Consider the following 69,697-nt stretch of genomic DNA (forward strand, 5'->3'; position numbering starts at 1 on the left):
CCTTTAAAATTGCTGCTGTGGACTGCAAATTTCCCCATTGTGGGACAAATAAAGGTTTTCTGGTTCTGATTCTGATTAATAAGCCTTAAAACTACACAAAATATACCTTATTTTATGTATAATAAATATGCTATTGTATTGTAATTAAAGAAATAAACTGTACTGTATAAAAAAGTCATTTTATTGACCTTTGTGATGGTCGTTGATGTAGTAGCCTCTTGATGATATCCGAGTGAAGTTGCCATGCTTTCTCGGCAAAAATACCCTCACTCACACTGTCCCCTTCTAGCTGGTTTTCGTTCATCCAAATCAACAGAAGTTTTTCAACCTTGCTTACACAACACAGAAACACCCTGAGCCACACGTAGCAATGGTCGACTTAGCATAGTGGTACTGGGACGCTAAGTCACACAAACGCACACCTCATTCGTGTTTTTCGATGATCTCCTTCTTCTGCCCGACCTTAATTTGTTTTCTGTCCTCTTCGCCTGAGCACAAGCCTGTGGTGGGGTCTTTTTCACTCCCAAAAAAAGCAAAAGTACTCGCTCCATAACAAACCACGTCTGCACTGAGTGCACTCAAAGAAAGTGGCTGTGGAAAAGTACTCTGGCAGCCTCGCTAGCACTGTTCGTGTTGGGGTAATTCGCCATACAAACATCTCTAAACATCGCTCGCTAATCTTTGTTTACATTTTGGACTTCCTGATACGTCATATCATGCCTTCCTTTACATGATGTCGCATTTACATTACGTCACATCCTTTCACGTCACACACTGTGCGCCGTATAAAATGCTCTCCCTTCTGGTTCGTCGCTCTCTCTATCGCCATGCTTCCTCCTGAAGCCGACACCGCGATGCCTCCGCTCTCTCCAAGATTAAACCAACTTTCTGTTCTACACCTAGCTCCCTGATGATTTAACAATCCTTTTCCATCAACACCCGTAGACGCGATGAACCAGGGACGAACGATCAAAATACAGTAAAGTCTCGTTATATCGATATCGTTCATATTGATAATACTGCTTATTACGACACTATTTTCATTTCTCGTGCACATTTCCAGTCGTTTTATGTATTGTGTAGCAGAGCCATTTTCATTTTCAGACGCTAGCTCGTGTGAAGCAGACGAGATTGAAGTGTTTGTGTTAAAAGGTAAAAATGGGAAGCAGAAGAAGATTGATGACTTTTTTAAATTGCATCCATAATACAGTAAGATGTAAACGTTGCAGTTTCCCTGTTGTGTTATGTACATGCCCACTGTACTGTATATGAATGCAATCGTTTTTTGCAACAATGTTTCTTGTTTTGTCTGCTAAAGCGTGATGATTTTGAAAATTACCATACATTCCATACTGTGTATTAAAGGACAACCGATGTCTCTTTTTATTCAAATGCAAAACACCAATAAAAATGACTTCACGCCAAGACGTCTTGCATTGCTTGTGAATCCAAACAATGGCTTCAGATTCGGATAATATGCTTTCTCGTTACACATCCAGTTATGAATATGATTCAAATACACTGTAGTTCTGAAGAGGAAAGTATACATGTTTGCAATCGATTAAAGAATTATGTGTCATTTTGAGTCAACATTGGGGAAACATCTCTCACCTGAAAAAAAAGAGGCACAAAATGGCGAGCTCATGGCCAGCTCCGTTTCTTATATGGCGCTTGGATGCCCTCGTTTGGCGGCTTTTGTTAATGCAGTTCGGCGCAGGACGGATATATCGACAGTACGGTTATATCGACATTCTTTCTAACTCCGGAGAATATCGATATAACGAGTCTTTACTGTAATCCAACAGTTCAACTGTATGGTTTTGTGTTCTTCCAGCCAGTCTGAAAGTCTGAAAGCTCTGTGTATTTCACGAAAACTAGTTTGTATGCCAAGATTATATTCTCGCTAATTTAATATCCGTAAGGTGAAAAATTCGTTAGCTAAAGCGTTTGTAAACCGAGGTATCACTGTAATTGCAAAAGTGTTTCTTTTTTTCATTTAATGTAATTTTATTTTGGCATTTGACTCAGCATCATCCTGACTTGATCTCATTTTTTTTCCCTGGCGCTTTCTACTATCTTTGTGACTGCTTAATTTTTTTCCTGTACGTATATGCTACCTGTCCATGTTAATCGCTTTGTTCCAGCTTTAGCTGTTGTTAAAGCGCGATATCAATCCATGTGTTGTATTGTGTTGTGCACGTCAGCGTGATTGACACCACAAGCCCAAACCGTCAATCAAATGTCAAAATTGAGATGAATCAGAAAGCGAACTCGTCACTCGGTTGAGATGACGGCAAGCGAGCATGATGTGCCATCAATTCAGTTTGGATTTTTATGTTTTTATGGGGGGGCAGATGATGTGCATTTGTCCATATGGTCAAGCTCGAGCCCCCCCTTCCCTTTTGCCCCATGACTGATGTGCCTTCACAACTTTAAAAGCTTCCTCCTGCACTTCAAGTGCCATATTGATCTGGCAAAGTGCCTTTGGTTGTGTGATTTCCCCCCCCCCCCCCCCCCCCCCCCCCAGGCCTGACCCGCCCACCCCGCCTCTCCTCACGCGGCCTGCAGACTCACCCGGTGCAGACTTTGTGTTTTTGGGGTGAAAGGCAACCGTCTCAAATGTCCACAGCAGCCACAGCAGCTGCCGCCGGACCTCTTTGGCACAAAAGAGCAGAGAGGTACAAAGGAGGGTGTGGGGGGGGGGGGGGTCCCAATCCCCATGCAACCTTTGTTGGAGGCCCCTCCTCTGGTTTTCCTGCTCTCTGCACCTATTGAAGAGGTCGCACAAGGGTTGGCTGGAGCTTTTGTCCTACTTTTTGTTTTTGGGCGAGTGGAGCTGTAGAGGAGGTGCTGAACAAGCACATTTTAATAATAATAATAATAATAATATTGTTATTTGTTATTTAGTATTTTTGTTCGAGAGAGAGCGACGGTGCCGCGAGAGCGACGGTGCCTTTCCAGCAGCTCCTGTGTTTTGCTTTTCTCCTTTCATTTCTTTCATAACTTTGCTGCTGTGAAATGTAAATTTCTCCACTGCGAGACTAATAAAGGCAAATCCAATCCAATAATAATAATAATAATAATAATAATAATAATAATAATAATAATAATAATAATAATAATACATTTAATTTCTAAGCACCTTTCAAAACTCTCAAGGTCACTTTACAGTCACAGTAAAAGATTTTCAGTGGGTGAGCAGCGGCTAACACACGCGCCAGCGTTCACTCAACCGGAAGTAACTCAAGTAATTAGAAAGCTAGCTCACTAGCGAATAGATAGCTAATAGATAGCTAGATCGATAACTAGCCAGCTAGATAGCAAATAGAGAGCCAGCGAGCTTGATCGATAGCTAGCCAGATAGATAGCAAATAAAGCGCTAGCTTAAGACACACACATACATGTTTTGCCACATGGTGGGGACAAGGTGTGTGAGGGATCATCCCCATGGGAACTACGCACATACACACACACACACACGCACACACATGCACGCACACTTACACACACACACACACACGCACGCACACACACACACACACACACACATTCCAATGTCCCATTTTTTGCACTCCAATCCAAGTCCCAGACTCTCTGAGAATGGGTTGATATGGCCTCCCGACCTGATACCTCTCTCATCTTTATAACTCACACAAACTCATAAAGTCACATTGTGTACTTCAAAATAATGTGAGTGAGTAATTGTGAGTTTGGCGATATTTTGTTGCCAGTTGAACAACACACATTCCCGAACTGTTGTTCGTAAGTTGAATTTGTTTGTAAGTTGCTTCAGTGCTGTATTTTGTATTTTTAAAGGAAAACCGACGTCCTCGGACAAGTTGTGTCCATAATTTGTAAAATGGCTTGAAATGACTTCTACTGAGCGTATTTTACAAAGATTCCACCACATATAGACATTAAGACTCGCGCTGAATATTCAGGAAGTCTTGTTTTTCAGTTGGTGACGAGTCCGTACGTGACGTCACTAAATGACTGCCCTTTACCGTAAAAAAGACACGCATTGTAGCGGTCCTTCCATCACGTCAATGTCTTTTGCTGTACTTGTTTGGTCTGGGGATCTCGTGTTGCACCCAAAAGACGCCAGAAGGCCAGAAGAGGGCGTCCAAGCGCCATATAAGGAAACGGAGATGGCCACAGGAGGTCGCCGTTTTGTGCCTCTTTTTATGGGTGAGAGATTTTCCCCCAATGTTGCCTCAAAATGGCACAAATAAATTCTTTAATCGATTGCAAACGTGTGCTTTCCTCTTCAGAACTATTTGAATCATATTCATCACTGGATGTGGAACAAGAAAGCATGTTCTCTGAATCTGAAGCCATTGTTTTGATTCACTATCAATGCAAGACGTCTTGGCGTGACGTCACGAACTGGGGGCGGGACTTTCTGAAAATGCTCAATTCGCAGCTCCATTTTTTGCAGATTTTGGACCCTTGAAGTCATTTTTATTGGTATTTTGTATTTGAATAAAAATATCATACTGTATGTTTTGGGTATTTTAGATGCTATAAAATGTTTTTCTGATGTCAGTTAAGAAACAAAAACATGACGTCGGTTGTCCTTTAAGACTTATATAAGTATGTTTAAGAATTATATAAGTATGTGTAAGGCTTGTATAAGTGCCCCGTATTGGTTTGTACCGAAAAGTAAACATTTAATAAAATATATCCTCCTTAAAGATACAACTGGAGTAAATACTTCATATGTTACTCCAAAAATGTACCGTTGTTCGTAACTCAAATGTTCGTAAATCGGGGAGCGTCTGTATGTTTTTGTATTTTTTTGTTGTTTGTGTTTTTTTAAGATATAATATTCATTAGTGTTGTCATATTTATTATTTGTTATTTAGTTTTTATTGTTATTTTACTTTATGTTACTTCCGGGTTGAGTGAACGCTGGCGCGTGGCTGCCGATGCTCGCCCGCAGAAAAAAAATATCCTGTCATTGTAAAGTTTCCTTGAGAGTTTTGAAAGGCGCTAATTAATGAAAATGTTTTTCATTATATGTATTATATGTCATTATATGTATTATTGGCGGTAGGTTAGCAGTGCAGAGGTCGCCGGTTCGCGTCCCACCCCGGCCTCGCTGTGTACAGTTTGCATGTTCTCCCCGGGCCCGTGTGGGCTTTCATCGGGTCCTCCGGTTTCCTCCCACACCCCAAAAACATGCATGGCAGGCAGATTCATCTCATCTCAACTTCCGTACTGCTTATTCCTCATCAGGGTCGCGGGGGTTGCTGGAGCCTATGTCAGCTGTCTTCGGGCACGAGGCGGGGGACACCCGCCTCGTGTCCGGGGAGAACATGCAAACTCCACACAGGGAGGCCGGACCGGGATGCAAACCGGCGACCTCTGCACTGTGAAGCCGGTGTGCTAACCACTCGACTACCGGGCCGCCCTGGCAGGCAGATTGATAGGCTCCAGCACCCTCCGCGACCCTACTGAGGAATAAGCGGTACAGAAAATGGTTTCTTCTTCTTATTATTATTATTATTATTATTTCGTCTCTGTACGCTCTTAGTCGTACAGGAGTGGTCCATGGATGAAAAGGTTTCTTCAGCCGTCATCTGTACTTCTTTGAAGAACCTTCGTCAGCAAACTAAAGTCTTACTGGTAGTTTAGGCCCTATATATATATATATATATATATATATATATATATATATATATATATATATATATATATATATATATATATATATATATATATATATATATATATATATATATATATATATATATATATATATATATCATATATTATTAATCACAATGGTTGTTGTTTGATCCCATTTTTAAACCAAATGTGATGAAAGCTCTCCATTTGCTACCTTCTTCTGCTCCAGAAAGTGAAAAGCAGATGGGGTGGGTGAGTGGCGGAGGACTGATTGCAGTTCAGCTGGCCCCTTTCTTTGTGTGTGACGGGACTGGGGGGGGGCGAACGACAGCAGCTGTTGACTCGGCAATGGTGACACAATGCTCAAGGGTCACTTTGGCGATGTCAAAGTGGCAAAGGATGACGAGCAATGTCGGAATCGCAACAGAGGAAAGAAAGTACGCGTGCCATGTCAGACATTTTTATTTAGATCTGCCATCCTCATTTTCCAACAATATTAGAATTTTTTTCACAGTCAAATCTGTTTTTTAATCTTTTGAAAACAGTTGGAAATGGAAAACATGGACACATTGAGCATTATCTGATCCAGACATCAAAACAAAACATAGATCAGATAACCATCTCAATAAAATGTTTTACATTTCCTGCCATTCTGCTGATGCAACGTCCTGTTCACTGTGACATATAAGAAAAAAAAGTAAACAAATAAATAATGAAAAAATAAGAGAAAAATAATAATAATACAAATAAAAATAATAAATAGTAGTAATTATAATAGCAATAATTAGCTCGAGTGGATTGGGGTTCATAGATTATCTTAAATATCTTCATAAGCACTTGAGTTACTGTTTTCCCAGGTATCCCATAGTCACTCAAATTTAGCTCGCTCGCCTCGGACTATGAATGTACAAATCTGGGTTTTTGACCATAATCCGTTCCAGAAACCTGTTTGAAAACCAATTTGTTCAAAAACACACATCTTTTAGGGGTCGAAAACTGAATTGGACGAGAACCGAGACGTTAAAAACCAAGGTTTGACTACACTCTGAAGGACAATTCTTCAATCGTTCTTCGAATTCAGCTATATTCTAAAGTGAAACTTTGAACTCATTCACTGCCAGGGATGTGCAAAAATGTGTACACTCCAGTGCCAGGGTTTTTGTCATTATTGCCCGAATTCACCGACAGAATATTGAGTTTTAGGACTACATCAACATTCAATGCAGCGGAAGAAACCTTGGATCTTCTTCTTTCATCAAAAAAAAAAAAAAACGAGTTAATTCCAAAATGATTTGGGTGTGGAGTTATATGAACTTGAAATGAGGGCAGCTGTACAAAATACAATACAATGTAACACATACATATGACTTTCAAAGTGCTAACATGAAAAAAGGGAAATGCTGCCTCCTTGTGGAAGGGAAAAAAACATTGCCAGAAGCCATGGCCAGCACTTTATCGGCACCCAAAAAAAAAAAAAACGAACAAATTCGGGAATGGTGCTCTATGTCATATTTTTAATTCCCAAATACATTTGTGAGTAATAATAATAATAATAATAATAATAATAATAATAATAATAATAATAATAATAATAATACATTTCATTTCTAAGCGCCTTTCAAAACTCTCAAGGTCACTTTACAGTCACAGGAAAGTTTTTTTCTACAGGTGAGCAGTGGCAGCCACACGCGCCAGCATTCACTCAACCTGGAAGTAACTCAAATAGATAGAAAGCTAGCTAGCTAGCCAAGAGATAGCCGCCGAGACACCCAACCAGCAATCAAGCTAGCCATCTAGCTAGCTATCCATAAGCTATATAGCCATCCTTCTAGCTAGTTATCTATCTTGACAGCTATCCACCAGCCATCCACTTGCTATCTAGCCAGTTATCCATTAGCTATATAACCATCCTTCTAGTGGAAATTTGAGTTGAAGGTCGGAGATTTGAGTTAAAGGTCAGAATTCTGAGTTAAAGGTCGGAATTCTGAGTTAAAAGTCGGAATATTGAGTTAAAAGTCAGAATACTGAGTTAAAGATGTGAATTTCGAGTGAAAAGTTGGAATTCTGAATTAAATGTGTGTGCGTTACTTCCTGGTTGAGTGAACGCTGGCGCGTGTGGCTGCTGCTGCTCATCCGCAGAGAAACATTGTTAATCTTATCCTGTGACTGTAAAGTGTCATTGAAAGTTTTGAAAGGCGCTTATAAATTGAATGTATTATTATTATTTGCTGCTGTGAAATGTAAATTTCTCCACTGTGAGACTAATAAAGGCATATCCAATCCAATCCAATCCAATTATTATTATTATTATTATTATTATTATTATTATTATTATTATTATTATTATTATTATTATTATTATTATTATTATCATTAATAATAATTATTTATTATTAATAGTTATTCATACAATACAATACACCCTAATTTATATAGCGATTTCACAACAGCTGCAACAAAGCGCTTCACAAAATAGTCAACACAAAGCAAAATAATAAACACAACAGGAACATAAAAACATGAACAGTCTTCCAATCTTAACGACTTTCCCCATGTACTCTATAATGTTTGCGTACAAGACAAAGACTTTATTACATGAAGTAGTTCTTGATGAAAGAGGAGAGGATGAAAGCCTCCTTTTCACCAGTGGATCAGAGCCGTCATGGTGGAAAGTTTTCAAAGCAAACACCAAGCTGTATTGACCAAAAGAGATTGTCTTAAATTGTGCTGACATTAAATTTTTGCTTTGATCAAAAATGACACCTGAACATCATGACACGTGACATTCCAGGGTGGGTTGCATGATGGCGAACTCGACTACGAACGCACACCCGCATTTTGACCGCTCCAAGTTGAATCTCCCTTTGCATAAGTGAAATGCGGCGGCACGCGCTCTGCTAGTTAGCATACGTAAAGAACGACCTGTGGTGGAGGCGCGTGGCATCTGGAGATATTGTACCTCCCCTTATCTCCTCTGTCTGCATCCGTCTCCATGACGACCGAGCGGGGTGCCATCTGTCCCCCTGGGGATGGAGGGGAGGTGGACAAAGGAAGTCGGCCAGCACCTGCTGCGCTCGCGCGGGCCGCACACGAGCCACTTTTGACATCCATTCAACTGCAAAGTTGCGAAAAGTGCGGGTGCGTTCGGGTGTGGAGAGTTGAAGCGGATCATCAATTTGTGCTCTGCTGCGGATCAGGATTTTATTTTTTCCTCAATTGTCGATGATAATCATCATATTAAATGTGTAAAAAATAATGAGGCACAAATCTCCAATGAGTTGTAGCGGGTCACCACAGATTTCATTTTGAATGCCAAAGAGGCCACCATCAGTTTTCGGCATGTCCAGATTTTTGCAATGCAAAGTTTGCGTAACCAGCCACGGGGGGGTGGGTGAGGGGGGTGCAAAAACGGGGTGATAAAATCACTCGCATATGTCCATACTGTCAACATCAACGTAATGAATGTTGAGCACGTGTTTTTTGCCACAACAAGCACTTATCGCAGGTGTTAGGAACCTATGACTCGCGAGCCGTACATGGCTCTTTTGATGGTTGCATCTGGCTCGCCGATAAAACTAAATACAGGTAACATCGGACTTACGACCAAGTTCCGTTCCGACCAAACGGTTGTAATTTGAAACGGCGGTAAGTCGAAATCCACTCAAAATGTTGAATAGGGACTCAGAGGCTGAATTACTCACAAGCTTCCCCTCTGGTAAAATAGGGTCTGGCGGTCGTGGTCGTAATTACGGGTGGTCGTAAGTCGAGCCAGTCGTAAGTTGGATGTTACCTGTATTTGGAAAACTTGAATATACAGTAAAGTCTCGTTATATCGATATCGGATATATCGATAGTCCCGGTTATATCGATACTATTTCTATGCACGCACGGAGAAAATTACATGCAAACAGGGTCGGATATATCGATAGACCTGGTTATATCGATATTTTTTCCCACTCCCGAGAATATCGATATAACGAGACTTTACTGTATTTATGTTATATTTGAAAAAAGTATTTTCATTCATTGAAGGTGTTTCTTATAGTCCGGTGCGCCGTATGCACTGGAACATTTTTGAAAATACACCATTCATTGGGGGTGCACCTTATGCACATGAGAATACATTTTTTTTATGCGCGCTATTATGCGGCATAGGTGGTGTTCCGTTTAATACTAGGCGTCGTGTATGCCTGAACATAACGTGATTATTTGCGTCGCCCTAAAAGAACGAAAATGCTATTAATCGGTTGTTCAGTCGTTTTACAAAGTTAATTCTTAATACAAACGCTCCCCCACTTACGAACATTCGACTGACAAACAATGATGCGTACAAACATTTTTGTAGTAATATATGTAGTATTCTCTTCCAGTAGTATAAGTACATATCTTTATAGACCGTATTTTTCATTCAATGTTTATTTTTCAGTACAAACCAATACAGGTTACTTATACAAGCCTTAAAAAAACTTACATGAGCCTTAAACATAAATTCCGTACAAAATATAGCACTGAAGCTGGACAAAATTTTCAAACACGTTCATCATCATCTTCTTCTTCTTCTTTTCCTTTCGGCTTTTCCCTTCAAGGGGTCACCACAGCGAATCAGTGACCTCCATCTTCAGAGGTTTGATCCACATGTTTGTTTTGGCCAACATGAGGAACACAAAAATATTCATATTAATGGTGAGTATTATCACAAAGTTATTTTAAATAATATATACTGACATTTTGTTGAAATCACGCGCATGTGTGTTTGAGTGCGTGTGTGTGTGTGCATGCGTGCGTATGACTGTAAAGTGTTCTTGAGAGTTTTGAAAGGTGTTTAGAAATGAAATGTATTGTTATTATTATTAAGCTTGTAGTAGCCGTGCACATTCCACCATGACGTCCCTGATCCACTGCTGAAAAGGACGCTTTGATCCTTTCCTCTGTCATCTATAACTGCTTCATGTCACAGAGGCTACAGCAAGTGCTGAAGCATTAATGACTTTCTGTGTCTTTGTGTTGTCATATTATTTGTATGTAGTTTTGTTGTTGTTTTTTTTTTTTGGTGCCGTGAGAGTGGCTGCCTTTCCAGCAGCTCCTGTATTTTGTTTTTCTACTTCTTTCTTTCCTTTCCTCTTCCTTTCATAACTTTGCTGCTGTGAAATGTCAATGTCTTCACTGCCAGACGAATAAAGGTACATCCAATCCAAATAATTGTTTGAATGGCATGAAAAAAGATTGCAGATTCCAAAAAAATAGTTTGCAACTTGAAGTCGTTATAGAGGACTAATGAAATAAAAATCTGGCAAACGTTTTGTTTAGCTTTTTCTACACAGCTGATGATCACGTGGTCACCCGACCCCCGCAGCAGCACGCACAACATTCTGGCACGCGCTGCTCATTTGCATTTGTATGGACAAGCTGATAATAGAAGGCTTTTCTGCACATACAATGGGAGGGAGGGTTATATGGCCGGCCCCGAGTCCACAGATGGCACCGTCCACCTGCCCTTTCTGCGTTTGGGTTGCTGGGCGAGAGGAGGGCGCGGGGGGTGGGGGGGGTGCACACTTTCCCTACGCTTTAACAAAAACAATGAGGCTTCAGAGCAGACATACAGTATATTTGTATGTTTAGTTTGTAGACATGAATTTTCTAAACTCTAATCACGTGATCTTTTTTTGTAAATTGCACAAAACAAGCACGACGCCCCCCTCTCGGCGCCCCCTTTAGCGTGCGTAAATTGGGCTATTTTTAGATTGGAGCAGAGGCTGAGGGGAGCGTGCGTGTCTCGATGACCATCATCAATCTGCCACGAGCCAAAAGCGTGACAATGGCATTATCATAGCAATACACGAGTCTGCAGCCAATAATGGAGCAGCTCATTCAAAGCCCCCCCCCCCCACGAGCTGCTCTGTATAAAAGAGGTGAGGCTCCTCTGGAAGGACACTTGGTCTTGCTGCGGATCTCATCTAAAACGACATTTTCTCTCTCTCTGCGGATCTACATCGTCATTCATCATCATGACTCTTGAGGAAGTTCTGAGCCAGCAATCCAGCGAAGCCGAGCGGGCACACGCCACTGGCAAAACCCTGGAAGAGGTGCTGGTGACCGCCATGGACAACGACGCCCTCACCGTAGGCGTGTACGAGTGCGCCAAAGTGATGAATCTGTAAGTATTTCATTGACCGGCAACTTTGCCAAAACTTGTATCAGTCCGGGTCCATTCCGGGACGGCGGTTGACCGTTTACCCCCGTTTGCTTGAACAGAGACCCGGACAGCGTGTCGTTCTGCGTGCTGGCCGTGGACGAGGGTTTCGAGTGCGACATCGCTTTGCAGATCCACTTCACCCTCATCCAGTCCTTCTGCTTTGACAACGACATCAGCATTGTCCGAGTGAACCACTTGAAGCGTCTGGCTGAAATTGTCTCTGACAAGCCGGATAAGCTTGAAGATGCACACTGCGTCCTCATCACGGTTCGTTCAGTTCCTTGGTTTACTGAAAGACTTACTGTATGGGGCACAGGTCTAAATACAATCTCCTGTTCTTGTCTAAGCAGAACCCAGCTGACGGGGCTTGGGAGGACCCCTCCCTGGAGAAACTGCACCTGTTCTGCGAGGAGAGCCGGCGTCTGAACGACTGGGTTCCCGAGATCAGCCTCCCCGGACGCTGACATGGCTTCGGACTGGTCTCTGAGAAGCTTCCTGTAAATCGGAAACGCTCATCCCGATGGAACGGATGAGTTTGTCCTCGATCATCCCCGGATACTCCTGAGGTGGATTCCCAATCCGGGCGGTGCGGCGCCGGCCGGAGGGCCCTCGCGCAACCGTCGCCTCTTGTTCCGTCCATGCCAAGATGACTCTCATTCTTTGTGCGAATGAGGTCGGGTATGCCTCGAGAGCGACACATCGACCCTCATTCTTTGTGCGGATGAGGTTTGGAGAGGAAGGAGCACGCGCAGCAGGAGAAGAAGCGGTGCTGAAGGAAGAGGAACTTGTTCAAAAGGGACTTTTGAACCAAGGCCTCTTGGGCTGAGCAACACCACAGCAGTTGCAGGCAGCCAAAATGTTTCCCACTTTCCAGAATGGTCTTAATTCTCTAAAGGTTTCACTTTAGAAGCTTAATGATGACAAAAAAAAGATAAATACAGGTAACATCCGACTTAAGACCGGGTCGACCACCCGTACCCGTACGACAACGACCTCCAGACCCTATTTTTAAAATTTTAATTCTATGCCTGGCATCGCAACACACTAGCAATTTTGGCCAGCCTGTCAGCATCTCACTCTCACACAGCAATCGGCCGTGTGATGGCACCAGAGGGGGGAGTTCAACATTTGAATGGATTTCAATTTACGGCCATTTTGAGTTACGACCGTTTGGTCGGAACAGAACTCGGTCCTAAGTCGAATGTTACCTGTATTGGAAAAAAAAGAACCCATGCCTGTTCACTAAAGGTTTCACTTTAGAATACGGCAGAATTCAATGAATGCTAAATATTGAAGAATTGTACTGAAGAGTATGTCACTTAAAAAAAATGAAGAAAAAAAAACAATTTTTGAAATCTTGTTGAAAAATTAGTGCGGTAAATCTTAATAAAAAGAAACACCTTAAAATGCAATGTGCGTTTGTTTTCCTTTACCCTAGAGGAGATAGTAGATGGGGGTCAGGGGGGGGGGGCTAACATCTCAAAGAAGAATGAAACACTTTTCAGATAAAGTTTGAAACTCAGAAAATGTTGTCTGGAAGGGGGTTCTGGTCTGTCATCTGCTCGCTATTGTCCCCCTTAAAAAAACACACACCCCTCCCTCACCACTCATCTAATCTGCATGTGTAAAGACACAATAGAGCAGCTCCGTGCCTGTCAGATCCAGCAACCTGGACAGAGCCCCCCATTGTCTGCCTTGCAGATGTCTCCACAGCCACGCTACACCATCTGCTGTTCCTGCAGGAAGGAGGGGTGGGTCACCCAGGGCATCGCTGAGAGGGTAGGAGCAGAGGCTTTAAATGTGCTCTGCTTGGGAGGGGGGGCAGATTGGGTTTGGGTTGAGCTGGTTTGGGCCGGTTGTTAAAAAGAGAGGGGTCTCAGCATCTGATGTCCTGCCATCTGCGGTTGGGACAATGGTTGACTTGCAGGATCTTGATAAAACTTTGGGAACACGAAGACCCCGATTCAACACCACGGAGACCTTGTATTTTGAAAATATATATAATGAAAAATACCACAACAACAGTTAGGATGTGGAATCAAGGAAACAGAGAATTACAAAATGCTTTGGTATTGCAACACAGTAAAAAAAAAAAAAAAACATATGGGGACATTTTTAAATACAGTGTTAGGTGAGGAGGGGACGTATGAATGTCAACTATGCAGGGGCACATCCGAGAAACCAATACCAAAAGTTATTTACCTTCAGGTTAATTTAAACCAACCACACATTTGACGACAGAGAGGTTAAAATCTTAGCGAAAGAAAACAGATGGTTTGAAAGGGGAGTAAAAGAAGCTATTTTCATAAAAACAGCTAAACCCTTCACTAAATCGCCATGGTGGGGTGGGGTTTAATTTGGATCGTTCGTACAACAGCCCTCTTAGACCACATAGGCTTAGTTATGCTGATGAGGTGAGATCACTTTGCTGCTGTGAAATGTAAATTTCTCTAATGCGAGACTAATAAATGCAAATCCAATCCGATAATCAGTCAGGACAATAAAAGTAATTAGTGTAACCTCAGGGAATAGTCCTCTGCTCCCCCCAACCTGAGAGCAGGGACCTATCATAGCAGAGTCTGGCTACGCCACGTCTGGACAGTAGTAAATTTTAGTTCACTGACAAAGCCTCTTGGATAAGAAGCCAAACGTCCGAACCTTCAAAGAAGTACAGATGACGGCTGAAGAAACCTTCTCATCGATGGACCACTCCTGTACGACTTACACAGACGTTAGACCAGGGGTGTCAAACAATGGTCCTTGAGGGCCGCCGTCCTACATGTTTTCCAGGTTTCCATATTGCAACGCACCTGATTCAAGGGAACAGGCTTACGTCAGACTTCTGCAGAACTTGCTGATGATCTGATCATTAGAATCAGGTGTGTCCATTGAGCCTGCTCCCTTGAATCAGGAGGGTTGCAATAGGGAGACTTGGAAAACATGTAGGACGGCGGCCCTAGAGGACCGGATTTTGACACCCCTGATTTAGACAGTGTTTGTTCCAACACTTTTTGGTCATTAAAAAGCGGGCGGCGTCCGACAACAGGTGGTCTTTATTGAGTCGATTAGCACACCGAGGTGTGTCTCAAATTCATACTTGATGGTCGAAAATAAAACCAGACAAATTGACTGCACCATTGCCAAACCTGTGTAGGGGCCTGTTGGAAAAATGACCCCAGAACTGGAACTGAACACAGGCCTTAATATTAGGAAATCACACAGAATTTGGAGGTGTGCCTGAGTCCCCGGTACGCTCGTAGTCCCTCCCGCTTGGGGTCCCTCACCATGCCGCGAACCACAGGCGGACTGTCGCAGCCCCTTTTCCTTTGCGCCCGGTGCAGCAAGATTCGATAGACCCCCGTCACGGGGCTGCGGCAGTCATTCAAGTTATTGTTCAGCAAGTGTGCCGAGGTAAAGCCCAGCTTCTCCAGGGAGCACCTGATCTCTTCCATCTCTTCCTCCATCATAAGGTCTGTACTGTCCAGATCCGACAGGCCTCGCAGAGGGCTGGCTGGATCCGGAGATGCCAAGGACCAGGGGAATTCCACAGGCAAAAGCCAATCGCAACCCAGCATCTGGTCAACGGCGCAACGTTCGAGGGGATCTGCCTTTAAGATTCCCCTGATGAGCCTCTGACAAGGGCCGGGAACCCAGGGGGGGATACTGTAGGTGCCCTGGATGACGCATCGCCTCAGCTTGCCCATGGTTTCTGCGCGGAACGGCATGGTGCCGGTCACCATGAAGAAAAGGAGGACCCCCATTGCCCACACGTCTACGGGAGGGCCAAGGTAGCACTCGTCCCTGAAGAGCTCCGGGGCGGCATATGGAGGCGAGCCGCAGAAGGTGTCGAGCGTGTCACTGCGCTTGGAAACCTGCGTGCTGAATCCAAAGTCTGCCACCTTTACACAGCCGCTGGCGGTGAACAGGACATTTTCGGCTTTTAGGTCTCGGTGGACGATGTTATTACTGTGCTGCAAGGAAAATCATGATGTTTTCATTGTTAGGTTTCCACTACTATTTCACATCTTCCTTTTGCCGATTTGGCGGCCTTCCAACACATTTACGTCAAGGTCCTCACAAAATACAGCAAAAAGGACTTGATCACGAGATACCCTGGTAAGCAAACCTCCGTAATGAGGTACCTATTTCATGTTTGAACTTAAATTTGACGTGAAGGTCAAATATCTCGTATAATCGTGAGTAGAGTAACGCTCACTGCACCCACTCACCATGTACTTAATGGCAGATAAGATCTGGGAGAATGTGATCTTGCTGGTGTTGTCCGCAAGTTTTCCCTCAATGCAAATCTTGTTGTGCAGGTCTCCACCACCGGCGTACTCCAGAACCAGGAAGAGACGGCTCGGCATCTCCACGACTTCATAGAGACGGATCACGTTTGGGTGCTGCATAGAGTTCATGCTGCCGACTTCCCTGGAGAGAAGTCGCTGGGCTTGATTGTCAAATCTTGTTTTGTCCAGGATTTTAAGGGCTACTTTATCTGGAAAGACAAGTAACGAGACTTCAAAAACACCACATTGAAGCGTCCTGAAGATATGGAAGTGGCATCACAAATTCACAAGATTGAGATCACCGTTGATGGTACCTTTTGTCAGAGCATGAAATGCCATTTTGACTCTGGAGAAGGTCCCGTGGCCAATCTCTCCTCTAACTTTGTAGAAGCCGACCCTGCGGCCGATGACCAGTTCCTTAATGATCCGGTTGTCCTTGTGCATGTCCATCGTGAGCTTCTGCAGCGGGGTAAGGCATGGCGGGCCATCGACTTCTTCATCCTCTGGTTCGGGGTCTGAGCTATCGGTCAGGCTGTAAAGGCTGTGGTGGAGTTTGGGGCTTGCTACGTGGATGTGTCCTGCAGGCATCTTTGGTTATGCTTTCATCTGCAAAGCAACCCTAGTAATTGTAGTGTATAGAGCCATTAACTTCTAAGACAAGTGAGTCATTGAAAAAAATAAATAGTATACGGGACATAACCAAATGTACTTTGTCAGATGTCACAGAATGCCTTTATTTACGAGGTAAATTTGAAATATTGTTTCTATTTCAGTTGTAAATAGCTTCTGTATGTATCTAGGACTATCTGTCACATATATACATATATATATCACATATACCCATTTGTTATTACAGTGTCTGAAACTCATGACAAAAAGTTAACGGACACCAGGGCAAACCGATTTCCATGCCGTTCGGCGCGGAACGGCACCATGAAGAAAAGGAGGACCCCCATTGCCCACACGTCTACGGGATTTGTTATTAATTTGTTGTTACAGTGTCTGAAACTTGTTACAAAAATTTAACGGACACCAGGGCAGACAACTCTGAAAAGTTGCCTGCCCCATTTTTCACAACCTGAAACACAATAAGACGACTAATCGCAAAAACCAAAAAACATTGTTGCAAAGTATTAAGGATGATTTTTTTATTAAGGACCACAAATGCTCCCTTGCTTAATTTATCGTAAATATCCCCTGCTGACGATTTTGCTCCAGTTGTCGTTTGTCCATACACTATTCGGCATGTTGCACAATGCAATGTTTGCATTGCGTCATCTGCTACAAGCCACGTGAACTCCTCTTTCCACCATGCTTTTAATGTATGTTTACGTTTTGGAGCGTTATAAATTCTGTTACCTTCTTTTGAATCTTTCTTCTGAGGTTGAGGTTGTGTGCATCGACTTTGGCAAATGCACGACCTTGTAACGCTCGGGAAAGTCTGGAAGCACGAATCTGGCTTCTGATTGGCTGCTGTGCCAAGTATGCAAATTGTCAAACGAACCGAAATTCAGAAATTTCCAAACCGAACAAAGATTTCGAAATCGGAATAATTTATTCCGATTTCAAAATCTTCGTTCAAACGTTTGCTTTATTGAATAAAGCAAACGTTTGATTTGAAAAAAAGTCTTTCGTTTTTCTGTTTTTTTTTCTTGTCGGCCACCCGGGCTGAGACATTTTGTAAGTTGTACGCCCGACGTAAAAGTTGCATGTCCCGGGCGCCCGGGCAGACGTTATTTCAGACACTGGTTATTATCAAAGCTATGTTATTTATTTTTTGTATGTACTTAAAAATGGAATGCAGATTGTAAAGTGCCCCAGACTGTAGTTTCTACATGAGTATGTCCAAGGAATAACACACCGATTGATACAAAGCCTTCATTGGGAATATTTAAGAGATGGTCTTACCAAGTTTTCAAACTTCTGGTTGACATCAAAACACATCTGCTATGTCCATTTGGAGGGGTTAACAGGAACTCCGGACGTTGGAATCGTAAGAATCACAGTTCTCCGAATACTCTGATGAGGAAGAAGGCTTCTCGGGTCACACCCGTCAGCTCCACCCATCCGTTAGCTTTTTAGCCCGTCGCGGAGATGTTCTATGCAGGTGTCGTGAACTTAAATCCTCTTTAAGTATGTTCCCACTGTCTCAAAAGGCTGACATCAGCTCACAACAAAAATGAGGCGCACCTTCATTCACAGCAAATGTAACAGCCTGTGAATTGTGGATGATTTCTGTTAGCGTGCGTCGAATCCGCCGACAAGCAAACAAGTTGTTTTTCGGAAATGAGGCGTTACGCAACCTTATTACACAATCTTCCTTGGTGAGATTAGTGCCGGGCTCTCTCTCAAACGCTCGTCTTGAGTAGCACAGATAATGAGATTACAAAGCATCGTGTCAAAGCTTCACCAGGAAGAGTTTCTTCATTCAGGTGTCCAGACACGCCAAGCGCTAAAGCGGGCATACTGATGTCCATAGCAAAAGCTACTAGCCAGCTAGCTATATATTTGCTATCTATGAGCTAGCTATCTATTAGTTACCTATTAGCTAGCTGGATAACTTTCTATCTACAGTGAGACCTTGGTTTACGAACTTAATTGGTTCCCAGAGTGTGTAAGGCGAAGTGTGTATCCCAAAAAATAATTTCCCATAGGACACCATTAAAATGAGAATAATCCGTTCCCAGGTCCCCATAAAACATAATTTTTTACTTTCTAATTTTCTAAACCTTAAATGACAACCGACGTCCTGGACAAGTTGTGTCCATAATTGGTAAAATGGCTTCAAATGACTTCTACTGAGCATATTTTAATAAGATTCCACCGCATATAGCTATATTTTACGTTTTAAGACTCACGCTGAATATTCAGGAAGTCTTGTTCTTGAGTTGGTGACGAGTACGTACGTAACGTCACTAAAGGAATGGCCCTGACCAAAAAAAAGACACATTGTAGCAGTCCTTCCATCACGTCAATGTATTTTGCTGTGCTTGTTTGTTCTGAAAACCGTGTTGCACCCAAAAGCCGCCAGAAAAGGGCGTCCAAGCTCCATATAAGGAATTTATCAGCCTATGGAAACGGAGGTGGCCACAGGAGGTCGCCATTTTGTGCCTCTTTTTTGGGTGAGACATTTCCCCCCAATGTTGCCTCAAAATGGCACGAAATAAATTCTTTAATCGATTGCAAACATGTATGCTTTCCTCTTCAGAACTATGTGAATCATATTCCTAACTGGATGTGTAACAAGAAAGCATATTTTCTGAATCTGAAGCCATTGTTTTGATTCTCCAGCAAGACGTCTTGGCGTGACGTCACGAACTGGGGGCGGGAGTTTCTGAAAATGCCCAATTCACAGCTAAAGTTTTTGCAGATTTTGGACACTTTAAGTCATTTTTATTGGTGTTTTGCATTTGAATAAAAATATCATACTGTGTGTTTTGGGTATTGTAGATGCTATAAAACGTTTTTCTGATGTCAGTTACAGTGGTGGGCCGTCAGGGCCAACAAGGCCTTCTCTGCTGGCCTAACATAATCAGACATCATTATCATAATTATAATAAAAGTCAATTTCATTAAAAAAGTATTTTTTCTAAATATATATATAATTATTCTACATCCTGTTTTCTTGATGTTATATTATATGCATTTGGTTATGCTCCTTTCAGTGTTGTAATTTTAGGTCAGAGTTTTTAATCCAATCAGAATTCAGCTAGTTTGTGTCGCCAGGCTGTATGAAATCTGACCGACGCCTTCAGAATCAACAGTGAGGGTGTCTGTGCGCTGTACATGAACGGGCACATGTTGTTGATATACAGTTGCGATAGCCAATCAGATCACGAGTTGGCACAGTAAGGCCAGCTAGAGGGCCTCGCGTTGAACATGACGTACGCGTCCTGTGATTGGATCCTCACTTTACCTCAGCCCTTAGCCCAGAAACTTTAGCAGAAAAACCAAGTATATCTACTCGCTTTTTTAACCCACAATGGCTGAAGGAGAGGACAACTCGCTGTCGCATGTAGGTAAGCCTATTCTCAAGAACAAATGAAAAAGATTTGTTTACTTTTATTTTCAACAAATAGTTCGTTTTCTGAACGTCTTGTTGTTTTTCTTATATTAAACTGACATTTTGTAATTTACATCTTGTTAAAGATTGCATATTCTTGGTGGACTTCATAAAACTTTGTGGACAAATGATTTTAAATTTCCTTTTATTTTTAAGTGTTTGCAGTATCACGTATGGTGACAAGTTCTAACGATTTATGATTATGATTTATTGATGTGTAATTGCTCCGGAAAATAGCCTGTGTTGTAGACAATTAAGGTGATGCCACGCCGAGTACTGCGTGCGTATTCTTTTGTAAATGATATCTCCAGCCGTTGTGTCATAAATTATGGTATTACGAGGAATATTTGTAAAAGTCGGACTAAGCAGGACTTCACTGAAGGCCTAGGTGTGAAATGCACGGACCGCCACTGGACAGTTAAGAAACAAAACAGTGATGTCGGTTGTCATTTAAAACTACACAAAATATACCTTATTTTATGTATAATAAATGTGCTTTACTATTATAATTAAAGAAGTAAACTGTACTATACAATAAAGTCATTTTATTTACCTTTGTGATAATGTCGTTAATGGCTTGATGGAATGGAGTGTCCGGTTTCCATAGGCATCTTTCACCATCCTGAGGAATGATCCCTTGTAGGTGCTTTCTCTGTCATAATTGCATCTAGTTCTTCATCAATTGTGATCTGTTTAACTGGGTTGATAGCTTTTTGCAACAAGTGTATATATGACTTGTGCGGGTTACTTGTGGAGCCTGATTGATGGGATATTCTAACTGTTTTCTATCCATTTTCTCACTATTCTCACACTGGTTTTTTATGTTTCAAGCTCTGTCATCTCCCTTTCGTGTGTGTGTTTTATCACTCTCTGTCTGCCTGTCTCTTTAATGTTTAAACCCACGCCCCTGCTGGGTTCTTGACCAATCACGTGTCTTTAACCAAAGACGCCATTTTGTTTTTTTGGAGAACGGCCTCACTCTCTCTCTGTCTGTAACCCCATCCCCCACTGCTGCGTTCTTGACCAATCATGTGGCTTTAACCGAAGACTGGGGGCGGAGAATAGAGGACAAAAACAGTGGCCACCATTTTCTTATTAGGAGTCCCGGTCCAGCCTCCCTGTGTGGGAGTTTGCATGTTCTCCCCGGACCCACATGGGTTTTCTCCGGGTCCTCCGGTTTCCTCCCACACTGCAAAAACATCAATGGCAGGCAGATTGACCACTCCAAATTGCGCCTCGGTGTGAGTCTGAGAGTGACTGTTGTACGTCTTTGTGTGCCCTGCGATTGGCTGGCAACCAATTCATGGTGTCCCCCGCCTCGTGCCCGAAGACAGCTGCGACAGGCTCCAGCACCCCCCGTGACCCTAATGAGGAATAAGCGGTATGGAAAATGGATGGATGGATGGATAGTACATATGCTTGTCTGTGACTGTAAAGTGTCCTTCAGGGCTTTGAAAGGCGCTTAAAACGTAATGTATTATTATTATTATCTATAACCTAGTTAGCTAGCTAGCTACTAGTTATCTATTATCTAGCTATATATTTGCTATCTATAAGCTAGATAGCTAGGTAGCTATTAGGTATCTATTAGCCTGATAGCTAACTTTCCATCTATTTGAGTTATTCGGGCTTGACGTGTGTGGCTGCCGCTGCTCACCCACAGAAAAACTGATCCTGTGACTGAAAAGTGACCTTGAGAGTTTTGAAAGGTGCTTAGAAATGTATTATGATGATGATGATTATTATTATTATTAAAATAACAAAACCGTGACTCGAAAGTGTCTGATTTCCTGGAAAGGTGAATTTGGTCTGGCAACCAGTGTAGGGTATTCCCATAATCATGAATAGTGATATGTATTGAATTGTCTTTCGTCGGACATATGGTTTCAAGTTGAGCTAATCATTCTTACAGACGATGTGAATTAACTGGCCTAAAGATCAACAGAATAGTTTTTTGAACGGCAATCGGTCTCGTGTTATTCGACTTAGTGCCTCTCCTGCCTGCCCTCCACCGATTGAGATGTCTGATTGGATTAAAGCCTTAAACCGATATACGGCCCGTGTTTAACTGCGATCTCAGTGCACTGGTCACCTGCCAGCTTGGCAGTCAAAGCCCAAACCAAGGTATGACAGGAAGCAGTGCGTTGGAGGACATAACTGTGTTGAGAAAGTCAAATACCCGAACGCAACGTATCGAGAAATGTTAACACACAGGAAAGTCACATTTGCTAGAATCTTCTGAAGTGACAGGCTAGCAGCCTCCTATTAGCACTGAAAACAATTTAGGTTCTTCTTCTCTTCAAACGGTTGCAGAGGCTAGCAGCCCGTTGGCTCTCTTCCAGCTCTTTGACTCTCTGGCGTAGAGCCCCAATCTCCTTGTTCTTTTCTTCCTGAATGAACTGCAGCTTCTGACAGACAAACAAGCTCAGTCAACCCAGAATTTAGGGAAGAGTTGACCAAAGGCAGTATCTCAAACTCATGACAAAAAGTTAGCGGACACCAGGGCAGACAACTCTGAAAAGTTGCCTGCCCAGCAATAAAGTTGCCTGCCCAAAGTTGCTGCCCCTTTTTCACAACTTGAAACACAATAAGACGACTAATCGCCCAAAAAAAACCATTGTTGCAAAGTATTAAGGGTTGATAATCAGAAAATATAACAGAACAACACTTTAAAATTAAGTAATTGATGTACCTACCACAAATGCTCTCTTGCTTAATTTAGCGTAAATATCCCTTGCTGATGATTTTGCTCCAGTTGTCATTTGTCCATACACTGTTCGGCATGTTGCACAATGCAATGTTTGCGTTGCGTCGTCTGCTACAATCCTCTTTCTACGATGCTTTAAATGTACGTTTACGTTTTATAGCGTCATAAATTTTGTTCGCACCTTTTGAGTCTTTCTTCTGGGGCGAAGGTTTTGGCTTCATTCCGAACCACTTATCCATTTTTCTTGTGTTCTCTGTGTGTCTACTTTGTAAAACGATATGCATATGCACCCGGAAGCACAAAGTTATTCGATGCAGGCTTCAGATTGGCTGCCGAGTATGCAAATTGCCACATGAACAGAAATTCCGAAATTTCCAAACCAAACGAAGATTTTGAAATCTGAATAAAGCAAACGTTTGATTTGAAAAAAAAAAAAAAATGTTTTTTTTTTCTTTGAAAAAATCGTCAGCCACCCGGGCAGAGAAGTTCTGTAAATTGTACGCCCGACGTAAAAGTTGCCGGGTGTCCTGGCAGACGTTATTTCAGCCACTGCCAAAGGCCAAAACAAACATTGCGTGAGAACCTCTCAGCAGAAGTAGAAGAAAAACACACGCTCACCTTCTTAAAGAAATTCTGCACGGATGTTACAGAGTCGTGTTGTTGTTGCTGCTGCTGGCTCATCTGAGCGGTATTCTGCATTCTCCCCAACTTTACACCAAACTACAAAATAAAATAGGCCTGGCATGTATGAATGAAGATTTGGCTGCTGGTCCTAAAGTTCATCTGAAAACTAAAAACGACAAAGAACCAACATGTAATTGACCTCAATCTGCAGTTTCAAAAGCTCGCTCTGCTGTTTTCTCTCCTGATCTATCAGCTTCGTGTTCATCTCCTCCAGATCCAGATCCTTTTGCGCCAGCAAGGTCAAAACTTCAGCCTCTTTGGCTTGCACTACAGTCATAAACATCCCACCCAAATATTTAGCTTGCCAAACTGAAAAGGTTTTTTGAAAAAAAAAAAAAATACAGTTTGGTGGTCTTCACAGTGTGAATTTAAAGAGATTTTATAAAAAAAGTTGATATTTAAAGGACAACCGCCACAAGTTGCGTCTATAATTTGTAAAATCGCTTGAAATGAATTCTACTGACCGCATTTGACAAAGATTCGACAACACAAGCTATATTTTATGTTTTAAGAGTCACGCTGAATATTCATGAAGTCTTGTTTTCGAGTTGATGACGATGCCCTAAGTGACGTCATGAAAGGAAACGCCCCTGACCGAGAAAGCGACACACAGTGCATTTTGGGTACTTTTTATCAACTGAAAACATAGTGTTGATCGCAAAATTAGAAGGAAAACTACATAAACAATGCAATGGTGAATTGTTGTGTGGCAGCCAATTGCGGTAACACGCATAAAGACGGTGTAAGTTGACACAAATTCCCAGCGGACAAACCAGGGAGCATTTCCAACGGACCATAGCAGTATAGCGCCAGCCGAGGAGCTGCCCGGAGTGTGCAAATCCTCGCTTGGATAACCGCGGTCATCCTCTCAGCCTGACAATGGGTAGAACGTTGCTTCCAGTGGTGAAAGAGAGCAATCGTCATCATAGTGGAGCAAACCTATCGGACAAACATTCAGCTGCTGGAACTAGGAGCTAACCGGTGTTAGCGTTGGATAACCACTGTCATTCATACGCAAGTTCGTAACTCTTCATCTTGAAATTTTAACCAACATTTTGCATGCGCAACCATTAAACAATCTGCATTGATGTTGACATCTTGTAGCTTATTATTTGTTATTTGTGTCCTTATATACCACATATCACCCAAGTTGATGCTATATTACTTATTCACAGATATGCTTCATATGTCGTGTCCTTCACCAGTTTTGTCGCTCTGCTTACACGGCTTGAATTGATACGGAAGGTCTTCTTTAATCGATGGCAAACACTTATGCTTTCTTCTCCAGAACTATTTGAATCATATTCATAACTGGATGAGTCTTTTTCCAAATCTGAACTCTCTGAAGCCATTGTTTTGATTCTGGAGCAAGGCAGTTTGTGACAGAGTATCCTGACGAGACATCACAAACTGGGGGCGGGACTTTCTGAATCTCCCCAGTTTCGAGCTCATTAGTGGCAGTTTTGGGCAACTTTAAGTCATTTTTATTGGTGTTTTGTGTTTGACTAAAAATATCAGCCTGCGTGTTTTGGGTATTTTAGATGATATAAAAGTTTTTCTAATGTTAGTTAGGAAACAAAAAAATTGTGTCGGTTGTCCTTTAAATAGAAACCAATTCAATCATGTGAGAGTAATGATGACAACTCTCACTTTGACCCAAAGCTTCTTTGTGGGCCTCCTCCAACAGCCTCTTGCAGTCTTGCATGACAGTCTCCAGCCCCATCTTGTGGCTTTCTTTGTGCGCTTTCATTTCGCCGTGAAGCCGTTGAATCTCACCGTCCTTATCCTGATGATTGAAAAAAAAGATACATCATACAGCCACATATTTTTTTTCTGTTAAAAAAGAAATCAGTCAATATCAATCTGTGTGTTACCTCTGCTGCTCTGACACTCTGTTGCTGCAAAATTGTCATATTTCTCTTCAGCGTCTCATTCTCCACTAGTCACAAGAAAATAAAATCTGAATCATTATTCTCATATGATCCATACTGGATCCTTAGTTTCGTGTCTTAGACGGGACACGAACAGTAAGCAATGTAAAGACATTGGGGATGCAGTACACCCTACAGAAATGAAGTGACATCCTCTTGGACTCGCAGAAATATTTGACAACACTATCCTAATTCATTACAGGCACTACTTTTTACCTCTGAGGTTGCACTGCTCCTGCAAAGCTTCCTGCAGCTTGTTCACGGTGGCAAGTAAGGCATCGCTTTCTGAAAGAATGTAGAATAGTATAGGCCTATTCCATCTCCAAGTCAGTCGTATTACGAAGCAGATTGTCAGAAGTTAACTGTGTCTATTGTTTCTTGGTTTGAGGTATATTCATGCATTTATTGTGGTTTCACGGTGATATCATGACATTGCAGAAACTAACGTTTAGAATATTCATATCTCACTTAATTTGAACTGATTTGTGTCTAAATTATGAACTACAATCACACGTTTTGACGATGAGGATCACAACCCTTAGTATGATGCTGTAATAATAGAGGTGATGACTATCTTTAGGTTACCTCTCGTGTAATATTGCATCTATTCAACCGTGCCAAAAATCATTTCAAATGGATGAAAATGTAAAGTGGAACTCACCTTCGGTGACTCCTTTCACCTTGGTTTCATAAAATTTTACTTGTCTATTGGCGTCTTCCAACATCGTCTCCAGCATGATATTTTTACCACTCAACACTGTAATTGTCTGTGTTTTTAAGCATTAAAGAAACCATTCGGATAAACACGAACAAGCCTTTCTTTCGTATAGAATTAACAGTAAATATACTGCAAATATACATGTCGCCTAACATTAAACGCATTCCACGTCGTCCACACTATTATTACACAGTATTAGCACCGTGTTCAACTAATTGCAGTCAGTTAAATACATACATTTTCAAGGACGGAGAATTCTTCCGTCAATTTGTCGAGATTAATTCCATTTATCGGGGCCATGTAGGAGATATCGTTAGAAGCAAAAGTGACAACGACATCAACTAGCTACCTAGCAACAAATTGCTAAAGGCTATCAACAATGCCCGTGACTTCCGATGCTTGTTTACGATCAAGTGTCATTTGCGTTAAAACCACACGCTTCCTCCACCACCTCATCATCATTTGCTTATAAATGAAATGTATTATTATTATTATCAAAATGGAATTGACACTATAAAGTCTCTGGAAATCAGATGCAATTTATTAAAACGATCGATAGAAAGAGAGATAGACTTCGCTTCACTTATGGACCTGGCAAGTTTACTTTCATTCCGATAGTTTGGCTGGATTTATTAACAATCTTAAGAAAAGCATTCATGTTAATGGTGACTATTATTTTAAATAATACATTCCCATTCTAACTTGAGGTCGGTGTTAGATTGTTGACTTTGACGTGTGCACGTGAGATGTTTTCTCGGGCTCTTGCTCGTTGTTGCATTTTAGTGATGTGGCGTTCGCGAACGAGCCGGTTCTTAGATCCAGAGCCAGAAATGTGAGCCGACTTTTTTCCCTCTATTCCCCGCCCCCAGTCTTCGGTTAAAGCCGCACGTGATTGGTCAAGATACGTGGTAGAGGAGGGAGGGGAGAATTACAGACACACGCAGCAATGAGAAGGAGGATTAGAGAAACAGAAGCACACTGTGAGTAGCACAGGAAACAGGAGACGACAGAGCTTGATACCACTAAAAAGAAAAAAAAAAAAGAAAAGTGTGCAAAACGATTGCAAGTGATTTTCAGCCATTTTCAATTGTAGATGACAGGATTCATAAAATATACTCATGCTTTCAACCCAATCTATGCAATTCCAAGCATGAAATATCCCAATTGTTGGGCGATTAAAGGCTTCTGATCCTGATTCTGAAAAGACTTTCTCAAAAAATCATACCATAATCATATATGACAAAGAATGTGCTGGAGTCCAAGAATGGGTCCAAAAAGTAACCAAAGGGAAAGTGAAAGTTAGTGGATGCTTTCTGTGCACATATAAATAAAGCCATAAAAATAAAAATATTTGATAGGTGTATTTTTTTACACAAGTAATACATTTTTTCCACACAATTTTACATGATTTTTGGTAGTTAATTAATTCAAGCAACAAAAAAACTGAGGAGCCGTTTGGGAGCCAAAACAGCCGGATCTTTTTAGTGAGCCGAGCGAAAAGAACCGGCTCTCTGAAAGGAATCGGAATTCCCATCACTATTCTATTTGTCTGCAAACTCAGAAATCACCATGACAATCTATCAATCACAGAGCAGTTTTATTCTAGCTGTATAAAAAAATTTACTATTGACATGAATTTTCACCCTGGATATAGAACACAAACACCTGTATACTGTATATTCTTTTGAAAATGTTTTCAGCATATGCAGATTAGATGAAAGACAACGTGCATTGAAAATACAGTGAAAAAAGGCGTTGGCAAAACATGCATCATTAAGCATCAACTTCTGGTTCATACAAAATCATGGATCAGTGTCATATACATTTTAATTCAGTGGTTAAATTGTTCAAAATGCGTATTAGCTAGCATGTTACCCTCAAGAGGCTTGCACAAACAGACTTGAGATGACGCAAGGTCAAATTTTTGTGCACTGATACATTTCAAATCTGGATTATTATACTACTATTCCCTTTTGTTTATGCAGTACACACATCTGCCACTAGGGGCAGTGTAGCCCTGATCCCTCTATTTTTGGTGAACTGAAATTCAACACTGACACACACATACCCCCTGTCATCGATCATAAAAATATTTTTAGGAGTTTTTCCTGACCGCTGACACAGTCATTTTAACTTACGAAACATTATTGCAGGTTTATGGGTTAAAACTTCCCAAAAGGTCGGGGGTCACGTAGCCATCTGGTGTTGTTATGGCCTTGGAGACTGTCTGCTGCGCGGCGGATATTGAATTCGATGTCCGTACGAAGTTGTTTTGACTCTCGACATCCACCGGTGACAAACATGTGAGAGAACTGAAGTCTCTCGCCGTTGAATATAAATCGTTCAAATTACGCGCAGGCAAAGATGGGCTGGTTTTGCCTGCATTGAGCTCTGAGGTGTATGTTACAAGAGTCTCCAGATTGTTCTTATCCTCGTTTTTTTCTGCTGTTGGGATTTCTTGGGTGGTTGCGTTTTTCTGTATCTCATCCTCAGTTGACAAAAGTACTTTGCCAGATGGCTTAATTTCACTGACCTGCGTGTACAACGCATCTCTGACAGGGACTTCCGAAAGCGGATCGCCCGTTGTGGATTTTGGGCTCGGGCAACCCGGTCGAGAAGCAGTAGGTGGTTCCTTGTTCCGGATTTGGTTTGCGACGAGAGAATGGAAGTGCGAGGTTTCTGCATCGCTGGCCAGATCAGGATCGCAGCAGCTTGCTCGGCCCGAGTCGTCATCCCTGAAGCCCACGGAAAGATGTGAGCAGTTCGAGAATAGCGATCGATCTGTGAGAAAATCCGTTTCTAGGTTGGTTAGTCTGTCGCTCTGTTCTTCAAAGTCCAGATCGATGAATTCCACCCAGGCGTCGTTGGTGCAAAGGTCTGGCCTCAGATCAGGGGGGGAGCCCAGAATGGATGTCAATTCCTTTAGCTTCCCTTTCTGTGTGGATTGTAGAAACAAAGCTTGGAAGGTGCTCCTTATACTCCAGAAAATACGGGATTTATATATTATATTTGCCATTTTGGTTCACGTCTCAAGTACTAATAGCTATCTATTAGCTGGCTAATAACTATCTGTTCGCTAGCTATTAGCTATCTATTCACTAGCTATGGTGCATTCTCAAACCTTTTTGTCGGAGATGGCACCAGTATAAGGTGTTCCTTATACTCCGGAAAATACGGTATTTATATATTATATTTGCCATTTTGTTTCACGTCTCAAGTACTAATAGCTCTCTATTCGCTGGCTATTAGCTATCTTTTCGCTGGCTATTAGCTATCTATTCGCTACCTCTGAGCTACCTCTGAGCTATCTATTCGCTGGCTATTAGCTATCTATTCGCTACATCTGAGCTATCTATTCGCTGGCGAATAGCTAGTTATTCGCTAGCTATTAGCTCTCTGTTTGCTAGCTATTGGCTATCTATTCACTAGCTATCTATTCGCTATTAGCTATCTATGGCTAGCTTGCTATCTATTTGAGTTACTTAACGGGTTGAGTGAACGCTGGCGTGTGTGGCTGCCGCTGCTCACCCACAAAAAAAAACTGTGACGGTAAAGTGACCAAGAGAGTTTTGAAAGGCGCTTAGAAATGAAATTGTCTGTAAAATGTATTATTATTATTATTATATTTTGAAAACGTTTATAAATGTATATATTATATTTGGAAAACTTTCATTCATTGACAGTGTGCCTTATTGTCCGGTGTACCTTATATATGGAAAAAGATAGAAAATATACCATTCGTTTGGGGTCCGTCTTATACTCCGGTGCCGTTCATACACCAGAAAATACGGTATTTATATATTATATTTGGAAAACTTTTATAAATGTATATAATTTGAAAACTTTTCATTCATTGAAGGGGCGCCTTATACACCGGAAAATACAGTAATTAGAATGAGTCACTCCTTATATTTGGAATACGATACCTTGAGTAGTTCAGGGTCAATTCCTCTTATTTTCGGTCCAGGAACAGGCGGGAGAAGGATGACCAACAATCTTTGGAAAGGAAAAATAGAAATGTCAAAAATAATCACAGACACATCTGTACTGTAGTACGAAAGAGCATTAGGACCAGGTTGAAAGATATATTTTTTGAGATGGGGTATTATGCTGAGAAAAAAACATTTGCAAGTTTCAAACTCGCAAATTTGCTAGATTTAAAGTCACAAATTTGCTAGATTTAAGGTAACAAATTCGGTAGATTTAAAGTCACAAATTTGCTAGATTTAAAGGACAACAGACACCATTTTTTTGTTTCCTAACTGACATCAGAAAAACGTTTTATAGCATCTAAAATATCCAAAACCACGTAGGCTGATATTTTTAGTCAAATGCAAAACACCAATAACAAATAATACACCAATAATAAAGGCATATCCAATCCAATCCAACAATGGTCCCGCGCCCTTGTTCGTGACGTCACGCCAGGACGTCTTGCCTTGCTCTAGAATCAAAACAATGGCTTCAGGTTCGGAGAAGATGCTTTCTTGTTCATCCAGTTATGAATATGATTCAAATAGTTGTGAAGAGGAAAGCATAAATGTTTGCAATCGATTAAAGAAGTCCTTCAGTATCAATTCGAGCCGTCAAGACTCCAATGTAGCATCCCAGAAAATGCAAAAGATGGCGCCCAAGCTCCGTTGGAAATGGGCTGATTTGTCTGCTGGGAATTTGTGTCAGCGAATATCAAATAGTTGTATTAGTGCAACACACAACGATTCACCACTGCGTTATTTATCTGTTTTCCTTCTAATTTCGCCATCAAAACGGATCAACACGAAGTTTTCAGACCAAACAAAGTACCGCAAGATGCATTGTGTGTCGCTTTCTCGGTCAGGGGCGTTCCCTCCGTGACGTGACGTCAGGAATTAGAATCAGAATCATCTTTATTGCCAAGTATGTAGAACACACAAGGAAAATCCTACTGGACCCTCCGCACCCTGCCCACCACCTTTTCCAGCTACTCCCCTCAGGCAGGCGCTACCGATCCATGCGCACCAAATCCAGCAGACATTTAAACAGCTTCTTCCCCCAAGCCATTAACTCTTTGAACTCTTTCAACAATAGCCAAAATGGAACTGTATAGTGCCACTTAGCAGTTTTTTTTGACAACGATACTAGTGCAGCGTGTTCTACCGGAAACAAATTCCTTGTGTGTTCTACATACTTGGCAATAAAGATGATTCTGATTCTGATTCTGATTTGTTTCCGGTAGAACACGCTGCACTAGTATCGTCATCAAAAAATTGCAAAGAGGCACTATAAAGTTCCCTTTGGTCTACTATTCAAAGTGTTAATGGCTTGGGGGAAGAAGCTGTTTAAATGTCTGCAGGATTTGGTGCACATGGATCGGTAGTGCCGGCTGAGGGGAGTAGCTGGAAAAGGTGGTGGGCAGGGTGCGGAGGGTCCAGTAGGATTTTCCGCGCCCTAGTTAGGATTCTTGCAGTGTGCAAGTCCTCGAGAATGGGTAATCGTCACCAACTCAAAAACAAGACTTCCTGAATATTCAGCGCGAGTCTTAAAACGTAAAATATAGCTATATTCACTGGAAGCTTTGTAAAATACGCTCAGTAGAAGTCATTTGAAGTGATTTTACAAATTATGGACACGACTTTTCGGAGGCATCGGTTGTCCTTTAAAGTCACAAATTTGCCCCACTTCAAGTCACAAATTTGCTACATTTAAAGTCACACATTTCCTAGATTTAATGTCACAAATTTGCTCCATTTCAAGTCACAAATTTGCTAAATTCAAACTCGCAAATTTGCTAGATTTAAAGTCACAAATTTACTAGAAATAAAGTCACAAATTTGCTAGATTCAAACTCGCAAATTAGCTAGGTTTAAAGTCACAAATTTGCGAGATTTAAAAGTTAAAAAAAACTTTCGGAGTTTGAGATAGATAATTCGGTCGTGCGGTGTGTTAGCGTTAGCAGCCTTGTGAGACGAGATAATTTCCAGAACAGAAGTGGGTACCTGTGGCGTTGCAGTTATTCATTTATTTTATTAGGTTTTCATGGCCTAACTATGTATAAAATGTCAATACTTTTGGCTGTGACCAAGTTCACGACACCACCTCTTCAAACTCCGGATAGAAATCACAATATTGTGATTCTGTGCCAAGACTTGAAGGATCTCTTTGTTACTAAACCCCATCTCAAAGTAACAACTGATGAACTCGTCCATTTCAGCAAGACCGTATCCGTCAGCGAAGCAAGAGCATTAGGCTGCTACCCACCGCATGACCGAATGATGTATTTCAAACTCCAAAAGTTTTTTTTTTTTTTACGTTTAAATCGAGCAAATTTGTGACTTTAAATCTAGCAAATTTGTGACTTTGAAACTTGCAAATTTGGGAACTTTTTTTTCTCAGAATAATACCTCAGCCCTAATGCTCTTCAGTACTGTAGTTACTTTAGTGCTGAATGTGTTTTTTTAAGTTCCATTTATATACTTGCGCTGAAAGGTCAAAGTATTACTTTCAAGTAGCAGAAACTGTAAATCATTGACCGTGAACACTTGGAATAGCTGCACTGTTACGGTGTATACGGTGTATACTTAGCCTACTTTTCCTGCTGCGATACGATGGCCAACATCAAGATGGCGACCATGCACAAGGTGCCAAAGATGACAAAAGCCAACAAAGGAAATCTTGATGCTGGAAATGTCAAGAGATACCGTATCAGACATTAGAATTCCTAAAATAATAGTCTGGTGCGCCTTACATGTGGAAAAACTGTCACGGTTTGCAAGGTGGTGATGGCAGCAGGCAAAATTCAGCAGGAACAAAATCTCAAACATCAAAGTCATCTGAACAGTGAAGTACAAAGTATCAAAGAAAACCACGAGTAAAAATCTGTCAAGATGAAACAAACCTGACAGGGTGAAGCAAACATATACAATGAGCCGACAATGAATGGTCGTGCCAGGAGTCCTTTTAACTGCCACTAATTGGAACGACCAACACCAGTACAGGTGGAGGCGGGGCCGACAGCCCCACCCGTTGGTCGCCAACCAGATCGTGACAAAAACTTTGAAAATACACCATTCATTGGGGGTGCGCCTTATACTTCGGTGCGCCTTATACTCTCGAAAATACAGTATCTATTTTTTTACCTTTAGATGAAACATGGACAAATATCGAGTCAGTGAAGCCTCCAAACTTCTTCTCTCCGAGTTTTTTGCAGCGGACCCGAACTTCATAATGCACATCACTTTGAAGCCCGTACAGGGAACAACGTGTGCTTTTTACAAGCTCGGCCTGTCGTCAAAGAGAAAAGTCGTATTTCAGAAAACATATTTTGGGTACGGATTTCAAATAATATGTACATAATATCGATGAAAAGGTTTCTTCAGCCGTCATCTGTACTTCTTTGAAGGTGTCGGACACTTCATCAAACTACGGCCCGTGGGCCATATCCGGCCCGTCAGCACATTTGGCCCGGCCCCCTGAACAATACCAGAGATGCTATCATATTTTTCTTCCTATTTGGCCTCCAGAAAAATAAAAAAAATCCTTTTACAAGTGAAAACATTTTTTTAAGCTCCCCTACGATCGTCACTCTTTTTCTGTTACAAACTGACACCACTGTGATGGGGGGCCATCACAGAAGGGAAAGGTTATGTGGCCCTCACAGGAAAAAAGTTTGGGGACCCCTGGTTTATAGCTAGCAAGCACGGGGAAGTACAGTATTTGGGAGGTCGCACTTTCAAATGAAGGCAAAGCAGAACTCCTTGAAGTACAATTTCATGGTCAAAGCTATTGATCATGAGTGGCGATTATGCTACTGGTACAGAAAATATGCACAAAAACAAAGTCTTAATTAAAAAAAAAGTCTTAATCAAGACGTGGACTTGACCTCCATTATGAACCCCCCCTGAATCTTAATTCCTTGTTTTAGGAAGCAGAGATGTAGCTGTCCTGTTCATGGCTTTATCCATCATTAACTAAATTGATTTTAACAGATTTTAAGAGTGATAACGATCTCATAACATATTCAATAAACCAAAGTACAGTGATACATCGGCTTACGAACGCTTTAGCTAACACATTTTTCGCCTTACGAACATTAACATCTCTGTGTCTTTGTGTTGTCATATTATTTATTTATTTTTGTTGTTTTTTTTTAACTTTGTTACTTGTGGGTTGAGTGAACGCTGGCGCGTGTTGCTGCCGCTGCTCACCCGCAGAAAAAAATATCCTGTGACTCTAAAGTGTCCTTGAGCGTTTTGAAACGCGCTTATAAATGAAATGTATTATTATTATTATTATTATTATTATTATTATTATTATTATTATTATTATTATTATTATTATTATTATTATATTCATAAATCAGTTGCGGACCGTCATGGCCTGCAAAGCCTTTTCTGCTGGCCTAAAAATATTACTCACAGACTGATGTGAATTATATTTTGTCCATGAATTCTTGTGAAATAATTCCAAATTGTCTCTCAGCTTCCTTTCATGACTTTTCCCCTGTTGCGCTGCTTCCAGACATTTGTTTTCGTATTTAAGTATTTAACCAATCACATTTCAGCCATCATTTGTTACCAGGCTTGCAAATCGACCATGGCGCCTTCACAATCAGTTCTGCAGGCCCTCTCGCATCAAATGTACCGATCAAACTGTTGCTCTCTCCAATTAGATTTTGAGTTGGCAACCCAAAAAGGGTACCAACGCCTTCTTGAAGGCGCTGGTCAACATCTGTCACGGATTGCAAGTTGGGGATGGTGGTGGATCCCAAAAAAGCAGGCAGGAGGGAGTAGCAGGGTGTAATTGACAAATTTTATGAAATAAAATCAGCAGGAACAAAATCTGACAGGGTGAAGTAAACACATACAATGACCAGACAACGAATGGTCGTCCCAGGAGTTCTTTTAACTGCCACTGATTGGAACGACCAACACCTGTGCAGGTGCAGGCGGGGCCGAAAGCGCTACCCGTTGGTCGCCAACCAGATCGTGACAACATCAGAGTTTTCGCAAGCTATGATTGGCTAGTCACTAGCCAATCATAGTTACATGTTATTTGCTGGCTAATGTTCTTGTACAGTCACGTAGTTAATCACACCACACTTTTTTACAATGGTAGCTGCGGATCGATTCAGACATAGCACCACTGCCTAGGAGTGACACACACGGCCCGCCACTGATATAAAGTATAGATAAGTATAAGGTATCTAAAGTGGAATAAACACACGCACCTTATCCCAGTGTTGAGAATCGACTTTGCGGTATTGGACCTCATACTGCAACGTCATCCACCCCATCTCCACGTCCGCAGATGGAGGAGGCTTCCAACTAAGCATGATGTCATAGAAGCTACCAGTTGAACTCACGTTCAGCATCGTCCAGTTGACGGCGAGGGGCGGATCGGGTCGAACTAAAAGCAGAGTTCGGTGTTCACGATATCCGCTGGATATTTTTTTTTTGTCTGGTATGAAACTCACCTATGTCCTGAACGTTGAAGTGGTCCTCATCGTAGAGGATCCTTTGATCTCTGGAGCGTAACTGAACGCTGTAATCGATCCAGACCGACGTGTGGTTTTCATTGAAGAAACACTCGTTTAACCTCTCAGTGGAATAATGCGGACACTCACTCCACGCTGTAGAAGACGCGTGCAGGGGCCTGCAAGGATTGCATCCTGTTTTTTTTTTATTTTATTTTTTGCCTGTCGGCATCTTGTAAAACCAGATAGAATTTTTGCGCTTACATTTTGGTCATGTAGAATAAGCGCACATCTTGTGGCTCAGAGATGTTCTGCAAGGTACCGACGTCCCATCTGCAATGGAAAGTTTCCATATTGGTGGATACGCAGCCGGTGAGATGTGGATAATTCACGGGTGTTTCTGGGAAAGCATCGATTGAAAAGATGAGGGAGAATAAGTACAGTTATACCTTGCCTTACGAACTTAATTGGTTCCCAGGAAGTGTGGGCGAAAAGTGTGTATTCCAAACATTAACATCCAACAGGAAACCATTAAAATGAGAATAATCCATTCCCAGGTCCCCATAAAACATAATTGTCTACTAAATAAGCCTTAAAATCTACACAAAATATACATTATTTTACGTATAATAACTGTGCTATGGTATTGTAATTAAAGAAATAAACTGTACTATATAATAAAGTCGCTTTATTTACCTTTGTGATGGTCGTTGATGGCTTGATGGAATAGATAGCTTTTTGCATACAGTGTCTCAAGGAGCTCTGGGTTGAACATCTTGGAAGTTGGGATATTGCAACAGATGCAGGCCGACACACTAGAAATGTCACTAATAGCTGCTTCCCTTGCTTGTCTACTCTTCAAATTGTACAGATGGCTTGTGTGGGTTATTTGTGGAGCCTGATTAATGAGATATTTTAACCTTGCAGTCTACACTCTGCCTTTCAACTATCAATAAAGTTGAAACTCTGTCGTTTGCCTATCTATTAACATGTGCAACTCGGTGTTTCTGTAACCCCCATCTCCTTCCTCTACCACAGATCTTGACCAATCACGTGCGGCTTTCACCAAAGCCATTTTCCAGCTTCGTTCACTTCAGAGCTCCAAGAACCGGCTCATTAGCGAATGACACATCACTCATCGTGGCGCTCCGTGTGTTTCCCAAAAAATAGTTTGTATGCCAAGATCATATTCTCGCGAATTTAACGTTTGTATGGCGAAAAGTTCATTAGCTAAAGCGTTCGTAAGCTGAGGTATGACTGTACTGTATTTTCCGGTGTATAAGGCGCACCCACAAAGAATTGTGCATTTTCAAACATACATATTGGTTTATATCACGCTTTAACAACAGCTGAAGATGGGACAAAGCGCTAACATGGAGAAAAAAAAGGAAAATGCTGCCCCCTTGTGGAAGTAAAAAAACATTCACAGAGGCCATGGCCAGCACTCTATCAGCACCCAAGCATGAAACAAAACCAAAACCTGAACAAATTCGGGAATGCCGCTCGATTTCATATGTTCAATTCCCAAATCAATTTGTGAATGGCAGTGAATGAGTTACTTGTTGCACACTGAAACATTTGGCAGGGAATATTTGCCGCCATTAATTTGCCCGGCGATCTGAGGTAAACTTAGGTCAAATAGGACACCGTGGATCTATTCGATGATCGTTTTTGCTAACCCTGCCAGACATTTGAAACATTGACAAAAGGGCCTTGCTACTTGAAAAAAAAATGCTATGGCACGTTATTTGTGATGTAAAGGCGATTTTTTTTTTGCAATGTGCACTTGCCATGCTTTTTTTTTTAAATAAAACAAACCGTACATTGTTTTATATCATAGACCAATGGTGTCAAAGTCATTTTTTGAAGCGGGCCACGTTGTAGTTACAGTTTCCACTCGGGGGCCTTTCTAAATTTGGGGAAGCCATTCGAATGTGTAATCTCCTCAACATATTACACATAGAACAAATTCATGAATAATTAGTTATCAAATTTGAAGTTAAAAATAATGACTGTCGCTGTGGTTTACATGGGACAATTTGAAATTTTGGTTCGGACTTTGTCGCGATCTGGTTGGCGAGCAACGGGTACCGCTGTCGGCCCCGACTGCACCTGCAAAGGTGTTGGTCGTTCCCATCAGTGGCAGTTAAAAGGACTCCAGGCACAACCATTCCATGTATGTGCTTGCTTCACCCTGTCAGATTTTGTTCCTGCTGACTTTATTAAATACAATTTGTCAATTACAATTAGGCCGAATAAAATGATGTAGTAGGCCAGATTTGGCCCCTGCGCCTTGACTTTGACACGTGTCATAGACAACGTCAGATTTCGTATTCTAAAAAAAACGGTCTGGTCTGTCATGGGCGTTCCATAAATTTGGAAACTCTCATCTCTGCTATAAACACACCGAGTTACATAACAAAAAAAAAAAAAAAGGCCACACGAAGTTGGGACGTGGATGGTCAAACGGGGGGGATGTGAATTTATTGTCTGTCAGATCTACACAAAGCTGTTTTCTTCCTCAGCGGGGTTTGAGTGGTCGTAAATTGAAGGCTTCACACTTGAAACAATCCAATCGGAGCTTCTCAAAATTCCTGGGAAGACACTTCTCTAGAAATCCGCAGGCTGCGGAATACTTTTTGTGGTTTTGTAGCACATTTTAACCACCAACCCAAGATACTCCATCTGGCTGTATTCTATTTCCTTGTGATTTAAATTGAATAAAAAAACAATTTACCACCACAGCGGTTTTAAAATTGAGTTTACATAACCACACAGATAACGCGCGGTATACTAATACCGCATTCATTCATGATGCACGTACAGTGATACCTCGGCTTACGAACGCTTTAACTAACGAACTTTTCGCCTTACGAACGTTAAATCTGCAAGAATATAATCTTGGCAGACAAACTATTTTTCGGGAAACACACGGAGCGCCACAATGAGTGATGTGTCGTTCGCGAACAAGACGGTTCTTGGAGCTCCTAAAATGGCAGCTGGCTTTTTTCCCCTCTATTCCCCGCCCCCAGTCTTCGGTTAAAGCTGCATGTGATTGGTCAAGATCTGTGGTAGAGGAGGGAGGGGACACACGCAGCAGTGAGCGGAGTTACCGAAACAGAAACACGCGAAAGGGAGACGACGGAGCTTGAACCAAAAAAACAAAAGTGAAAAAAAAACAAAAAACAAAAGTGAAATGGAATTTCACTTTGAAATTTGGTGAAATTTGGACTTGTTTCAACTTTATTGATAGTTCAAAGGCAGAGTGGAGACTGCAAGGTTAAAATATCCGATCAATCACCCGCACTAGCCATCAGTTCACTTTGAAATGAAAAGACAAGCAAGGGAACCAGCTATTAATAAAGTTTCTAGTGTGTCTGCCTGCATCTGTTGCTGTTGCAATATCACAACTTCCAAGATGTACAACCCAGAGCTCCTTGAGACACTTTATGCAAAAAGCTGTCCATTCCATCAAGTCATCAACGACCATCACAAAGGTAAATAAAAAGACGTTATTATACGGTACAGTTTATTTCTTTAATTACAATCCCATAGCATATTTATTATACATAAAATAAGGTATATTGTGTGTACGTTTAAGGCATATTTAGTTGAAAATGATGTTTTATGGGGACCTCAGAATGGATTATTCTCATTTTCATGGTTTCTTATGGGAAATTAATGTTTGCAATAGACACTTTCTGTAAACCAATTAAGTTCTGAAGCCAATGTATCACTGTACTTTACTTTGAGTGGCTCAACATGCTAAAACCATTCCATGGACATATCTGTATCTCATCAATATGCAAAGAAATTGTCATCTTTTTCAATATACCTTTGCGAAAAGCAGATTCCAAAAGTGAGGCGGTGACGCAGTGAAGGCAAAGAAAGAAAACAGCAGCCATGGTGTTGATCTGCAAAGTCAAACATATGGCAAGTGTGCTGAGAACAGCCTGCGCAGCTGAATCAACACATCTGTATCTCTGCGTCATCCGACACTCCCGACTCATTCCATTTTAAGAGTAGGAGGACACAAAAAAATAGCTTGCGAAAAATAGCTTACAAAAAATAGCGCTTCCCTGGAATTTATGGAAATGAACTGTCCTGTTTTGCAACAAGTTCACATTGTTGATCAAAAACAGAGAAATGCATTTCCCACATTGGGACACGGATGTAGTCGACCGCATATATGGGCAGACTAAACGGCCTCCGCTGCAGATGACACAATGAAAATGCAATTTAACATCATGAAAACAATTTATTGATATCTATTAACTCATACACTGCCAGACGTGCAAAAATGTGTTTTTGTCATTGTCACTCAAATTCCAGGACCCACAGAATATTGAGTTTTAGGACTACATAAACATTCAATGCAGCATAAGAAACCTTAGACTCACTTCTTTCATTAGGAAAAAAAAAGGGTCAATTCCTAAATGATATGTGTCTGGAGTTATATGAGCTTGAAATGAGGGTGGCTGTCCAAAATACAGTGCAATTCATACATATTGGTTGATATAGCGCTAACATCTATTCGCTAGCAATTAGCTATCTATTTTCTAGCTACTATTAGCAATCTATTCGCTAGCTAGCTAGCTTGCTATTTATTTTAGTTAATTCCGGATTGAGTGAACGCTGGCGCGTGTGGCTGCCACTGCTCACCCAGACAAAAAATATCGTGTGACTATATAGTGACCTGTGACTATAAAGTGACCTTGAGAGTTTTGAAAGGTGTGTATTATTTTATTATTATTATTATTATTATTATTATTATTATTATTATTATTATTATTATTATTATTATTATTATTATTATTATTATATGGAAAAAAAGGGAAATGCTACCCCTGGTGCCAGACACCATGGCCTCTGGCCATGGCCAGCCCTTTATCGGCACCCAAACAAGAAAAAATAATACCTGAACAAATTCAGGAATGGCGCTCTATGTCATATTTTCAATTCCCAAATAAATTAGTGAATGGCAGTGCGGAGTTAATCAGTTCTAACAGGGACAAAACAACTGGGTTGATGATGGCCCAATACTTGGCCCTGCGCTCAAAAAGAGTGCTTCAGGTCATATCCTGGCGTGACTCCCGAATTCCATTCAAAATGTCATACACGAGGAAAAAAAATGACAAAATCAAAGACGGGGGAAACAAGAATTATTATTATTACCTATTGGAATCACTTGCTCATCATAAAGACAGGAAACATGCATACAAAATTGCAGGAAAGAATGAAAATTGCACTTGAATTCGAACGTGGAGAAGTTTACACAAAAACACAGAAACACACCCAAACAGAGAATTATAAAATGCTGTTGTATTGCAAAAATAAACCTTGTGGGGACATTTTTTAAATAAGGTGTCAGGTGAGGATGCCAAGTATTCAGGGGCACACACTAGAAACTGACACTGTGCAAGTATAATAATAATAATAATAATAATAATAATACATTTTATTTCAAGCGCCTTTCAAAACACCCAAGGACACTTTACAATAAAAACAATAAAACAAAGCACATAACAATAAAACCATAAGTACAATGATACATAATAAAATAGCAGATAGAACTATACATTGAAAGCAATTTAATACATGTAATTTCTAATTACTACTAATAATAATAATAATAACAATTGATTCTATGTGTTGTCACAAACGTGACAACACATAGAATCAAGTCACAACAGTTTTTTTTCTTGTACTTAGTGTACATTCCCTTCCTGTTATCAAGGATGTGAAGAACATTTTGTTGACAACCCGTCCGTTTCGTTTTCCTAAGACACATGAATTTTCCCCTTGATGTGCAGCCGAAAGCAAGACTCCCAGATAAAAAGTCGAAATTGAGGAATTACCATTTGCCTTTTTATAGCATACTACGTCGTCCATAAACGTGACGACTATTACTGAACACGAGTCGAGTTCAACTCGGGGAGTAAACATGCACAAACACGCAAGAGCAGGCTCGCTCGCTCACCGCTGAGAAGTGGAAAACAAGCGATTCCCAGACGCCAGATTTCGTTGATTCCAAATTCCGATTACAACCGGGAGATCCAACGACACTCTCGTTGTATAGAAAGTGCGGCGATTTCATCAATCAGACAGTCTGGGGAGTGAGTCCAGTCGAGTTCCGAGGGTGTTCTTACTTCATAATGTAACATTCTGTTTTTTTTGCATCCCCTGTTGGTGAAATGCAGGAACTCCATGAAATTCCAGGAATAACTGGTAACACGACGTGTATAAGGCCGACTGATAAAAATCACATACCTGTCAACCTCCACGGCTCCATGCCCTTAAAAACTGTCGTATTTTACAAAATGCTAAATATTCGTACTCCATATGTTTTTCAAACATGTTTATTTATGTAGTTTAACATGTTATATTGTACATGTGTTTCGTTATATCATTCTGTACATCTTCTTTTCCTTTCGGCTTTTACCTTCAAGGGGTCGCCACAGCAAATCAGTGCCCTCCATCTTTAGAGGTTTTATCCGCATGTTTGTTTTGGCCAAGCTTTTACGTCGGATGACACAACCCTCTGTAACCGAAGGCAGCTACTTTCACGTCTTTTTTTGCAAGCAACACACGATATTCCACACCTTTCTTCGAAGCTTGTATCAATCCCTCATATCGGCCTGACTTTCTCTTTGTTCACGTGTGATCGGAATGATGCAATGGGAAATCCCCAGGCGGCAGACGCATGCACACGGTAGCATCAAACCGCTCGCTTTGTTCGCAACGGGAAAAAAAAAAACGATACCGAGATAAAGGCTACCGCGGCGAACTCGTTTGACTTGATTGATTTGACGTTTCGTGATAGTCGGTGGATACCCATGATGGACAAATTGCGTTTTTTTGTACAGATTTTTTTGTACGTCGTACATGTCTTAAAATGCATAATAAATGTAAGTAAAGTCTTGTTATATCGATATTCTCGGGAGTTAGAAAAATGTCGATATAACCGTACTGTCGATATATCCGTCCTGCGCCGAACTGCATTAACAAAAGCGGCCAAAAGAGGGCAGCCAAGCGCCATATAAGAAACGGAGCTGGCCATGAGCTCCCATTTTGTGCCTCTTTTTTTTTTTGGGGTGAGGGATGTTCCCCCAATGTTGCCTCAAAATGGCACATATAATTCTTTAATGATTGCAAACATGTATGCTTTCATCTTCAGAACTACAGTGTATTTGAATCATATTCACAAGCAATGCAAGACGTCTTGGCGTGAAGTCATTTTTATTGGTGTTTTGCATTTGAATAAAAAGTGACATCGGTTGTCCTTTAATACACAGTATAGAACAGACATGGGCAAACTACGGCCCGTGGGCCACATACGGCCCGTTAGGCTTTTTAATCCGGCCCGCCGAACTTGCCCAAAGTATAGTAAAAACAGTGTCTGAAACTCATGACAAAAAGTTAGCAGACAACAGGGGAGGTAAGTGAAAAGTTGCCTGCCCCATTTCTCACAATTTAAACAACAATGAAACAACAAATCACACTAAAAACATTGTCACAAAGTAAGGTTTTTTTTAAAATCAAGAATGTACCTACTACAAATGCTACCGTGCTTAATTTAGGGTAAATGTGCATGGCTGTAGATTTTGCTGCAGTAGATATTATAAATTATGGACATAACTTGTCCGGTGGCGTCGGTTGTCCTTTAATGCTTTAGGTTTAGTATTTCCGGCCCAAACACTCCCTCCAAATGTTCTCGAGTCAAAAAGTTTGCCCACCCCTGGTATAGAATGTTAATAATTTTCAAAATCATCACGCTTCAGCAGACAAAACAAGAAACATTGTTACAAAAAACGATTGCATTCATATACAGTACAGTGGGCATGCACATAACACAACAGGGAAACTGCAACGCTTACATCTTACTGTATTATGTATACAATTTAAAAAAGTCATAAATCTTCTTCTGCTGCCCATTTTTACCTTTTAACACAAACACTTCAATCTCGTCTGCTACACACGAGCTAGCGTCTGAAAATGAAAATGGCTCTGCTACACGGGTGCTGGCACGTAACAAACTCATGTGACACAGTCGACCAATGGCGTGACCGATGGCGTTTTACGTAACCAAGTCATGTGACCAAGTGGACCAATGGCGCAACCGATGGCGTGTCACGTGACCAAGACATGTGACCAAGTCGACCAATGGCGCGACCGATGTATCGATATAAACAGCAAAATGGCCGGCGGGGGATGAAAAGGAGCACCGTAATAACCGGATTATCGTAATAACCTGGTGTCGTACTAAACGGTACTACAGTAAAGTCTGGTTATATCGATATCGGATATATCGATAGTCCCGGTTATATCGATACTATTTCTATGCACGCACGGAGAAAATTACATGCAAACAGGGTCGGATATATCGATAGTCCCGGTTATATCGATATTTTTTCGGACTCCCTTGAATATCGATATAACGAGACTTTACTGTAATTATACATAAAAAGACTAGAAATGTGCAAGGGAAATGAAAATAGTATCGTAATAAGCGGTACTATCGATATAACCGATATTGATATAACGAGACTTTACTGTACTTTGTACAGCAAAAACCTACATCGTGACAGGTATGAAATCAAGTCCAAATACTATCTCCTTCGTTGTCAATTTCAGTATGTTTTGCAGTCTCAATCGTATGTTAAAACCCCTGGCACCCCTCCTTTCTTTCTCTCTTTCTTCTTCTCTTTTCTACTATTCTCCTCTTTTTTGTTTATATACGGGTTATCTGTTAGGAATTCTTATCTCCTGTGCGATGATGTATTGTTTGTTGCGCGATTATGTATCGCCTCATCAATGTATGTTGCCAATCGTTTACAAAATGTTGACTATGCATTTAACTGGCAGGTATTGGATTGGATTGGATTGGATTTGCCTTTATTAGTCTCGCAGTGGAGAAGTTCTTCTATCTTGTCATTGGTTGCCATGACAACAAAAATATAATTTATTTGGACTTGTTCTGTAAAAGTATTTAATGTTTCTATGTGAACATTTATGTGTGTTTTCTTAAAATCGTCTTCGATACCTTATTTATAATGTTTTGTCATTATCACTTCAGCTTCCGTGTCGTGTTTCGATAAACGAGAGCAAGGCGAGACAGACAGAACGAGACTAATGCAAGAGAGACAGAAGCAGAGCAATTGCTAGAGAGAGAACGACAGTCGAAGGTGTAAGGCAACGTTTATCTACTTTCGGTTAATAAGGTGCACACGTTTTCATGGTGTTTCACAATAAACGTGACATCAGTACGAAGCGTCATCCTTGACCGGGGTAGATACAGTGAAAAAGAGCTCACACTAGTGAAAACGTGCTCACAAAAGTGAAAACGTGCTCACACAAGTGAAAACGTCCTCATCCATCCTGGAGCCTCCGGCGCGCAGGTGCTTCCCACCCCAACGGCAAGCTATCGTCTTCGGCGAACTTGCGTAGCAAGGTACGAGCTACATCGAACGTCGTCGCACTCAACCACATGTCACGGAGCTAGCCACGAGCTACTTGGAACATTGTCACACTCAACCCGCAGCAAGCTATAGCCCTCAGCGTTCATCGTCGCAATCATCCTTCGGAAGAGAGAGAAAGGTTTCAACGCGCGACGTTGCTTCTCATCCTGCAGCAGCTAAAGGTTTTGATGGACGTTTCCAGTAGCTCACAAAGTGGATGGATAGAGCATACAAGTTCACCACAATAACAGAGAAAATAATGAATGTGGGTTTTTGAATGAAATTATATAAATCTATCAAACTAATTTGAGGTTCTGAACTATTAAAATTTCTCAAACTAGCATTTCAGTTAAGAGGGCAGAAATGGCGGCGGCTCTACTGACTGCAAAGGAAGCTGAGATTGAAATGGAAGAGGCTATTGACTTGAAAATCTGAGACATCAAAGTGATGAAGGCAAAGTTACGTGTGTATGAGGAAGAAGAAATGAAGGAACTGCATGTCACCAGCATCCCCATACACACCAAAGACAATGATACATTGCCTTTCTAACACCATGACCCATGCCATAAACCGCTAACTGAGAAATTGGTTGAATCATTACAGGAATCACTAGTTCCGAGTCATCTTCCAAACCCAGAGCCTGCCGTATTCTCAGGTGATCCTCTGAACTCTGTTGAGTGGAGGATAGGCTTCGGGGCTCTGGCAGAGAGCCGATGCTCGAATCCTGCTGGTGGACTGTATTGTTTGAAAAAAGTACATGGCATGGGAGGTAAAATCTTCTCTGGAAGGCAGCTTTTGTAGAGAAGATGATCAAGCTTATCAGCAAGCTTGGGATCGACTCGATGCCAGATATGGTAATCCATTTATTGTACAGAGAGCTTTCAGAATAAAACTTAATAGATGGCCATAGATTGGTAGGAGGGAATTCATCAAATTAAGAGAATTCAGTGATCTCCTACAAACCAGTAACAATGCTAAGCCTCAAGTAAAAGGTCTGCAAGTTATGAATGGCTGTGAGAAAAACCTCGAAATGCCACTTCCTTTCAAAGTGCGACCTCACCTCCTGGCCAATAAGATGCGAGCGTTGGCAAGACTGAACCAACTTAGAAAGACATTGAACAGAGAACGCGAGTGCAAAAGTAACCGTTTAGATAAGAAAATCAAAGTTAGAAAGAAGAAGAAAAGGAGGGCACCTCAAGCCTTCCATCGTTTAAAGATCCATACATCACTATGGTGGAATTACTGTTGATTATTTGAAGTGCATATGTCATTTTGTTTAGGAATGTTATTTCAACAGTAATTTGGTGGGAGTGTAACTGCCGGGTCTCTTGTCAACGGTTGCCATGACAACAAAAACATAATTTATTTGGACTTGTTGTTCTGTAAAAGTGTTTAATGTTTCTATGCGAACCTTTATATGTGTGATTTTCTTAAAATCGTCTTCGATACTTTATTTATAATGTTTTGTCATTATCACTTCCGCTTCCGTGTCATGTGTTTCAATGTACCAGAAAAGGCTATGAGAATCATCAACATGATGAATGATAATGTGATGCCTCAGTTTCGTAAGACCTTACAAGTCAGAAAGCAACAGGTGTCAATTAAGAGCCATCAATGACCATCACAAATCTAAATAAAGTGACTTTATTATACTGTGCAGTGTATTTCTTTCATTACAATACAATAGCACATTTATTATACATAGGATAAGGTAGGTTGTGTGTAGTTCTAAGGCTTATTTAGTTGAAAAGTATATTTTATGGAAACCCGGGAACGGATTATTCCCATTTTAATGGTTTCCTATGGTATTTTTTTTTTGGAGACACACACTTCTCGCCTTACACACTCTGTCTGGGAACCAATTAAGTTCGTAAGTTGAGGTCTCACCGTATGTGAGTCTCAAGCCAAACGGTTTTGGACACCCCACGATATCGTGGAACAGTTTAGCAAATAGGATGCGTTGACCTTTGTCCTGTTCGAGCACACACTGCTGTTGATGCCCCTGTTCGGGAATAAACAACCATTACGCAACAGTCCTTATAAGGGACTTCCCTGATGTAGTAAAATGAAAAATATGTTTTCAGTCAAGATTCAAATGCATCATTCAAATGGAAATTATCTCAATTTAATGTTGGGCACACACAGTGCATTAAAACAAATTGGAAATTGAACCGACAACTCTGAGTCACATTGCATATGAAACGTGCCGGTTTCCAATTTGATGGATGAGACTTTCGCCATAACGGGGGAATTCCCCCCCAAAGAAGTTTTTTTGTTGAGTCATCGCTCATCACCGATGATATGCCACTGCGGGTTACGCCGCCATACAGAACACGAAGAATATCCAAGGAAGTCAGCATGAAGGTAGAGTCCAAAATGCTCTTATTTTTTGCTTCGTGCGGGTCAGATTCTGTTTCTTCAGGTTAATTGTGTCCTTTCTTATATCTTTTTCAGTTGTATTACTTTTCATCAAATTCAAATTTGTCAAGTCATGTTATTTCTTGTTTTATTTGAACAGTTGGATTTGCCCGTAGCATTGCCTTCTTTGGTTTTGCTGCTTGCATTTCTTTTTCCTGTTCGGTAAGTGACAAGTAAGCTCACACACTGACAGACCGGGTGGGGGGTGGGGGGTGGGGGGGGGGGGGGGGGGGGTAAGGGGGTTGTAGGGGGGGGGGGGGCTAGGGGGGGGGGGGTAATAGGGTTGGAGGGGGGTTGTTTACTCTCAGACCGTTTACGACTGCTTTCATTGGGTCGTCAACGACATGTATGTTCATCTGCTGTTTTCAGAATCAGAAAACCTTTAATCGTCCCACATTGGGGACATTTGCAGTCCACAACAGCAATTTGAAAGGGGATGGATTGGGGTGTGTGTGAAAGGATAGAAAAACTAAATATTTTAAGCATAGTAAAAAAAATGTCAGCAGACTGAGATGTATACTGTAAATGTACAAAGCTGTTTCATAAAAAAACTGTACATAGTGCAAGTATCAAGAAGGGTATATTGATATATGTAGCTGTAGTGCATCAACCCATATTAACAGTACAAGAGTCAATGTATGTATTTATTTATTTATTTAGGAGCTACCCAGTGCTGTCAGGGTGGGCAGGAGAGGGTGGGAGGGGCTGACCATCATAGCATAACATGTGTGAACGTAGCGCTTGATAAATTCCAGTTATGCCTTGAACGTATGCGAGATTCCATTTGATAAGGTTTTTTTTTGGCATGGTACTTGTTTTAGCTGCCAGCACCCAATAAACTGCAGGTGGGGGGCATTTGGAGATTGGTCTGAGTGTGACGACTGCGCCAAAACAAAGGTGACTTGCGCTAATGGTGTGCCCTAATATGTAGCCATCATTACAAGCATGCACATTAAAAATAATTTGATTAAAAAAATGGAATTTTAAATGGCCCCTTTTATATCTCCATGAGGTGCGAACTCGAACTGTGGAGGTGTACGCCCAATTCGGCGGTGCGCCATGTTCAGGAGAACGCGCCGAATCGCAAGTTTGCGTCCCACAAAAGGGGTGCCCCCTAGAGACGGGCTGTGGCCAAAGATTCCGATGCGCTTCTGGTGAGCTCAAAAAGCACAAGGCACTAAAATCATTTTTCCACTTGACAACAATGCCGACAATTCTGTTAACGGTTCTCCGTATGAATTGTCAAATGTCGTTAACGAAGGTCACTGCATTAGCGAGTCTCTGGTTTGCAATGGAGATCAGGATTGCGAAGACGGTCTGGATGAGAGAGGCTGCCATGAAGATAACAGTCAGTTCATATGCGAGCTTGACAAAACGCCGCCCAACTCTGACCTAACTGGCAGAGGGTCTGTCTCTCAAAATCGTACTTTTTAGACATATATAAATATTTACACAATTTTGTTTCACGGATATTTGGACATCTGATGGGCTTGTTGTTACCATTACCAGGTACAACGTGATTACAGGGAAACTGAGGGCAGGGGTGATCAATACGCTGAGTTTCGGAGGGCAGTGCAGAAAAGTCTTCAGTGGTGACCATAAAATGTATTATCGACTCCCGCAGAACATCCTCAGGTACAATTTTGAGGTGAGTCAAAGGAAAATTACACAAAAATAATTATTTTTCAGAAGAGTAGCGTGAAGCCCACAAATAATGATGTAGCAGAAACGTGCTAGCTAAAGTGCTAGCTAGAGCGCCAGTAAATGGCAACCGAAAAAAAAATACAAATGAAAATAGCTTGTCAACAAAAGGATGAGGAGATGGAATCGCTTCAGGTGTTAAAATAGCAAAGTCCGTTGATTTCTTAACTGAGTTTTAAAGCAAGGAACAAAAGCGTATGTATTGTATTTAAAGGACAACCGACAAGTTGTGTGCATCATTTGTAAAATGGCTTCAAATGACTTCTACTGAGCGTATTTTAATAAGATTCCACCGCATATAGCTATATTTTACATTTTAAGACTTGCGCTGAATATTTCAGGAAGTCTTGTTTTTGAGTTAGTGACGAGTCCGTACGTGACGACACGAAAGGAACGCTCCTGACTGAAAAAAAGACGCATTGTAGCGGTCCTTCCATCACGTCAATGTATTTTGCTGTACTTGTTTGGTCTGAGGACCTCGTGTTGCACCCAAAAGCCACCAGAAGAGGGTGTCCAAGCTCCATATAAGGAATTTATCAGCCTGTGGAAACGGAGGCACGGAATAAATTCTTTAATCAATTGCAAACATGTATGCTTTCCTCTTCAGAACTATTTGAATCATATTCATAACTGGATGTGTAACAAGAAAGCATATTCTCCGAATCTGAAGCCATTGTTTTGATTCTCCAGCAATGCAAGACGTCTTGGTGTGACGTCACGAACTGGGGGCGGGACTTTCTGAAAATGCCCAATTCACAGCTCAATTTTTTTTGCAGATTTTGGACACTTTAAGTCATTTTTATTGGTGTTTTGCATTTGAATAAAAATATCATACTGCGTGTTTTGTGTATTTTAGATGCTGTAAAACGTTTTTCTGATGTCAGTTAAGAAACAAAAAAGTGACGTCGGTTGTCCTTTAAGGTGTTTTTCATTTGAAGAGACATGCTACGTGACATTTTATTTGGTTTGTCCAGGTCAAAGTGGACAACGAGGAGAGCGATGAGTCTTACGAAAGTTCCTGGTCCTACATGCAACACATCCAGGTCAACTCTTTCGTGGGCCATGACCGTCGTACTTTTTACAAAGAGCTCACGGAAACAACGGTACCGACGAAGACAACGTGCATGTAAATGGACTTACCCTGCGTTTGTATGGAATTCACATTCTCTCTCAACGTCACACAGAATCACAGGCTCCTCATTCTGAAGAACAAAGTGGAATTGGCCCAGTTTCAAAATTCAGACCCTCAGTATCTCCCCCTGGCCGAAGAATTTTGGAAGGCGTTAATCTCGCTTCCGTTCACATACAACTATGCTGCCTACCGACAACTGCTACAGACGTACGGCACGCATTATCTCGCCGAAGGTTCTCTCGGAGGCGAATACCAAGGCTTGTTGGAATTAGATCGCCAGTCATTCGTCTCATCCGGTAAGACCTTGAATGCGTATGTGATAGCCTTGAAGTTAAACGTCTAGCTGAATACAAGGAAGGGGGTAAAAAGTAGTTCCTGATAAACATAAACCTGACTTCTGGATCTTAAGTTGTGATAAAACAGCACTCAGTCAATCAAGATGTTAATGGAATTTTCACCCTTGAAATTGTGTCCAAGGCGCAACCGAGATTGACTACAAGCACTGCTGGAGAAAGGTTAAACGACGGTTCTTCAGGAGAAAAGTCAAAATCGTCTGTGATAAATTTTCCAAGTCGATATCATTTGCCGAAGGTGAGCCGAAGCGTTTTGCGCGTTGAGTTCTCACGCTCCCTGAACAACGAACCAAGACTCAAGTTGGTTATTTTTATCATCAGAAAGCGGTGTGAACAAGATGCCCATTAAGGTGATCACGTTTGGGGGCGATCCGTCGTTTTCGGATGTGTTGAAAGTTCTCGATCTGGAAAAACCAGAAGTCAACGGAGAGGCTTACGATAACTGGGCCTCCTCGGTCAAAGATTTCCCCGACGTCATTGACAAGAAGGTAGTGACAGCGAGCAATGGCGACTCAATTGATTAGGCTTCGAAGAAGGCCTTATAAACAAGCTAGCTGCAAAACTGTCACATGAACGTTTGCCAATGTAAATTGGGAATTTCTCCACCGTTATACACTGATAGTATCGAAACTTGCATTCCAGTTACGCCCTCTGTATGAGCTCATAAAGGAAGTGCAGTGCGCAGGTCTCAAAAGGCTTCACCTGAAAAGAGCCATTGAGGAATACATGGCAGAGGAGCACCCATGCCACTGCCAACCCTGTCAGAACAACGGCCAGGCGCTCCTGACTGATTTGGCGTGTCGGTGCATCTGTCGCCCTGGAACCTCCGGACGGGCATGTGAGCAAGGGGCTGTGATCGGAGAACCACCAGGTAGATGATGAGAAGATCTTTTCAAACGGTAGTCAACGCCCCCAAATTCCTTAATTTTAGTTCACAGCCCGGCATTATGATTTAGTATCTCTTTTGCGGAATAGGAATGTAAGCAGCAAAATCCCTTCGACTGACACACAATATCAACCGGAATCCGACTAGCGGGGGTGCATATGACATATTTCAAAGAAAATGTCGACCTTGAGAGACAATTGTCTCATTTTACAGGCGTGATTCACGGTGGTTGGAGCTGCTGGTCATCCTGGAGTTCATGTTCTGAGGGTCAAAAGTCAAGATACCGAACCTGCAACAACCCCAGCCAGAGCAGAGGTGGTCAGCACTGTCCAGGGGCGCCTGTAGAGCAAGTGCCCTGTGAAGATGCAGACTTACAGTATTTGCAGTAAGGAGTCATTTTGCTGGGATGCTTTTCTAAAATGCAAATATAACATTCAAATTGATCCACAATTCATTGCTAACTTGTACGCAGAATGATGGAGCCGCAATGTTTCGGCCTGTCTGTGACCCCACCTAAGATTTGCGGACCTCCTCCAAACCTTAGAAATGGCTTCATCCAGGTGGATTTTGTGTGACTATTTATATATTTTCCTAAATTAAAACAAGGTGTAATTGCACATCCGCTACAGTAGGTGGCATGTGAGCTCTCGTTTCTTCTTCTTCAGTGGGGCTTAGCAAAAAAATTGGCGAGAAGCATTGCGTTAACTGATTGCTTTAACCGTACGTTACTTCCGTGTGTGTTTTTCAGAACCCAAGTGACTTTTATTTAGCCGGGCATACCGTGCAGTACTCTTGCATAGATGGCTATTACCTCAGTGGAAACGCTTTGGCTGAATGTACGCCAAGTCAGACATGGAGGAGTGAAGCGATTGTGTGTAAAAGTAAGCATCCAGAGTCAAATCTCAGAACACCAAAGAAAAGCTAGTGTGGGGAAAGTGGAAATATGCTACAATTACACAAAAGTACAATACGTTGTTGATAGAACGATTTTATGTACACATCCTTAAACAACATATAAATAAACATCTCGGGTTACAGCAGCAAATGATCGATCTTTTTCTCTGGTTCATGATTCTTCACGGTGTTAGAAGATGGTAGTAAAATCAAGTCGATGAACAAAAGGATTATTTTAATCTTGCTGACAGCAGAGACATTGTGAGGGCCATTGAGTGAGAGGCTTCTAGCTTCTGCTCTCCCCTCACCCGAGATGTTTATTTATACAGAGGGCGGGAATGACATCATTTCAAAGGGTGAAATATGTTATCAGACTGAAATAAGAATGGTCCAGTAACGATACACACTACAGATATGCAAGGTTATAAAATAAACTACATAAATATATAGACTAAACTAACATAAAAATAAGTAGAAATGAAGAAACATAGGATGTTTTAGGATGTGTATATAAAATCGTTCTATCAGTTGTTTTGCCTTGACAGGTTCGATATGTCATCCTCCTCATCTCAATGACGATGTTGCAGCTTCGCCCGTGAAAGACAAGTATCAGATCGGAGACAGGATAAACTTGGCCTGTCCCGAGGCACTGTTGCTGACCGGTGACGTTTCAGAAATCATATGTAGTCCAAGTTTGCAATGGTCTCCTTCTCCTACCGCAGTTCAATGTCGCAAAGGTGGGAATGATCACGGAGAACATGGCTTCATTTATTCGCGTTAATCCATTCGTGTTTTTTCTTGTATTTTCATGTGATATGTATTTCGCACTTCCGTTCCTTCTCAGGCAGAACAGCTCCGACTCTGCACGAGGGTCTGAAGTGTAAACTCTGGGAGAATGTCGGCAAAACTGAGTGTGTGTGTAAAATGCCATTCCAGTGCCCGTGGGTATTATTTGTCGAAATCTATTATTTTGGAGTTAAATCATCGAAAACGTAATTGAAATTCGATAAAATCTGTATGTATCTTCAGCCGTCATCTGTACTTCTTTGAAGGTGACGTTTCACTTGTCATCCAAGAGGGCTTCGTCAGCTAACTAAAATTTTGCTGGTAGTTTTGGCCATATATATATATATATATATATATATAATTTATTATATATATTGTGATGTCACGAGAGACTGAGTCCTGGAGGGCAAATACCTTCCCCTAAGATGGCTCCACCCAGAGGGAGTTTTGGCCCCATCCAAACCCCACACCTGTGGCTGATCCCGGCTTGATTGGCATACAAGGCTTTTAAGGCAGAGAGCCTCTGAGTGTGGTGGCCGGGGAGACAAGCTCCATTGTCGTCCTCTGTGGAGAAACACCTTTGTTTGCATTCAAACCTGTCGCCCATTGCAATCCTTGTCCTGCCCCGCTGAGAGCTAGCCTTTCATGACATCACATATAAGAACATAGATGGTTTGAAAGGGGAGTAAAAGAAGCGATTCTCATAAAACAACTAAATCCGTCATTAAACCGGTCTGGTGGGGTGAGGTTCAATTTGGATCATTCATACAATAGCCTGCTTCGGCAACACAGGTTAGGCACCATTCGTAATGATGATGAGGTGATACCGGAGGGAGTGGGGCAAACAGGCCAGTCGTTAGTCAGGAATGTAGGAACAATCAGTGGGGCCACAGGGAGTGGTCCTCTGCTCCCCCCAACCTGAGAGTAGGGACCTATCATTGCTGTGTCCGGTGCCGCCGTGTCTGGACATTAGGGATATATAAATAGGGCCGATACGACCAGTAAGACTTTAGTTCGCTGATGAAGCGAAATGTCCGACACCTTCAAAAAAGTACAGATGACGGCTGAAGAAACCTTTTCAGCGATGGACCACTCCGGTACGACTGAGAGCTTACACAGACGTAACTCAGCCTATGTTGCCTAAGAAGTGTTGTCAGAACGATCCAAATTAAACTTCACCCCACCATGGAGATTTAATAATACCAGACCAAATGGGGCAATCAGGCCAGTCGTAGACACCATAATCAGGCAGGACAATAGGAGTAATTATTTAGGACAATAGAAGTAATCAGTGTAGCCTCAGGGAATAGTCCTCTGAGAGCAGGGACCTATCATCTGGCACCACGACCTCTGGACTGTTGGGATATATATACCTTTAAAGAAGTACAAATGACGGCTGGACAAACCTTTTCATCGACAGACCACTCCTGTTCGACTGAAAGCTTACACAGACGTATTGAAATGATTGACTTGTTTTAATCTTTTCATATGTTTTGAAGGATTTCTCTGGAGTTGTGTGCCAGAGTTAGCTCAGGCCCACCTCGGGTGCTTGGTGTTTGCCAACTTGGAGCTCTGCAATGTTTAGGTCGCAATTTCACGCTGGTCAATGATAACGAATGTGAAGGGAATAAAAGCTCGGATACAAAGTGCCAACGTGAGTCAGAAATACCTTACAAGGATTTTGTTGTCATGACAATGTTTTCGTTGTTGTTAGAACAAATATTTCCATTCATTTGCTGACTCGTGTTCCTTGTTCATGTAGAAACATAGTCCTAACACCTCCCCTTTCTTCTCGACAATTAGCTGGAAGTTGTCAATGTCAGAATCCATCCGAATGCCCGGAGGACTCGGGCCCACTGTGTGTGACCTCAGGTGTTAACAGTCTCGCCATGACGATGACCGAGTGCCAAGTGAAGTCCAAGAGGTGTTCTGGAGAGCAGCTCACTGTCATCAGCATTGACGCCTGTCCCTCATAAACTTACCCTACCTTTGCATTTCCGTTTTAAACTGTCCATCCAGGCAATAAATAGTCCAAGAATATGAGAATAGGTTTGTGTTTTTATTGTGTCCAAGCAAATCGCTACCTTTGGTAACTTTCATCCATTTTTCGGCACTTGTTGGAACGCTTTGTGAAAAGTATCTCAGTACATCATCTGCAACATTTCATGATATAGGAAAGCGGTGAGAGCAAACAGAAGTGATTGACTAAATCGGTTCCAGATATTCACGAAAAAAAGGGCAGAATATAACAAGGCAGTCAAGGCAAGCTCACTAGTCGCTTGAATATCAAATTCCAAAAAAATGCTTCCGAAGTATACTTGGTATACTCTGTAATCTGCATATTGTGTGTATACTTAGGTGGGCAGTCTCTCTTTAACTTATTTAAAGGACAACCGACGTCTCCGGACAAGTTGTATCCATAATTTGTAAATCGGCTTCAAATGACTTCTACTGAGCGTATTTTAATAAGATTCCACCGCATATAGCTATATTTTACGCTTTAAGACTCGCGCTGAATATTTAGGAAGTCTTGTTTTTGAATTGGTGACGAGTCCGTGTGTGACGTCCCTAAAGGCACGCCCAAGACCGAAAAAAAAGACATTGTAGCAGTCATTCTATCACGTCAATGTATTTTGCTGTACTTCTTTGGTCTGAAAACCACATGTTGCACCCAAAAGCCGCCAGAAGAGGGCGTCCAAGCTCCATGGAAGGAATTTATCAGCCTGTGGAAACGGGCTGATTCATTCCTCACAGGAGCTGGTCGCCATTTTTCTGCCTCTTTTCTGGGACGCTACATTGCAGTCCACATGCCTTAAAATGACACAGAATAAATTCTTTAATCGATTGCAAACATGTATTCTTTCCTCTTCAGAACTATTTGAATTATATTCATAACTGGATGTGTAACAAGAAAGCATATTCTCCGAATCTGAGCCATTGTTTTGATTGTCCAGCAATGCAAGACGTCTTGGCGTGACGTCACGAACTTTGGGCAAGACTTTCTGAAAAGGCCCAATTCGCAGCTCAATTTTTTGTAGATTTTGGACACTTTAAGTCATTTTTATTGGTGTTTTGCATTTGAATAAAAAACAATAATGCGTAATGCGTGACATACATAATGCGTGTTTTGGGTATTTTAGATTCTATAAAACGTTTTTCTGATGTCAGTTAAGAAACAAAAACGTGACGTCGGTTGTCCTTTAAAATTCCAATGTGCATATTTTCTACTCATTTAGAATTATAACAGGAGCATTTTCATATCTTGGCTTTTGGATTGTTTTATGGCACTATAACAAATATTTTATGACATAATCATTATAATAATACATTTCATTTCTAAGCGCCTTCAAAAACTATCAAGGTCACTTTCCAGTCACAATATATATTTTTCTGAGGGTGAGCAGTGGCAGCTACAGGCACCAGCGTTCACTCAACCCGGAAGTAACTCATATAGATAGAAAGGTAGTTAGCTAGCTAATAGTGAGCTAATAAAGAGCGAGCTAGATAGCCAGCCAGCCAGATAGCTATATAGCTATAAGATAACCAAATAGCTTGCTACCCAGCCAAATAGCTAATAGATAGTTAGCTAGGTTGCTAGCTAGCTGGATGGATAGCTGGATAGCTAGATAAATAAAAAGAAGTGAAGAGAGGGAAAACTAAATAAGAATAAAGTCAAGAGAAAAGGCAAAAACATGTAATTTTTCACAAAAACGTAATGAATAATTTTTTGGGGGCTGATCAGGATTCACACACACCTTCATTGAGGATCTCAAATTGATAATTGCCACACTTCAACGCAGCCATGGAGCAAAGATCCACACTCCGAGTCCTCTGGATCCTGGTCAACATCAGACAGAACTTGTGCTTTTCAACTTGGGAACACTCGCGAGCGGCAATGCACTCGCACTTCTGAGATGCTGAAAACACCATTTTTGATTAATCGATATCATGCAGTCGTCAAAGTTAGCAAAAATAATCATCAGTCACCCTTACTTGAACATCTCTCCCATTCATAACATGTGTCAAGATCGCACGGCTGTTTGAGGGAACTCTTTGACGAGAAAATGGCACGAAAACGGGCCCACTTCAGTTTATCCGGATCCACGGTGTCACAAGCACCTTCGGCAATGAAGAAAAGTGGATCGCCATGGCAACGGCCGGCGTGGAAGGAGCAGAGGGACATCGGCACAGTGACGTTGATGTCAGTGTTCAGGATACAGAGATTCTCTGGTTCGGATCTGGGAGGAACAATTATATAATAATAATAATAATAATAATAATAATAATAATAATAACAATAATAATAATAATAATAATAATAATAATAATAATGATAATAATAATAATAATAATAGGCGGCCCGGTAGCCGAGTGGTTAGCACACCGGCTTCACAGTGCAGAGGTCGCCGGTTCGCGTCCCGGTCCGGCCTCCCTGTGTGGAGTTTGCATGTTCTTCCCGGACCCGCGTGGGTTTTCTCCGGGTCCTCCGGTTTCCTCCCACACTCCAAAAACATGCATGGCAGGCAGATTGACCATTCCAAATTGTCCCTAGGTGTAAGAGTGACTGTTGTATGTCTTTGTGTGCCCTGCGATTGGCTGGCAACCAATTCAGGGTGTCCCCCGCCTCGTGCCCGAAGACAACTGAGATTATTATTATAATCCATTTCATTTCTAAGCGCCTTTCAAAACTACACATTTGTAGCCGTTACTTTATGTACAGTCCACAAAATGAAACAATATGTATGAAATAAATAACTTACAGGCAATTCTCCCGTGGTATGCAGACACACCGAGCGCCTTGTTGTTTCTTCCCTGGACCACACTGACTGTCCGGTTCCAAAGGTTCCTCTATAAATAATAATAATAATAATCCATTTCATTTCTAAGCGCCTTTCAAAACTCTCAAAGGTCACTTTACAGTCACAAGATCAGTTTTTCAGTGGGTGACCAGCAGCAGCCACACACGCCAGCGTTCACTCAACCTGAAAGTAACCAAACAGATAGAAAGCTCGCTTGCTACTTAAGAGTTATCTCATAGCTAGATAGATAGCTAGCCAACTAGATAGCAAATAGAGAGCTAGATAGCTAGCTGGAGAGCTAGACAGCTAGATGGCAAATAGAGAACTAGTTAGCTATCTCGATAGCTGATAGATAGATAGATAGATAGATAGATAGATAGATAGATAGATAGATAGATAGATAGATAGATAGATAGATAGATAGATAGATAGATAGATAGATAGATAGATAGATAGATAGATAGATATCCAGCTAGATAGCAAATAGAGAGCTAGCTAGCTCGCTCGATAACTAGACAGCTAGATAGCAAAAAGAGAACTAGCTAGATAGCTAGCCAGCTGGATATAAAGTAAATATAAAGTTTTTGAGAGACAATAAAAACAAAACAGAGAAAAAATGATCTTCTCCGATGTACCATTGGCGCAGTGCAATCCAGCCGGTAACGGAGGTTCCCAGGCGAGAGTCTGGCTGCACCTGTAAAAGCCTCGAGGCAGCGGGAACAAACCCGCCTCAACACAGTTCAGACCCACCGAATCAGCCACTTTATACTCTTCTTTACTAGGGAACAACGTCATGCCATCAGGAATATCGGGAGGAAGACATATCTTTCCTAAAATAATGGAGGAGAAGATGCAATCATGAAGAAAGGCGGACCATTACGTAACAACCAATTCCAAAAACCTGAAGCCTACTGAGGCAGCTTCCTTTTCGTTGGCTCCACGTGCCGTCAGGAAGACAATTGATGAACTGGAAACCCTCCAGCTCAAATCCTGTGAAACACTGGAACTCTTCATCCTCGCCAAAATTGTAGTATTGCTTTGCTTTCTAGACACAAAAAAGAACTTGTGGTTTGCCGTGGCAAAAATGTGCCATCAATAAAAAATGAAGTGTCCATGAATATGATTGCCTTTACCCTAAGGAAGCTGTTGTCAGGGGGCTTTGGCCTTAGACAACCCTGTACACCAGGAGGAAGCTCCTCCGTCCATCCGGTGGTGAAGTCGTCATCATTGTCACATGTTTCATGCCTGGACAAGACACCGTGTACTGATAACGTCAGATTCATTACGACTCCTAAAATTCCAGATATTGTTTATAGCAGGTGGAATCGACTCTTGGAATGTGTTTTCTCGTTAGAACTTTATCGTACGGTTTGAAAAGGGAGATGTGACATTGTTCTTCATCGCTGTCGGGACCCTTGCAGGGTTGGCCTCCTCCCAAAGGGGCAGGGTTGTCACACCTTCTTCTGCGATGTCTCTTCATGGAGGCTCCACAGTGACTCCATGGCCCCCAACAGCTCCAGGAACCATCTACTTCCTCTGTCATGTTGAAAAAATACATGACGATACCCATAGAGCTGTTATTTGAACAATTCGACGCGTCGTAAGTAAGGGTCAAGAGTACCTGAATCGTAGTCAGGAGCTCGCTGCTCACAGTTTGGCCCAAAGGTGCCGGTCTGGCAGGCACACTTGCACTCAGTCCCAAAGAGAAAAGCTTTGGCGTTGTTGGGGCAGGGGGCACACTTGCAGGTGTCAAACTCTTGCAAGTACTGCAGCAAAGCTTTCGTCAGGTGCCTCCTTTTTGTGACTGCGCACGGGATACCACGTACAAGGTCTACGATGGACTCCAGCTGGTCCATCAGACAATGTAAAGTTGGTTCTTTCTTTTGTAATCTTGGAAACGAATCCAATACATGTCGCATGTTGGAAACATATCGATTTTACCTTGAAATCTACCACGGTGGGATTATCGAGGACAGACTTCGCCCAGTTTTTGAAAGAGTTTCGATCAGGAGGCGGGCCTTCCCTCTCCCGGGCCAGAGACGCTGCCTCTCTGGTCCGTCCACCTTTCACCGCAGAGTAGGACTTCTCTGCTGCCTGGATGTAAGAACCTGGCAGCAGGACAACAAAATAAAAACAAATGCACACCGGCGAGGCTCTTCTTTGTATTTGCTTAGGTCAAGTGGCAGGAACCTTGATATTTTTGAGTCATTTTGTTGTCAGCACACATGGGTAGAGCTCTCCCTTGAGCCAGAACTATTGTCCATTTGGTCTCACGGGCCAGACAGCCTTTAACATGTTCCTCTGTTTCACCTATTGGCAAGAAACCATAGAGAATAGAAAAAGGATGTCGTATTTGTCGTAGTTCTGGAGTTAAATACCAAGCAATTCCTTGTTACGGGTTTGTTGTAACATTGAATAGCTTTTAGGTCTGTGGAGTACCAAGAACCTCTGCGCTTCCCGTACCTTTACTGGTCAGCTCTTCTCGATTGTACTGGTAGAGCAGGTCATAGAGGCCTCCAAGTGTCCCCGAGCTGTAATAATGCGTTCCAAAGCGTTGAAAGATGTTTCTGTAGAGGGCGTAATTGTATTCGAGGGGAAGAGTGTGGAGGAACTTGAGGAACGGTCCGGACAAGACCAAATCGCTTGGGTCCTGTACTTTGAACGTGGACACAGGCAGAACATGGTGCACCCGGAAAAATACGGAATCCTAAAAAGAACAATGATGTCGTTGAAGTTGAGAGATGAAACAATCCTTCACCAATCGGTGAAAGAGCAAAGCCATGAGAGGTGAAATGCCACCAAGGTGGTTTTTTACAATTGTTGGCTCACTCACAGATTTCTTAGAAGCTTCAAAAGCTTCCTTTGACTTTATATGCGAGGTCAAAGGAGGAAAAAAACGCCATCCAGGAAGAATAGTGTCTTGGTTTCTCTCCCTCTCCATGGACTTCTTCACATGAACGGACTCTGAGTGAACAGGCTGGGGATCCGTGCTGAAGTCTTCCATCACGCCAGCCTTCACGACCACAACAACGACAAAATGAGCTTTATCGCCAACCATCTTTCACTATGATATAGATTAGACAGAATAGAAGTTATCATATTTAAAAGTTTCGTGCTGTTATATGCTTCGTGAACATGTGTGACTAGAATACACGATTGAAGCACAGAAAAATTTGGGGTCAATCTGAGGTAAACAGACACAGCCTGTTAACCTGTCATCTTCATCTAGGTCGATCGGGCCTTGAACAGAATTTAGAACTTGAGAAACTCATTCAAAGGAATAAGATAGGACTTGAAACTCCCTCACAGGAAGAGCTCCTTAGCCGGGTTACAAATCTATCAAACAAATTAAACATTTAAACAATTAAAATGTCTATGCTCTATTGTTTATAGTTGTTGGTGTGGTATTCAAATCAAGAAAACTATGTTTTACTAGTGTATTACTTAATTTGCATTTACTCTCTATAAATTGCTTGGCAGAGGGCTGCAGAATTTGGGTGTCTGTCTTGAATGGCTGCGTCCCCTGCCGGCAATAAAAGACAATATTCCTGTGTTCGAGCCTTTGTCCACAGTGCCTGATCGAATATCTCTGACACAGTAATTGATTGTTGACCCAAATGAGGGTTTTCAAAGTCGCAGGGACACCCCCTTCTCTTCTTCGCAACATTGAAAAATTACACCTCCAAATTTTTCGGGAGTTGGGGCCAGCACCTTAATGTCAAAGCTCTCAAAGTTGTGCGGTATCCGATGGTAAAGCAGTGTGCTTTTAGGCCTCCTGATGACACAATTTCCTCCCATGAACACGTTGTCCAGGACGGCCCCTCGCGGCTCGTTCGCCAGCGCGTCAAACCTTCCAAAATATAGCCGTTAGAATATATCCGATTCATGTTTATTCTCACAGGCAAAGCCAGAAGATTTATGGCCGTAGATTTATGAATTTTCGCATACCCGTTCCCCACCAGGTCAGCTCCGGGAGCCACTCTCTTCTCAGCCGGACACACAACTTTGAAATTGGCGCAGTCTCGCTCGTCAGAGTTATCTTCGCAATCATTTTGTTTGTTGCAAGTTAGTGTGGAGTTGATACAACGTCCTGCAACGGCGAGCGAAAATGGAAGAAGGGCTGAGATTTCAAGAATTTCAGACCTCTACTGTCCTCCTAGCAGAAGGAATACCGCAGATTACCGTTGTCGCATTTGAATTTGTCTCCGCAGTCGATGGGTGCTAGCTTGCACTCTGTGGCAGGATAACACGGCCTTTCTTCCATCAGTTCCAGATTGCATGACGCGCCCCCAAACTGGGAAGGCGTTTGGATGGCCCTGGTCCGTAACTGCGACGGTGACATCAAAAGAAAAGGCAATTTCTCATGCAAAAGACGTTCCTACAGAATTCTTATGATGACTCCTCGATTCATTATCTCCAATTCCATCACAGGACTTTGCCCCGCTGTACTTTTGAAAACTGAAATATTAAAGTCAAAGTCAGCTTTATTGTCAAATATGCTAATATGCATGACTCACAGCACATTTTTTTTCTCCAAGATCGCGGCGCGTGCACACGCAGCGGCTCCTCTCTCTCCCGGCAAATTGTTTTTTTTTTCGTGTTTATTATGTTTGTCTCACTTGTGTAAATGTTCGTCTCCGTCTGCCTCGCTACACCCGAGGCGTACCTACTCCCGTGAGGGTCTGCTCGACATCGGCAGTTCATTTTTAAAACCAAAACCAGCTGAAGCAGAAGTGCTACGCAAGCATGGATTGCTCAGGGAGTCGGCTCGTCCATTGACCCCCACTCTTCCACCGACCCCCACTCCTGCACCCAACCCAGAGTGGAGGCGCCATAAGCGCTGTATGACGTAACAGAAGAGGGGAAAGCGTGGAGGTATCCGCAGGAGGCTCGCGGCTATCCCCCACCGGCCAACCATTCCTACCATCACGCTAGCTAACGCGCGCTCGCTGGACAATTAAATGGACTACGTCAGACTCCTCCGCTCAACTTCCAAGACCGTGGGTGAGTGTTGTGCCCTTGTGTTTGTGGAAACATGGCTGACCGACAGCATACCGGACAGTGCCATCCAGCTAGCCCATCTAACTAGCTTCCGGGCAGACAGAGCGCTCGTCGAGGGGGGTAAGACTCGCGGCGGGGGACTCTGAGTTTACATCTGTGATGCCTTGTGCCGCAACGCTGTTGTGGTATGTAAACACTGTTCACCACTGATGGAGCTTATGGTCATAAAATGTCGGCCATTCTACCTGCCGAGGGAATTTAGTGCCATACTGCTGGTAGAAGTTTACATCCCCCCGAGCTCAATTAACAACAGGAGCGCGGCATTGAATGAACTCTACCAGCACATCAGCGAGCAATAAACAGCCCACCCAGATGCTTTCCTTATCCTAGCTGGCGATTTCAACCATGCCAACCCGAAAAGCGTGTTTCCACAACTCCATGGACACATCAACTTTCCGACTAGAGGTAACAACATTCTGGACAATGTTTTCACCACACACAAAGGAGCCTACAAAGCCTACCCCCTCCCCCACCTAGAAGCTTCGGACCACTCCACTATCATGTGAATGCCCGCATACACGCCACTTGTAAAATTCGTCAAACCAGTCAAGAAGAAGATAAGGGTGTGGCCTGATGGGTCGTCAGCGGCACTCAAAGACTGATTTTCCAACACCGGCTACCTACAACAACACCAGAGATGTCCAAGAGTACACAGACTCTGTTACCTGCTACATGAGGAAGTGCATGGATGACGTGACTGTCACCAGATCTGTCACCATCCGGGCGAACCAGAAGCCATGGCTGACGGGTGAAGTCCACAGGCTCCTGAGGGCTCGGAACGCTGCCTACAAAGCTGGCAATGAGCTGGGCCTGAGGACAGCCAGGGCCAACCTGTCACGTGGCATCAGGATGGCCAAGAGACAGCACTCCAGGAGGATCGCCAACCACTTCAGGGACAGCAGAGACACCAGGAACCTGTGGCGTGGGATACAGACCATCACAGACTACAAGCCCTCTCCACAGACCTGCGAGAACTCCACCACTCTGCTGAACCAGCTGAATGACTTCTTCGCCCGCTTCGAGGCAGACAACAGCATTCCAGCACAGAAGACCCCACCACCTCCCGGCGAACAGGTGCTGACACTGTCTCAGGACAGCGTGAGGCGATCCCTCAGAAGGACCAACGCACAAAAAGCCCGGGTCCCGACGGCATTCCTGGCCGTGTTCTGAGAGACTGCGCTGTGGAGCTCACAGATGTCTTCACGGACATCTTCAACACCTCTCTGAGCCAGGCTGTTGTGCCCACGTGCCTCAAAGCCACCACCATTATCGCGGTCCCTAAGAAGTCGTCCCCCACCTGCCACAATGACTACCGCCCGGTTGCACTCACTCCCATCCTCATGAAGGGCTTCGAGCGGCTAGTTATGAACCACATCAAGGCTGCCCTTCCCCCCAACCATGACCCTTTCCAGTTTGCATATCGGCCCAACCGCTCGACCGATGATGCCATCTCCACTGCTCTCCACACAGTGCTCACCCACCTGGAGACCAGCGACTCCTACGTCAGAATGCTGTTCATCGACTTCAGCTCAGCATTCCACACAATCATCCCCCAACAGTTCACCGACAAACTGAGCGAACTGGGGATCAGCACCTCCCTGTGCAAGTGGCTGCTGGACTTCCTGACGGGGAGACCACAGGCAGTCAGAGTTGGAGACAACACTTCCAGCACCATCACGCTGAACACAGGGGCTCCCCAGGGGTGTGTGCTGAGCCCCCTCCTCTTTACTCTGCTCACACATGACTGCTCACCATCATCACCCAGCTCCAACATCTTCATAAAGTTGGCAATGACACGACTGTGGTGGGCCTCATCAACAACGACGAGGAGACAGCCTACAGGGACGAGGTCAGCCGCCTGGCCACGTGGTGCAAGGACAACAATCTCCGTCTGAATGTGGAGAAGATGAAGGAGATTGTTGTGGACTTCAGGAGAGTGCGCCCCCAGCATGTTCTACTAACCATCGACGGTGCTGCAGTGGAGAGAGTGAGCAACACCAAGTCCCTGGGAGTGCACATATCCGAAGACCTCTCCTGGAGCCACAACACGGCACACTGGCCAAGAGATCCCACTAGCGCCTGTACTTCTTCCGCAAGCTCAAAAGAGTTGGAGCCCCGACCCCCATCACGACCTCCTTCTACCGCGGGACCATCGAGAGCATCCTGACCAGCTGTATCAACGTGTGGTACGGCACCTGCACCGTGTCCTGCCGTAAGGCTCTGCAGCGCATCGTGAGGACAGCTGAGAAGAGTATCGGTGTCTCCCCCCCCCCTCCTTCAGGACATTTACAACACCCGCCTCACCCGCAGAGCCATCAGTATCGCTGGCGATCCCACCCACCCCTCACACAGCCTCTTGAGCCTGCTGCAATCGGGTAGGAGACTGCGGAGTCTCCGAGCCAAGACCAGCAGGCTCAAGAACAGTTTCTGCCACCAGGCAGTCCGGAGACTCAACTCCCTCCCAGCCTTGCCCAGCCTGCCCCTTCCCACTGCCACACTCACCGAACTCTGAGTACACGCTAAATGCTGTACTTTCATCCTGAATTCTATTTTTTGGTTCTTTCTCATTTTTTTCTGCAAGACCTCACTTCAGGATGATATTACAGCGTGGTGCGTGTACTCTGAGTTCGTGTACTCAGAGTTTGGTGAGTGTGGCAGTGGGAAGGGGCAGCGGGCCAGGGCTGGGAGGGAATATGCTGACATGGCAACTTTTTGGGACTCTTTTTGCAATGTGTCTTGCCTGTTTCTTGGCACATGGGGAGCAGTCGGACCAGGGCCCAAACTCTGTCAGCAGGCAATTTATGGGACAAGCCTGCACATTGCAAGCTTTGCTGTCACGACTCTCGCATAGCTGATGACAGCTGCTCTTCCAGTAGTAATCGTCATATTGAAATTTCCTGAACAAAACAAGTCAATTTGCATAAAAATCCAGTCCATCTCATTTTTTTGTATGTGTTTAGTGTCCACCAAGGTGTCCTTGCCTGTGTCTGCTCTGCGTGCCGTGGTTGCAAGTCCGGGAGCAGGCGGACCAGGCGCTCCAAGGGTAGCGATCGCAAAAACATGCCAGTGTGACGGATATTATAGTGATGAGATTGAGCAGCAGGAACAAACTGGTGGAAGAGTCCATCTGGGGGGCTTCCAAGTAAGACTGAAGGAAAAATTAATATCCATGACATAATGAATGTTAATAATAATAATAATTTCTAAGTGCCTTTCAAAACTCTCAAGGTCACTTTACAGTCACAGGATGAAGTTTTTCTGTGGGTGAACAGTGGCAGCCACATGTGTCAGCGTTCACTCAACCCCGAAGTAACTCAAATAGATAGAAAGCAAGCTAGTTAATGGATAGCTAATAAATAGGTAATAGATAGCCAGATAGCCAACAGCTTGCCAGCTAGACAGCTTACAGCCAGCCAGCCAGCTAGACAGCTAATAGCTAGCCAGCTAGCTAATGGAAAGCTAATAATTCCTTTGATCACTTTGCTGCTATGAAATGTACATTTCTCCACTGCGAGACTAATAAAGCCATATCCATATCCATATCCATATCCAAATAGCTAAGAGATAGCCAGATAGCTAGCCAGCTAACAGCCAGCCAGCCAGATAGACAGCTAGCAGCTAGGAAGTTAAATCTTCATATAATATCTTCCTAAACACATTTCCACTTATAAATCATCCACCCACCTCTCCCAACAGTCTTTGTGTACTGAGTGAGGTACACCCTGAACCGGTACTGGCAAGGCATACAGAGAGCAATGACCATTCACGCTCCGACTTACACCGAGGGACAATTTGGAGTCTTCCATTAATCTACCACGCATGCTTGTTTTGTTTTTCTGTGGGTGGAAACTAGAGTACCCGGAGAAAACTCACACATGACAACATGGAAATTCCACACATGACCTTGGCACTGTGCAATGCACCACGTCATGTTTCTGCATCGCATCGTTAGAACTGTTATGACATCTAACATAAATGTTACCAGATCGAACATAAATGTTATAAGGCGCCGTAAACGGCATGGCAATACGCCATCGCGGAGACGGTTGAAATAATCAGACTCACCACACACAACGGTAGCGTCTTAGCCGATGACTGTTGGGTCTACCGCAGCCGGAGTTGATTCTGAAGCAAAATTTGTATTGACAGGTCTTTATATGTTCACCCTCCCTCTGGAATTTATTTTGGAATCCAGCTTGTTTTAGACCCTCAGGATGGAAAAAAAAACAAGTCTCAAATTGCCGTACTTTTTTTGATAACAAAATTCTGAACACATGAAGTAACATAAACGACTTGTCCCTCCAAATTACAGGAAGGAAAACACTAAGAGGAGTTTCCCGTACGTGCCAGATGTGCCCCAGATGTGAATCTTGACACTTTTTTCCCCTCCTCTGCAATTTCACAATCTTGCACCGCACGCTGCTCAGTGATGTTTCATTCACGTCAAGCTGCATTTCCGAATCTGATCTGCGGTTACGAGTGTTTCAAAAATGATGCTCCTTCTCAGTTAATTGATGAAAAGGTTTCTTCAGCCGTCATCTGTCCTTCTTTGAAGGTGTCGGACGTTTCGCTTCTCATCCAAGAGGCTTCGTCAGCTAAGTAAAATTTTACTGATAGCTCTGGCCCTATACATATATCCCTACTGTCCAGAGGTGGTGGTGCTAGACCTCTGCTATGATAGGTCCCTGCCCTATGGTTGGGGGGAGCAGGGGAATATTTCCTGAGGCTACACTGATTATTTCCATTGTCCTGACTAATTACATCATCCATTTCATTTATAAGCGTCTTTCAAAACTCTCAAGGTCACTTTACAGTCACAGGATAAGTTTGTCTGTGGGTGAGTAGCGGCAGCCCTACGCGCTAGCTTTCACTCAACCCAGAATACCTCAAATAGAACCGAAACATGTCAGCTAATTGAACACCTACACTGTCTGTAAGTAAAGAATCTGCTTAATATTAGATAGAAATCTTGCTAGCTAATAGCTAGTTAATAGATAGATAAATAGCTAATAGCTAGTTAATAGATAGCTAGATAGCTAGATATATAGATAGTTAGCTAGATAGATAGCTAGCTAGATAGATAGATAGATAGATAGATAGATAGATAGATAGATAGATAGATAGATAGATAGATAGATAGATAGATAGATAGATAGATAGAGAAGGAGAGAGAGAGATAGCTAGCTAGCTAGCTAGATAGATAGATAGATAGATAGATAGATAGATAGATAGATAGATAGATAGATAGATAGATAGATAGATAGATAGATAGATAGATAGATAGATAGATAGATAGATAGCAGGCCAGTTCGTTAAATAGCTAATAGACCGCAAATAGATAGCTAGCTAGATAGCCAGCTGGATTTGTACAACGATGGTTGTAAATTACTTCTATTGTCCTGACTGTTTATGGTCCACAACTGGCCTGATTGCCCCATTTGCTCGGGTATCACCTTATCAGCATAACTAAGCCTATGTGGTAAAGATCTCAGAAGTGTTTTGTAAGCACGATCCAAATTAAACCTCACATCACCAATACGATTATTGCAGGGTTTTGCTGTTTTATAAAAAGAGCTTCTGTTCTGCCCCTTTCAAAGCATCTATTTTCTTTCGCAAATATTTTTACTTCATTGTCGTCAAATGTGTGTTTGGTAGCTTTTAGGTGCATAGGTACTGCAGATTGAGGCTCACTAGTATTATCCCTGTGATGTTGATAAAGTCTTTTATGGGAGAATTTGTTTAGTCCCCCCAATGTATTGCTCTTTACAATCTTCATTTTTACAGTGTATTGAATAAACTACATTCTATGTTAATTGTATTAGTTTTCAATGTTTTTGGAATATGTCCATGATGAACAAACACAGATGTCGTCAATTTGGCCAAAATATCGCAACAACATCATTTATGAGTTTCGTTGGAGAAACCGAAACCCAAAACACTGAAGATTTTTTTTTAAGAGTTTCAATTTCTCAATCCGGTTTGTTTATAAAAGTCCTCGGAAAGGAATGAAAACATTTTGCTCTCTTTGGCCAGAATGAAAAATGTTTGTGCTGTACGTGTAGCATCCATCCATTAGCGATACAAACAATACAACACAAACAAATATCGCCATCCAGCGTGTTTCTTTTTGGATGAATAATTGTTAGCGGACTATCTACCTAGCTGTAACCTGCTTCATTAATAATGGCCCTAACACGAGCTATCTAGCTTGCTTTCTATTTTCTATCTATTAGCTATCTGGCTAGCTAGCTAGCTAGCTATCTATGCGACTCGCTAGCTATTAGCCATATGACTGTCTAACTCTCTATCTAGCTATCTACGTATTAGCTAGCTAGCTTTTTATTTATTTGATTTACTTCCGGGTTGAGTGAACGCTGGCGTGTGGCTGCCGCTGCTTACTCACAGAAAAACGTACATTGACAGTTTTGAAAGGCGCTTATAAATCAGAATCAGAATCATCTTCATTGCCAAGTATGTAGAACACACAAGGAATTTGTTTCCGGTCGAACACGCTGCACTAGTATCATCATCAAAAAATTGCT

The 69,697-nt window shown here is 42.3% G+C and overlaps 6 protein-coding genes across 13 annotated transcripts; 2 read left to right on the forward strand and 4 right to left on the reverse strand.

The window, feature by feature from the left end:
• Positions 1-11,621: 11,621 nt before the first annotated feature.
• On the forward strand, positions 11,622-13,229 carry gadd45gb.1 (growth arrest and DNA damage inducible gamma b, tandem duplicate 1). Its single transcript, XM_089020446.1, has 3 exons — positions 11,622-11,785; positions 11,884-12,091; positions 12,175-13,229. The coding sequence occupies exons 1-3, from the start codon at positions 11,637-11,639 to the stop codon at positions 12,286-12,288; spliced, it is 471 nt and encodes a 156-aa protein (XP_088876572.1). The 5' UTR covers positions 11,622-11,636; the 3' UTR covers positions 12,289-13,229.
• A 212-nt stretch (positions 13,230-13,441) lies between these two features.
• Positions 13,442-18,384, reverse strand: nim1kb (NIM1 serine/threonine protein kinase). Of its 3 annotated transcripts, none has more exons than XM_089020445.1 (4): positions 18,022-18,384; positions 16,428-16,719; positions 16,054-16,322; positions 13,445-15,795 (listed from the first exon to the last, which is right to left on the reverse strand). In XM_089020445.1, exons 2-4 carry the CDS (start codon positions 16,699-16,701, stop codon positions 15,031-15,033), a joined length of 1,308 nt encoding a protein of 435 aa, XP_088876571.1. In that variant the 5' UTR covers positions 16,702-16,719; positions 18,022-18,384; the 3' UTR covers positions 13,445-15,030. The 3 variants fall into 3 exon arrangements, with proteins under 3 accessions (XP_088876569.1, XP_088876571.1, XP_088876570.1); XM_089020444.1 differs by having other exon boundaries at positions 13,446-15,795; positions 16,428-16,732; positions 18,022-18,382; XM_089020443.1 differs by lacking the exon at positions 18,022-18,384 and having other exon boundaries at positions 13,442-15,795.
• Positions 18,385-18,578: 194 nt separating this feature from the next.
• Positions 18,579-26,516, reverse strand: ccdc152 (coiled-coil domain containing 152). 2 transcript variants are annotated; one of them, XM_089020448.1, is made up of 8 exons: positions 26,454-26,516; positions 26,160-26,265; positions 25,715-25,783; positions 25,442-25,506; positions 25,218-25,353; positions 23,707-23,834; positions 23,502-23,603; positions 18,579-22,584 (listed from the first exon to the last, which is right to left on the reverse strand). In XM_089020448.1, exons 1-8 carry the CDS (start codon positions 26,514-26,516, stop codon positions 22,459-22,461), a joined length of 795 nt encoding a protein of 264 aa, XP_088876574.1. In that variant the 3' UTR covers positions 18,579-22,458. The 2 variants fall into 2 exon arrangements, with proteins under 2 accessions (XP_088876574.1, XP_088876573.1); XM_089020447.1 differs by lacking the exon at positions 26,454-26,516 and having other exon boundaries at positions 26,160-26,435.
• A 1,280-nt stretch (positions 26,517-27,796) lies between these two features.
• On the reverse strand, positions 27,797-41,816 carry ghrb (growth hormone receptor b). Of its 4 annotated transcripts, none has more exons than XM_089020337.1 (9): positions 41,648-41,816; positions 39,503-39,581; positions 35,932-36,067; positions 35,668-35,846; positions 35,422-35,600; positions 33,332-33,476; positions 32,783-32,873; positions 30,143-30,212; positions 27,797-29,151 (listed from the first exon to the last, which is right to left on the reverse strand). In XM_089020337.1, the coding sequence occupies exons 1-9, from the start codon at positions 41,762-41,764 to the stop codon at positions 28,372-28,374; spliced, it is 1,776 nt and encodes a 591-aa protein (XP_088876463.1). In that variant the 5' UTR covers positions 41,765-41,816; the 3' UTR covers positions 27,797-28,371. The 4 variants fall into 4 exon arrangements, with proteins under 4 accessions (XP_088876463.1, XP_088876465.1, XP_088876464.1 ...); XM_089020339.1 differs by lacking the exon at positions 41,648-41,816 and adding an exon at positions 41,526-41,630; XM_089020338.1 differs by lacking the exon at positions 41,648-41,816 and adding an exon at positions 41,526-41,574 and having other exon boundaries at positions 35,932-36,000.
• Positions 41,817-47,380: 5,564 nt separating this feature from the next.
• Positions 47,381-55,335, forward strand: LOC148884178 (complement component C7-like). The gene is made up of 18 exons (XM_089019689.1): positions 47,381-47,489; positions 47,644-47,705; positions 48,365-48,440; positions 48,556-48,697; positions 48,805-48,949; positions 49,053-49,191; positions 50,219-50,347; positions 50,429-50,672; positions 50,854-50,967; positions 51,051-51,217; positions 51,372-51,600; positions 51,829-52,000; positions 52,088-52,175; positions 52,364-52,496; positions 53,055-53,246; positions 53,354-53,450; positions 54,795-54,949; positions 55,099-55,335. The coding sequence occupies exons 1-18, from the start codon at positions 47,427-47,429 to the stop codon at positions 55,269-55,271; spliced, it is 2,520 nt and encodes an 839-aa protein (XP_088875815.1). The 5' UTR covers positions 47,381-47,426; the 3' UTR covers positions 55,272-55,335.
• On the reverse strand, positions 55,334-67,379 carry c6.2 (complement component 6, duplicate 2). 2 transcript variants are annotated; one of them, XM_089019687.1, is made up of 18 exons: positions 67,221-67,379; positions 66,137-66,303; positions 65,896-66,052; positions 62,277-62,421; positions 62,043-62,184; positions 61,806-61,944; positions 60,928-61,107; positions 60,558-60,801; positions 60,285-60,404; positions 60,036-60,202; positions 59,716-59,941; positions 59,462-59,630; positions 59,228-59,339; positions 59,007-59,139; positions 58,730-58,924; positions 58,056-58,143; positions 57,289-57,533; positions 55,334-57,212 (listed from the first exon to the last, which is right to left on the reverse strand). In XM_089019687.1, the coding sequence occupies exons 2-18, from the start codon at positions 66,280-66,282 to the stop codon at positions 57,034-57,036; spliced, it is 2,787 nt and encodes a 928-aa protein (XP_088875813.1). In that variant the 5' UTR covers positions 66,283-66,303; positions 67,221-67,379; the 3' UTR covers positions 55,334-57,033. The 2 variants fall into 2 exon arrangements, with proteins under 2 accessions (XP_088875813.1, XP_088875814.1); XM_089019688.1 differs by lacking the exons at positions 65,896-66,052; positions 66,137-66,303 and having other exon boundaries at positions 67,221-67,312.
• Between the last annotated feature and the right edge of the window lie 2,318 nt (positions 67,380-69,697).

The sequence above is a fragment of the Hippocampus bargibanti genome, linkage group LG18 (genome assembly GCF_051943395.1).
Source record: "Hippocampus bargibanti isolate YZ-2025 linkage group LG18, ASM5194339v1, whole genome shotgun sequence".
In the NCBI taxonomy this organism is placed as follows: Eukaryota; Metazoa; Chordata; class Actinopteri; order Syngnathiformes; family Syngnathidae; genus Hippocampus; species Hippocampus bargibanti.

Coding starts and splice junctions, on each gene's coding strand:
- gadd45gb.1 (XM_089020446.1), top strand. CDS start 11,637: ATGACTCTTGAGGAAGTTCTGAGCCAGCAATCCAGCGAAGCCGAGCGG. Junction 11,786..11,883: donor TGCGCCAAAGTGATGAATCT/GTAAGTATTTCA, acceptor TTGCTTGAACAG/AGACCCGGACAGCGTGTCGT. Junction 12,092..12,174: donor CACACTGCGTCCTCATCACG/GTTCGTTCAGTT, acceptor TTGTCTAAGCAG/AACCCAGCTGACGGGGCTTG.
- nim1kb (XM_089020443.1), bottom strand. CDS start 16,701: ATGCCTGCAGGACACATCCACGTAGCAAGCCCCAAACTCCACCACAGC. Junction 16,323..16,427: donor ATTTCATGCTCTGACAAAAG/GTACCATCAACG, acceptor TTGTCTTTCCAG/ATAAAGTAGCCCTTAAAATC. Junction 15,796..16,053: donor TATCTGCCATTAAGTACATG/GTGAGTGGGTGC, acceptor TTTTCCTTGCAG/CACAGTAATAACATCGTCCA.
- ccdc152 (XM_089020448.1), bottom strand. CDS start 26,516: ATGGCCCCGATAAATGGAATTAATCTCGACAAATTGACGGAAGAATTC. Junction 23,604..23,706: donor TTTTGAAACTGCAGATTGAG/GTCAATTACATG, acceptor TTTATTTTGTAG/TTTGGTGTAAAGTTGGGGAG. Junction 22,585..23,501: donor TGCAGAATTTCTTTAAGAAG/GTGAGCGTGTGT, acceptor TTTGTCTGTCAG/AAGCTGCAGTTCATTCAGGA.
- ghrb (XM_089020337.1), bottom strand. CDS start 41,764: ATGAAATCGCCGCACTTTCTATACAACGAGAGTGTCGTTGGATCTCCC. Junction 32,874..33,331: donor TGTCCATGTTTCATCTAAAG/GTAAAAAAATAG, acceptor TGACATTTCCAG/CATCAAGATTTCCTTTGTTG. Junction 29,152..30,142: donor TTGACCCTGAACTACTCAAG/GTATCGTATTCC, acceptor CAATCCACACAG/AAAGGGAAGCTAAAGGAATT.
- LOC148884178 (XM_089019689.1), top strand. CDS start 47,427: ATGCCACTGCGGGTTACGCCGCCATACAGAACACGAAGAATATCCAAG. Junction 47,490..47,643: donor CCAAGGAAGTCAGCATGAAG/GTAGAGTCCAAA, acceptor TTATTTGAACAG/TTGGATTTGCCCGTAGCATT. Junction 53,451..54,794: donor AAAATGCCATTCCAGTGCCC/GTGGGTATTATT, acceptor TATGTTTTGAAG/GATTTCTCTGGAGTTGTGTG.
- c6.2 (XM_089019687.1), bottom strand. CDS start 66,282: ATGGACTCTTCCACCAGTTTGTTCCTGCTGCTCAATCTCATCACTATA. Junction 62,185..62,276: donor CAAATTCAAATGCGACAACG/GTAATCTGCGGT, acceptor TCGCCGTTGCAG/GACGTTGTATCAACTCCACA. Junction 61,108..61,805: donor TTGAGAGCTTTGACATTAAG/GTGCTGGCCCCA, acceptor GTGGTCGTGAAG/GCTGGCGTGATGGAAGACTT.